The sequence below is a fragment of the Euleptes europaea genome, chromosome 3 (assembly GCF_029931775.1).
Source record: "Euleptes europaea isolate rEulEur1 chromosome 3, rEulEur1.hap1, whole genome shotgun sequence".
Classification (NCBI taxonomy): domain Eukaryota; kingdom Metazoa; phylum Chordata; class Lepidosauria; order Squamata; family Sphaerodactylidae; genus Euleptes; species Euleptes europaea.
The window spans coordinates 102,379,285-102,451,373 of record NC_079314.1 but is presented as its reverse complement, the minus strand read 5'-3'; the positions used below and the strand labels follow the sequence as shown (position 1 = coordinate 102,451,373).

The 72,089-nt window shown below is 45.1% G+C and overlaps 1 protein-coding gene across 1 annotated transcript; it reads right to left on the bottom strand.

The window, feature by feature from the left end:
* Positions 1-17,134: 17,134 nt before the first annotated feature.
* On the bottom strand, positions 17,135-42,592 carry FAM180A (family with sequence similarity 180 member A). The gene is made up of 3 exons (XM_056847507.1): positions 42,504-42,592; positions 21,510-21,610; positions 17,135-17,593 (listed from the first exon to the last, which is right to left on the bottom strand). Exons 1-3 carry the CDS (start codon positions 42,577-42,579, stop codon positions 17,240-17,242), a joined length of 531 nt encoding a protein of 176 aa, XP_056703485.1. The 5' UTR covers positions 42,580-42,592; the 3' UTR covers positions 17,135-17,239.
* Between the last annotated feature and the right edge of the window lie 29,497 nt (positions 42,593-72,089).

Genomic DNA, 72,089 nt, shown 5'->3' with positions numbered 1-72,089 from the left:
CTCATCCCTTGGGAGATATGCCTGTCTCTACAACAGAAGAAGTTAGAGGCTTTCATTTGTAAAAATGAAAGCTGGGGACTCAGATAACCTGGAACACATTTCACTATACTTGTATCAGTATAATGCTATATACTACTGCCAGTATACCAGCTGCTAGTTAAAAACAGGAAGGGAAGAACTAGGGTTGCCAGCTCTGGGTTGGGAAATTCCTGGAGATTTTGGGGGTGAAGCCTGGAGAAAGCAGGGTTTGAGGATGGGAGGAAACTCAGAAGGGTATAATGCAGTAGAGTTCATCCTACTACACAGTAGCTAGGGTTGCCAGGTCCCTCTTTGCAACTGGCGGAAGGTTTTTGGGGTGGAGCCTGAGAAAGGTGGGGTTTGGGGAGGGGAGGGACTTCAATGCCATTGAGTCCAATTGCCAAAGTGGCCATTTTCTCCAGGTGATCTCTATCCGCTGGAGATCAGTTGCAATAGCAGGAGATCTCCATCTAGTACCTGGATGTTGGCAACCCTAACAGTTGCCCTTTTCTCCAGGGGAACTGATCTTGGTTGTCTTGAGATCAACTGTATTAGCGGGAGATCTCCAGATGCCACCTGGAGGTTGGCAACCCTAGGAAGAACATCACCCTCCTGATTTGCTTTGGAGCTTTCAGAGACATCTGGCTTGACCATGGCTGGAAACAAACAGCTGCACTAGATGGGCTCCTGTTCTGACCAGTCATCGTTCTCGTGGGTCTGCAATCCAGTCATGAGACAGCACAGTACATTAAAGCCAGTCCAAGGTGCATCCCTTAATCCCATCTTCTTCTTCAAGCACCTCAATAAAGTGGCATGATCCTCTAAATCAAAGGCTGTTGATAAATCCAATAAGAGCAATACAGAGGCATGGCCTTTGTCTGCATTCAGAGATCATCAACTAAAGCCACCAACGTTATATCCATTTCATAGCTTGGTCAGAAGCCAGACTCAAAGGGGTCTAGAGCAGATGAGTTATCCACGAAGGCCCAGAATTTTCTGCTACTGCTTTTGCAATAACCTTGCCCAGGAAGGGTATGTTGGAGACTGGGTGATAATTGGCCAAATACCTCTTCTCTTGTGATTTTTTTTCAGGCGACAAATGACCACCTGTTTGAATATTTAATGTCCTGGGGAATGATCTCTTGGACAGTGATTTATTTATTGATGTATTTCCAGGGCATAATTGATATGTTCTTTACATGCTTTCAGCAATGAAGACGGGCATGGATCCAGCATACCACAGATACTGTTCACAGATCCAACAATTCTGTCAACATCCATCATGGTTAATGGATCAAAATGATGTACTGGGTGTTTTTTCCCCCAAGTGTTGCCACTGCATTGCTATCAGCATCAGCATCAGAACGTAATTGAGAGATTTTGCCAGACTTTTCAAAGACATCCCAACTGATCATTCTTTCCTGTGAATTCAGAGGTTCTGACTTTGGGGTCAGCAATAAACATTCCCAGCCATTTCTCCATTTTGCCACAATCCTTCTATTTTACAACTGTTTTCCCGGGGTACTCCAAGGTGTAAAAGGGACACGTAGTTATCTTCATGCTTTATTGTCATAATTGAATAGTAAATATTTATTATCTCATGGTATATTAATTGGCTATATACTAGGTGTTTGATATTTTTGTCTTCAGTCTCCCTTAATTCCACCCCCATTATCCCTCTAGGTCTGTAACTTGTAATTGGATAACGCTTGTCACCTCAAGAGAAGGAATCTCATCCCTCTTCCTTTCCTTCACTCTCAGTTTACTTGTTTAATGAGCTTGAAATTACTTTTAACTGACTTCTACATTGTCTAATTTGCCCGATTTGTTCATTTGTTCTCTCTAACACTGATAAGCAAATGAATGCCATTCATTAATGCCAGTTCCAAACAAATTAATCAAAAGGTGAATCTCAGCTTCATTAAAAACCAACGACATGGAGTAAACAAAGCCAGATTGCATGAGAATATCTGTAATAGTGAAAACGCAAGCTCGGAAGGAAATTAATCTGCAAAAGCCATGTGCAAATTTTGTTCCTCTCCTTCAGTTCAATCCATGGATGTAACTCAAGTCATTAATATAATTCATCTTTGTTCTTTGATTAAAGCAATTCACAGCAGGAGAAGCCCGGGAAGGACTTTTTTCTGCTCAAACGGAATAACAGCTGCATGTTTAAATCTAGAACAAAAGATTGCAGGTGGGATGTAATTTGAGTTGGGCTCGGCCTTGGAAGCAATAACAGTACGTTCCTGGACATGGGCAGAGTGAACGGCTGGGTAAGATGATCCAGGCAATAAACGTCTGAGATTCAAAGGTTGGCCTTAAAACCCGGCTAATTGCTAACTGGAACCTTAATTTTTTTTTTAAAAAAAAGATTTGCTAATTGGAACTTTGAAAAAAAAAATTACCTGTAAGCTAATTTCCCCCCCTACTTTACAATTGCATTGATAGGCGTTGCTTGTCATGCCTTCGACCATAGGAACTTTGTTAGCAAAAGGGCAAAACCCTTTTTGGGGGGACTGAAACACATATTTTCTTGCTATAGAGAATGGGATTCCTTATTAGGGATGCCAGCCTGAGAACCCCAGAATTGCAGCTCATCTCCAGACTACAAAAAGATCAGTTCCCCTGGAGAAAATAGATGCTTTGGAGGGTGGACTCTATGGAACTGTACCCCACTGAGATCCCTGTCCTCCCCAGGCTCCAGGCTCAAATCTCCAGGAGTTTCTTACCCTGGATCTGGCAACCCTGCTTTTCCATCCCCTGCCGTTGGCCGGGGGCGAAGAGGGGGGGAACTTGGCAACCCTATTCTGTAAACAAGGAACAGAAGTTCATACACATTATTGCAGTACTTTGTTTTAGCAATATATGTCTGATTAACTACTTCAATGGGTTTCCCTGAAGAGCTCGCAGAATGCACTGGGGAGTTGACTCTTGTCACTATGCATAGAGCACAGGAAGACGGCAGATGGGATAGCTCACAAGGTGTTTTCTGGCTCACAGTTTACCAGGACCACAAAGTATCTTCTTATTTAAGAAACTGTTCTGTTAGGAAAGGATATGATCGGCATCATGTAGGCCGGTTTGAGGTATTTTGTCATCCCAAGGAAGAAGAAGAAGAGTTGGCTTTTACATGCCAACTTTCTCTACCGCTTAAGGGAGAATCAAACGGGCTTACAATCACCTTCCCCTCCCCACAACAGACACCCTGTGAGGTAGGTGGGGCTGAGAAAGCTGTGACTAGTCCAAGGTCACCCAGCTGGCTTTATGTGCAGGAGTGGGGAAACCAACCAGGTTTACCAGATTAGCATCCACCATTCATGTGGAGGAGTGGGGAATCAAACCCTGTTCTCCAGATTAAAGCCCACTGCTCCAAACCACCGCTCTTAACCACTACACCACAACCATTGCCTGCTCTCATGCCACCAGTGACCAATGGTGGTACATATCCAGAAGGTGATACCCACTGCATGCATGCCTCTTTGGGGTGGAAAGAGCCAAGCCCCTATGGTTTGTTACCACCCTCCTCACAGAGCCACCCAAGAGGTTACTTAGGTGGCTTGACTATAGCCAGTGTGGGATAGTTGTTAGAGCACCAGATTAGGATTTGGAAGACCCAGGTTTGAATCCAGACTCTGCTGCGGATCCTTGCTGGGTGACGGGGCTAGGGTTGCCAACCTCCAGGTGGTGGCTGGAGATATCTTGCTATTACAACTGGTCAACAGAGATCAGTTCACCTGGAGAAAATGGCTGCTTTGAAAGGTGGACTTTATGGCATTATACCCCATTATACTTTGTACTCCAAACCCCACCCTCCTCTGGCTCCACCCCCAAAATCTCCAGGGATTTCCCAACCCAGAGTTGGCAACCCTGTCTGGGGCCTATCACACACTCCCAGCCTAACCTACCTCACAGGGTTGTTGTGAGGATAAAATGGAAGAGAGGAGAATGATGTAAGCCCTGTTGGGTCCCCTTTGAAGAGAAAGGCACAGTATAAATGGAGTAAAATAAACAAATGAATAAAAATTGAGTGGGGAAGGTATTCCTGTCACACGGCTCTATGCTGGGAAAAGCTCACTATCTGCATGGAAAGAGCCCTTAAACTGTGGTTTATTTATTCTGTCTTCCTGCCTTTCTACCAACAGGCACTTACTGATGTTGTCACCCATGCAGGGTTGCCAAAAGCAAAGACACACAGAGAGGCACAGGACCAGTCGCAAAGTTGGCAGCTCTGCCTGTCGTGTCCCCTGCTGACTGCTTGTCTTGTCTTGATCAGCTCGACAGCTGGCCAGCCAAGTCCTTTCTTTGCTGACCCAATCCACCATTACAGTTACGATGAAGAAAACACAAAGTACTTACGCTACTGGAGTATAAGAGCGGCAAAGGAAGAAGCAGGAGAGGGATGAGGATCACCAGCAGCAGATTTCTGGCTCGGAGGAGCTCCTTGACCACCATCATCCTGCTACACCTGCCGTTTCTCTTCTGCCAATCCCTGGACGTGGTCCCTTTTGTGGAGCTTCTTCAGCCCTTGGGCAGCTGTTCCTTTCTTCCACCACTTGGGTCTTTGACTGTTCTTGTTTGTTCTTCCTTTAAAAAGAGCCTGTCAAAGGGATCCAAGCGCCTGTACCTTTATGTTGGGCTGACTAGAGCATCCTCCCGACCATAAGCACCGGAGGAGCATAATGCTCTTTTCATGAGTTGTCACCAGAAAAATCACCAGGTTGCCCCCTTGGTGCCCTTTTTTCTTCCTTCTTCCATCATTGTTTCCTTTTTAAGACTTAAGTCACACATGCAGAAACCCCGATATAACATCCGTTTTAGGTCTGTCCCACAACCTCAACTGTCTTCCTGCCTTTTCTAACTTTCAGGTACAGCCCCGCTAAGAGTTCGTTCCAACTGAGCACAAACTGGACCCCTGGAGAAAATTCTCAGCTTTTACAAAGTTTTATTTTCCTTCCTTTGATGCTTTTTGCATTCCTGGCTGTATTTTTCCCCCCTGAACTCCTTAGAGATTATCTCTCCCCTACTTATTCCACCCCCCCTTCTCTGCTGGGAAATCCACAGAGCAGCAATTCTTGCAAAGATTACCTTGCACTCAGAATAAAAACTTCTGAGCAAGTCTCGGCCTACTACAGTTCACCAATGAGAAGGAGGTAAGGTGGTAGAGGCTCCACCCAGTCTCCAAAAGACAACAAAACCAATGTTCAAGTACAAGAATCTCTATTCACTCTCCCCCACTCCTGCTAGCTGTAATTGTTTCGAGTTGCAATAGTTCCAGAGAAATGAGTCCTAATCAGCAATACACAATGCTTAAGTTTTCACATTCTTCTCAATTGTTTCAAGAAAGTATGTTTCTGGCCTTTTAAGTTTAGTTGAAACCAGTAGCCCAGACCTGCACAGATTGTGAGACACAAAGCTCAATGTAGACTACTAGTAGGGTTGCTAACTCTGGGCTAATAAATTCCTGGAGATTTGGGGGTGGAGTAGGGTTGCCAACCTCCAGGTAGTGGGTGGAAGATAGGCACCACTGTACTAGTATCAAGCAGATTAGGAAATCAGTACAGGAGCGAGGAATGTTAACAAAGTGCAAAAAAGTTTATCAAAAGGCTACTAATACACTACACAACAACAATATATACAACATGGAAATACAAGTCATATGACCCACGATACAACAAACCATAGTCCATCAGACAATAGTGAAAAGGTGCATAAATTGTCAAAAGTCAAAAGGAGGTCTCAAAAAAGTTTCTTAGTAGAGTACATTTGCCAAAATTTAGCAATATATTTCCACATGCAGTTCTTTTGAAGATGCCGAAGTCACGGTGAGGATACGGCCATTTCAAATTCTTAGTTATAAATTCTTCATCAGTCCTTCAACCGGTAATCTTATAATTCTACATATTCACCATTAATAAGATGTAGGTTAATATACAGTTCCCTCAAAGGGTAAAAAGATGTGTAGCAGTACATACTACTAATCTTAGTCATTGCTATATAGCTTGAAATGCTTATAAATGCTTAGAAATAGTAAGAAATGGTACAGAAAATGAAATTAACTCGATCTTTACAGTTGTGCATCTTTGCTGTAAATGTATTGCGCATCCCAGAATCGGTGTTTGTATCTGCAGCTTATCTTTTATCATTACTTTTCAGGGTTGTTGGTTCCCACCTCTCCTTTTGGCTTGTATGTTGTGGCATGTTGATATCACATTGTGTATTAACAAGTACACATTCTGTTTTTAAAATGTATTTTCTTAAGAATATCTAACCGAAAGAACTGTAATAGGCAGGGTCCCAGGTTTTGCTAACAGCCAAACTCGTTATTAGACCTGCCAACAAATTTGTTAGAAAGCCAGAATTTTAAACACATTAATAGATTTGAATAAAGCGTAGTATTTTCAGTTCTGTATAACCTTTACATATATATATATATGAATGGCACAGGCATTTGTGCTGTGCCCTATTCCAACATCTCACAGACTGATACACAAGAGAAGGCAGAGAGCACACAAGTAGTTTCTTTATTTTGCAACTCGTATTTTCTGTGGTGGCTTTTGGGTTCCTAGGTTCCCTGTTATGGCAGGCAATTGCCCGCCAATTCAACAGGCTGCCTGTCGACCTTCAGCTGGTCGATGGGCGGACGTAGGCCCAGTGGAAGGGGGGGCAGCAATGAGCATCCCCACCATGATGATTAGGGTTGCCAACCTCCAGGTACTCAAACCAAGTAACAGCAATATTGGCTATGAAAAATGCAGAAAACTATAACGTGAACAGCATAGCTTTGTTGTCAATAGAATACTGTTCAAAAGTACATTCAAATACAATCATATAATACAATGTGCAGTTCTTACACCATAACATAAACAGAACTGTCGTATTCTCAATACAGAGAGAATTAAAGTCCAAGTCCATGCCCAGAACTCCATGAGACGGAAAGGAACAATCAATCCCAATCTCCCTGGAGCTGTGTAGCGAGGTGCAGGACTTCAAAAGTGGACAACCTCCAGGTACTAGCTGGAGATCTCCTGCTATTACAACTGATCTCCAGCCGATATAAATCAGTTCACCTGGAGAAAATGGCTGCTTTGGCAATTGGACTCTATGGCATCGAAGTCCCTCCCCTCTCCAAACCCTGCCCTCCCCAGGCTCTGCCCCCCAAACCTCCCACTGGTAGTGAAGAGGGACCTGGAAACCCTCATGATGATGTCATGTCCGCATTGACACAGAAGCGCTGGATCACACCAGGGATTCTCTAGCATCCCCCCAAAAAACCATAGAGTTTTTTTGGGGGAGTGCTAGAGCATCCCGGTGCGATCCAGTGCTTCTGCATCAACACAGAAGTGACATCATTGCGCCGGGGACACTCATTGCCACCCTCAGCCCTGCCCCCATGGAGCTCCCACCAGTTGTCAGGAGGGACCTGGCAATCCTTGGTGGCTCCCACTTTGAGGAGCAGCCTGACTGAGGAGGTCAGGATGCTCACATTATTTTATCATTTTGCAGAATGAACAAAACAGAAATGTTCACATGGGTATTTTCACACAAGGATCAGAACTGTGTTTATACTGAGTCAAGAGGGAACCTGAAAGGACTTGTGGGGGTCTCTTCACTTCCCCTGTATCCCCTTCCCCACACTATTTTCACTATCTCTCATCCTGGCAGTCTCCATATCTTCTCCCCTTTGCCCACTTCTTTCTCTCCTTCCCACTCACCGACCAATCTTTCTTTTATCTGCCCCCTAAGTCTTCAGCATTAGTTATTACTTATTTACTTCATGTATACTCCACCTTTCTGTGGACTCAAAGTGGCTTACATTATTCTCCTGTCTTCCATTTTATCTTCAAAACAACCCTGTGAGGTCAGTTAGGCTGAGAACATGCAATTGGCCAAGGTCACCCAGTGATTCAAACATTGGTCTCCTAGTCTGAAACTCTAGCTAGTATACAACACTGTTTTTTGTGGGGCGGCTGCTGTTGCACAGTAGCAGACAAACAATATATCAACTGGTACCCAACCTCTGGTATAGAATTATATTTAGAACTCCCAATGTGTTCATGAATATTAATGTGTTCATAAATGTATTTGTATGTACATGAATATCAATTCAATAGTAACAAAGGTAGATATTACATTTGAAATACAAGTCTTACAAATTAACACCTTTTAATACAGACTAAATACAAAATAAATGGAGGCTATATTGTTTTTTTCTTTCTTTTATACAATGCTTCTTCATGTATTGTTTGTCTTGCACATTTAGTACCTGACTCCCCCCATAATTATTATTCAGTGGAACAGTAGCAAGCCGCCAGTCACAGGTGAGTCATGCAAGCTGCATTGTATCAAGTCACCTGGTGGTCACTGCCAACCCTGTCCAGATTAGTCCTCCCTCAAAGGTCAAAACAGCCTTGAAAAGGGCCTTCCCCCTGCCTTTTCTTGACAGAAGCCAAGGCTTGAAGGCTGATGATGCTGTTGTGACTACCTAGCAACCCCCACAACGGCACTGAGAAAGCATGAGTTTCTTAAAAGTACAGGTGCTGCTACTACTATTTTGGGTGGTTTTGAACACACAACATATTTGTTTTTAGTTCAAATTTATCTGCAACCTGGGCCTTTTTCAGGTTTGTAGAAAGATTTTTTGTGTGTGTTCATGTCTCCTATCTCTGGATTTAAGTATCCACAGATTTGGCCACATTTTGAATTAGATTTTTCAAAACTAGAACAGCTCAGGAGTGTTACCCAAACTGCTCTCAACTTGGGGAATTATAGCAGCAGTTGGAAATCACACAGTATTTATTTATATAGCGGAATCACACCCAATGTATACCAGAGTTGTTTTCAGTTGTTTTCAAATGGCTTCCGGATTAAGAGAGTTTATATAAGCAAACGTTCAATGATGCATACAAACATGCAGAAATTCCTAAGAAAGAAAAAGGTGGTATATACAGAGACGGTTCTAAGGTCGTTGGTGGGGTAATACATTACCAAATCCAGAAGATGTCTGAGTTCCATGGCAGAGAGGAATAAAAAGGGGGCAGGGGGAGTCCCCTGTATGTTCCAGCATGGCTGCTCACTCTGGCAGAGTGACGCTCAATATATGAGAGAAAGGAAGAGAGAGAACTAAGGACTTTTGGGGTATTCAATTATACCTTACTCTGGGGACGGGGTGGTGAGGGGCTTCCCAGGGGGGGTAGAGATTACCCCAGATGGCTCCTTCTCAAAAGGGATCAAAGACTTCTTGTGATGTGGCAATATTATATGCTATCCTGACACCAGTGATTTGTATATTCGCGGGACTGGCTGGAATCTGATTCTTACCTCTTGGAGATTTATGGCGATGTCTCATGAAGGTGCGAATTTCAGCTTTCCAGGATGTGGCAGTCGTGGGAATCATCTCCAGCTGCTAATGTAGATTGCAACGGATGTTTTGCTGATTGAACTATTGGGAGGGGGGAAATGCAGGAGAAGGCTCTTTGGATCAGGAGACAATCAGGATCATGGCTTCCCTCTGGCTTATTTAGGGGCGACCCGGTCTCTTGTCCTGGACAGTCTGGCTTGCACGAAGCAAAGGAACGCTTGGCATATCTTCAAAGTAGCCATTAAATATTATACTATGGATAGAGTAACAGCCTTATCTTGCAGCATTGATTTTGATTTTTTTAAACAGACTTTTACTTTGTGATGTGGCAGTTTCTGTTTGAAGACTGAGATAATTTTCAGGTACATTTATGATTTTAAAAACCCTCCTGAAGCTACTAGGGCTTTGATCACGGGAGGGTATTTGAAAAGGTAAGGGGGTAGGGATGGCCAACTTCTTCAACCTAGGGGTCAAATCCTCTGTATCCCAGCTGCTCAGGGGCAGCACTTCCCCCAGCCATGATATCACTGCTTACTCCCCTTTGCAAAGTAGCTTGGGAGTATCTGGACGCACCTTGAAAAGTTGTGCCCCCACCTAGTGCGGATGGCTGGCCACATGTGTCTCCTTCATGTTGCACTGGTACAGTTTCTAGACCAACGAACAGGGTTGCCAGCTCTGGGCTGGGAAATAACTGGAAATGTTTGGGGTGGAGGCTGAGGAGGGCGGGGTTTGGGGAGGGGAGGGACTTCAATGCCATAGAGTCCAATTGCCAAAGTGGCCATTTCTTCAGGTTAAATTGTGGAACTCCCTGCCCTAGGATGTGGTGATGGCTTCCAATTTGGAAGGCTTTAAGAGGGGAGTGGACATGTTCATGGAGGAGAGGGCTATTCATGGCTGCTAGTAAGAATGGATACTAGTCATGATGCATACCTATTCTCTCCATGAATGAATTTATTTTTATGGCTTTAGCCAGAACGATGTTCTCTCCATGATCAGATGAGCATGCCTATTGTATTAGGTGCTTTGGAACACAGGCAGGACAATGTTTGTGGGCTTCCTAGAGGCACCTGGTTGGCCACTGTGTGAACAGACTGCTGGACTTGAGGGACCTTGGCCTGATCCAGCATGGCCTTTCTTATGTTTTTATGTACTCACACTAAACAACAAAGTGCCATTCCTTCTGGGTAGGTGGGGAAGAGTCCCGTTTCCATGACAAAATTAAAATCTGCTGACACTGGGAGTTGGGTAGACAGAACTTCCACAACAGAAAGTGAACATTTTTTCTTTTTTACCATAGGAAGTAGGGCTGTCGATTCGGTTCGTCCTGAACCGAAAAACAGCCGAATTTCCCCTGATTCGGCGGTTTTTAGTTCGGATGGAACCGAACTCAAAAAAGGTGGGAAAACGGGGAGCCGAATTCAGCGAGTTCGGGGTGTTCGGTGAATAAATTCAACAAATTCAGGGTTCGGCGCAGCAGCATAACCGTCAGTTAGTAAGCAGCATTCTCCCCCGGCCAATCAGTGGCCAAGCTGGATCTTCTTCTGGCCAATCAGTCGCGATTGAGTGCATGAGCCCAGCTGCTGCGCGGCCCGGGCAGAGAAAGAGAGTATCTGTTTGTGTGTGAGAGAAATCCCCGTGGGGGGGGGTGCTTGTGCACATTTGCTCCTTTCCGTGGCTGCAGGGGGCCCATTTTTGGAGGTACAGCCCCCAAACCTTCAGCGTAGCTTCAGAGGACCATTCTTGCAAGAATCCCCAAGTTTTGTAAAGATTGGATCAACGGGGGCTGAGATATGGGCCCCGAAAGGGGTCCCCCCTTAATGTGCATTTTTATTCTATTTACAGCACACATTTGCTACTTTCCGTGGCTGCAGGGGGTGCATTTTTTTGGGTACAGCCCCCAAACTTTCAGCGTTGCTTCAGAGGAGCCTTCTTGAAAGAATCCCCAAGTTTTGTAAAGATTGGATCAGTGGGGGATGAGATATGGGCCCCCCTTTTCCCTATTGGGATAAATGGGATCAGCCGATCCTGTGTGCATTTCGACAGCGGCAAATCCAAGGCAAAACCTCCCGTGCTTAAATGGAACCGTATTGGATTACCCAGTCCTCCAAGTCCCTCCTGATGGAACAGAAGACATCCACAGTAAGACCCTTTTTGGGGCTTTAATCTATAAATTTTCTCCTGTGTGAGTGTATGGGGGGGAAGCAGATTCTGTGTGTGTGTGGGGAGGGAGCAGCATCTGTGGGTGGGGGGGGAAGCCAAAGGGGGCTTTCGCCCATTCTGTCTGGGTGTGTGTGTGCCCCCTCGAGTCTCTCTCTCCCTGGTTTGAGGGGGGGGTTTCAGTTGTGTGTCCTCAGGTTTTCCCTCATTCATAAGATCGGTTAGGTCTATTTTGATGCTTGCTCAAAAATTGTTTTCAAATTGTGACTTAAAGAATGCATTTGCCTGGTCCCGAGTCCGATGCAAAAGGGGAAATTCCACCCCCTCCTGCTCCTTATGCTTAGCTAGCATGCCTCTGTCCCTTTCCATGGTTTGCAAACTCCCAGGCGTCAGGTGTTGCGTTGCATGGTTGCAAACGTGTTGCTTTGCATGGTTTGCATGGTTGTGTTGCTTTGCATGGTTTGCAAACTTCTTCGCACCTGCCCCACCCTTGCTCCCCGCAGCTCAGCTGTTTGTCGGGGCTGGGAGCTTCGAGTGGGCGGCAAGCTCTGCTAGTTGCAAACCCCCATTGTCAGATGCACATTAAGGAGGGGGGACCCCTTTCAGGGCCCATATCTCAGCCCCCGCTGATCCAAACTTTACAAAACTTGGGGGTTATTGCAAGAAGGGTTCTTTGAAGCTACACTGAAAGTTTGGGACCTCTACCCCCAAAAATGCCCCCTCGGAGCCACGGAAAGGCTCGGTTGTGTTTTTAATGGTTTTATTCAGCCGAATTTTTTCCCGAACTCCGTACCTCATGCCGAATTGCACGGACCCGAAGCGGGGGAGTTCGGACTTCGGCATTTCCTGAATAAAAATGGGCTGAATTTTGCCGAATCCAAATTTTACCAAAAAAATTTTTCAACAGCCCTAATAGGAAGTGAAGCCTAAAGGATAATGCCAGCCCATCTATGCCTCTGGGAAGGGGTTCAGTCACAGAAAAGCAAACACTTCATGCAACGGAACACATTTTAATTGCAAACAGATGTCTTAAACCTGATGCCTTAAAAATGGTGCTAAAAGCAAATGAAAAACATATCTTAATGTTATTGTAAAATTAATCTGAATTCATATGGGGTTCTTTTTGGAAAAGATCTCAGGGAGGGATGAAACAGGGCTCTTTGAACATTAAAGAACTTGCAACAAAACTGTAGCTCTACCAGTTTGTGCACCCCTACTTGGTAGCAGCTGTTGTGTTTGTTTTTAAAATACCAAACCTTATGCTAGAAATAAAGCCTTGCAAATATGTGTATTTCTGTTAGTCTCATTACATATGATCATTGATGAATGTGCCGCAAATGAAAGTATAGCTTAAAATCCTGCTGCTTTATGTCTTCATTAAAAATTCTTTAGTAAATAAAGTCGAACTCTTGAGGTAGCACAGCCATCGCTTGTAAGTCTGACATTAGCCGCAGTGAAAGGATGGGTGGCAAACACAGAGCTGGGAAGACTTTGTTTTACAAGCTGGAAGTAGAGAGGTAAATGAGTTATTTCTGAGCGTCGCTGATCCACATGGAGCCCTGGGGTGTTTTATGCTTTGTTTGTATATGTATTATTCAGAAAGCAAGCAAAGCTCAGTGTTAAATCAACAACACTCCATCTTGACTGTAAGGGAGATCTCTTGCTGTGCTGCAAATTGTGCTAAAAAACGAAAGCCTCGCTTGCTGTGAAGCTGCTAGTCTATTGAAGACTCACATGGTCAGAAGGCCATCAACTCAACCTGGTAGAACAAGGCAGGATCATCAGCCTATCTGCTACCACTCCGATCAACCCACCAGTGCTTTCAGAGACAGCATCTCCAGATGACACCAGCAAGGATGTTCAAGTACATCCCACAGAGAACACTCCTCAGAAGTTCTTAGATAGGGTTGCCAGGTTCCCCCTGGCCAACGGCTGGGGATGGGGGACAGGGTTGCCAGGTACAGGTTGGGAAACTCCTGGAGATTTGGGGATGGAGCCTGGATAAAACAAGGACATCAGTAGGGTACAGTCCCATACAGTCTACCCTCTAAAGCATCCGTTTTCTCCAGGGGAACTGATCTCCATCACCTGGAGATGAGGTGTAATTCCAGGGGGTCCCCAGGTCCCACCTGGAGGCTGGCATCCATGTGACTTGATGGCTCTTTAGACAAGGAAGAAGAAGAAGAGTTGGTTTTTATATGCCAGCTTTCTCTACCTTTGTAAAGGAAAATCAAACCAGCTTACAGTCTCCTTCCCTTCCTTTCCCAGAACAGACATGTTGTGAAGTAGATGGGGCTGAGAGGGTTTTGAGAGAACTGTGAGCTGCCTTCATGTGTAGGAGTGGGGAAACCAACCTGGTTCACCAGATTAGAGTCAGCTGCTCATGTGGAGGAGTGGGGAATCAAACCCGGTTCTCCAGATCAGAGTCCACCACTCTTAACCACTAGACCACACTGGATCTCTGATCTGTGACAGGGGAGGTGACAGGGGATGGTTAGACCAGCACTGGGCAGTCAGCTAGAGTAGATGAGATCTTTTTGCCCCTTCTAAACTCTACAATTCTACAGCATTAATGCCACCCACAGCTATGGAGCTGGCTTGGACAGCCATACTGTACTTATGTTTCTCCAGGGTCCCACGCTAAAGGTGACTCACGTAATTCTACAACCTGGAGAATGAGTGTTGACGTTTAATAAACCAATCAAGTGATTTGTGAAGGAGCTACAGATGCTCCCACTTGGTCTTTGCTGCCTGAAAATTCACATTCTTGCCATGTTTCTCTGTTTGGATGAGCTCACCCTGAGCTGTGTTAATACTGGGGAAGAGTTGTGGCTTAGAGACAGAGCAGCTGCCTTGCATGAAAAAGGCTCAAGCTGAGATACTCTCATGACTTTTTTCTGTCTGATACCCTAGAGTAAACAATGCTGAACTAGGTGGGCCAATGGTCCGACTTGGTGTAAGGCACCTTCACATATTTAATATAAGGTTCCTTTAATGAGAATGACCATTCTGCTACATTGATCTGCACTGTGTGTGTGTAGTTAAGAGCGCTGGACTCTGATCTGGTGAACCGGGTTGGTTTTCCCACTCCTACACATGAAGCCAGCTGGGTGAACTTGGGCTAGTCACAGTTCGTTCCGAACTCTCTCAGCCCTACTACCTCACAAGGTGTCTGTTGTGGGGAGAGGAAGGGAAAGAGATTGTAAGCTGGTTTGATTCTCCTTAAGTGGTAGAGAAAGTCAGCATGTAAAAACCAACTCTTTTTCTTGGTCTAAAGTGCCATCAAGTCGCAGCCGATTTATGGAAATCCAGTAGGGTTTTCAAGACTAACAGAGGTGGTTTCCCATTGCCTTCCTCTGCATAACGACCCTGGTATTCCTTGGTGGTCCCCTATCCAAGTACCAACCAGGGCCTACCCTGCTTAGCTTCTGAGATCTGATGAGATCAGGCTAGCCTGGGCCATCCAGGTCAGGGCGTTGATCTGTACTACATGATGGCAGATACTATTGTAGTTGAGACATATCACCAAACATGATTATCCTCTTATGCCCCTGCAGTGAATCTGACCATTGTAGTACAAGTCTGTTTTTTTAACAAGTTAAACAAGGTCATCTCCCTCTAGCTGGTTTCCTGATCGGTCGCTCTGATGTGACCTAAATCAACCTATCCACTCCCCAGGAAACTCTTCAGGATTCTGACCCGTGACATCATGTCGGTCCATTACGAGATAGAAGCAGCCAGGGAATGTATAATTACACAATGAGCAGAGGCTTTGATCTGTTGTTGCTGACCACACTGGAACAGATGTCTGAACCCACACAGAGTCAGTTCTAGGCTCAGAGCCACGCAAGGGCATTGACACGGCTTGGGACTTTTTGGACTGGCTGTGAGTCCACTGTTTTTGGAAATATACATAAATATTAGTGTTACTAGACCTTCTGCGTAATCTCGAGAGGGTAAATGCTGGCTCTCCATCATATGTGCGCGAAAGAGTTTACCGGAATTACTGTTACAAAGGTGCCTTTTAATTTACAGGCACAGGGGTGATATTTTTCTCCCTTTTAATCCCATCTCTCATCTATAATTCTTTGTGGTCGTCTCTTGCATAGGACGAGTGTAACAAGACATCTTTTATTAGAGTCTATCACCTCCGCCAGCTTTGAAACAAATTGCACCAAAGGTAATTGGGCTGTAAAAACATTCCTTTTAAGACCAGACAGGAATTTGTTTCATTTGGAACACTGACCATGGCTCAAGGATGTATCTGAACACTCAAGTTCTTCCTCAAACCATTTAATCGCTGCTTTTCTTGTACTGGAGAAACTTTGCAGATATTCAACAAAACCGAGTTGGAGCTTACTGTCCGATGACAGTGACCACCGAAACATGCTCTCTATCTAGCGACTCACTTTTAAAAGCACATACAAATGCCTCAGAACAAGAGCCATGAACCAGAGAAAAATGGTAAGAACAGCTTAATCAGAAAACAGTGATGCTTGAAGAACATCTGAATCAGAGAACAGTGATTCCCGAAGCACATAGAAAATAGAAACACCTTCACCAGTTCTTCATCTGTTGGAAATCCTATAGTTTTAGTTCCCTTTATTGGGACAACCCTTCATTCTATCTAAGAATGAAGAAGGCAGGTAGTGTGACAGAATCACAGCTGCTGGCGGTATGAGAATATAAGAAGAGCCCTGCTGGATCAGACCAGCGGCCCATCTAGTTCTGCACCCTGTTTCATATGGTGGCCAACACGTTAGTCACTCTGGAAGGCCAACTGGAGGGCATTAAGCCAAGGCTTTCCCCTGATGTTCCCACTAGAGTTGCCATTCTGGATTAGGAAATACCTGGAGATTTTGGAGAGGGGGTGGAGCCTGCGGAGGGCAGGGTTTGGGGAGGGGCAGAACTTCAATGGGATAGAATGCCATGGAGTCCACCTTCCAAAGTAGCCATTTTCTCCAGCTGAACTGATCTCCATTGCCTGGAGATCAGCTGTAATAGCGGGATATCTCCAGCTACCATCTGGAGGTTGGTAACCCTAGCTCCCACCTAGCACTGCAAGGGAAGGTTCTCTTTAGTCACCTTTGCTACTGATGGACCTCTCCTCCACAAATCTATCTAATCCTCTTTTAAAGTCAAAGGTAGAACACACTCATTTCTTTTGGCTCATGGTTATCTCTGGTCTATCAGGGTTCCCGGCTTTTTGAAACACTACAAAACCAGTAAAACCTGTTTGACCAGAAATGGGAACAGACAGGAAATATGAATTTACACAGGGTTATCAGCTTATTGGGGGGGAAATTTTCCTGCAGGAAAAGCCACTGGTAGCCCAAGGCTAAATCCTGCCCCTTGGGGGTTAATGACTGCTCCCCTCTAACGGGCGTATAAACATCAGAGGGAGGGGGGAGAAGGAGAAATGGCTAGTGCAATGGAACCAGTCTTCAGGCTTTTTTACACTGGGGCCTTTCTTCATCGCTCTTTACTAGGCAAAACTAGATGCTGACCAAGGAAGTCTTGTCTGTCTTCAGCTTTAGTGGGAAAATGAACCCTTTTTCCCCCCTTATAGACATATTACTACAGGTATCCTCTAGGGGGAGCTAGAGAATAAAGAAAGTCTCCCTGCCTGTAGGGTCTTTAAAACACTTTCTTTTTACACAGCAAAGAGACCAATGTACACTGTTATGAGAATGAATTTCTGATCTATAAAGTCCTTTGAGATGATGGCGTTTGGCTAGATGGGAACATCAAGTCATGCTTCAGGACCTTGTAGAGGCTGACAAAGGATTCAGCCCAGGCGTCTTTCTGGTGTCCTTGGGACTGAGCTGCCCGATAGGCTGTGTAGACCATGGTTAATATCGTCCTTTCAAAATCTTCTTTTTTTAGCATCCCAGGGTAGCCCAAAAGCCTGGCATTCAGCCTGCGGATGTCCGTGATGCTTTTGGGGATAACGTCATTGCAAAGGGTGTCAAATGCCACAGCCTCCCGCAAGGAAGCGAGTTCCTGGTCTTTGACAGCGATCTTCAGATCCTTTTTGATTTCCAACGCCGCTAGAAACTAGCACAAAAACAGAGAGAGACAGGGATTTAGATTTAAAAGTTTTAAAAATATTAACTATATACTAAATGCAAGACTACTGAGTTGTCAGTGCCAGATGATCAACTTTAGTCAATACAGTAGTTTCTGCAAGGCCTATACTGGAACCATCAAATGTGTGTCTAACTTGAGATTTTGAAAATTGCCCCCTAAACTGAGGCCCAGGACCAAAAACTGAGTCCTGGCAATCACAGTGGAAACTCACAAGTGTAGGGAACACTTCTCCATACAAAAAAGTTCCTGTCAATAAAAAAAATTAGCTAGCAGGGAGGATTCCAGCCTAGTCTTCTTCCAAACATGATAATTTTCTGTGTTCATGAGGAACTTCACTTCATATTCCAACTCGTAAATTTACACCTATGATTTGAAACAGTACAGTAACGGATTGTGAAAACTGGGGCCTCAGATGGTCTACACTAGTAGAAGAGCTAGATTTGATTCAGTAGCACCTGAGAGATCACTAATATTTTTTGGGGTGTAAGCTTTTGAGTAAAAGAGCCCCGTGGCGTAGAGTGGAAAACTGCAGTACTGCAGTCCAAGCTCTGCTCACAACCCAAGTTTGATCCCAACGGAAGTTGGTTTCAGGTAGCCGGCTCAAGGTCGACTCAGCCTTCCACCTTCTGAGGTCGGTAAAATGAGTACCCAGCTTGCTGGGGGTAAAGGGAAGATAACTGGGGAAGGCCCTGGCAAACCACCCTGCAAACAAAGTCTGCCTAGTAAACGTTGGGATGTGATGTCACCCCATGGGTCAGTAATGACCCGGTGCTTGCACAGGGGACCTTTACCTTTTTTTAAGCTTTTGAGTTACATATCAAAGGGATATCTAGGGTTGCCAGGTGCCCGCTGGTGGCAGGAAACCCCCAGCAATTGCCACCTGAGGGTTGGCGGGCAAACATGCACACGCACGTGCATACTGCGCGCGGCACTTCTGGTTTAGAACTGGAAGTTCAGCCTCGCGAGGGGCCTTTTACCTCTTAGTTTGAGTGGTAAAGGGCCGCTTTACCACTCAAACTAAGAGTTAAAGACCCTTTGCGAGGCGGCACTTCCGGTTCTAAACCGGAAGTGCCGGCATGTGTCGGCGCGCCCACGCACGCACACACTTAAACGCAAAAGCCTCCCGCCAGAGGAAAAGAGGGACCTGGCAACCCTAGGGATATCTGACAAAGGGAGCTTTGACTCTCAAAAGCTTATCCATCAAAAATCTTTGGGAATGGTTATTGCACTGAGGCTGGAAATGCACAATGATACACAGCTCTCACTTGCTATTCTTGTCTGAGAGCTGCTATTCAGTGGCTGGTCTTTAATGCTGACACTAAGGAGAGCTACTCTGTGGTGAAATGTCTCCTTGCCTACTGTTTAGTTGCCACCCAAATGGCTGCTTTTGTTTGGGAACAGAAAGCATGGTTCAGTTTCTTTGCATGTATGCTGTGGTTATGACAGCCAGTCACTAAAACCATAACACTCTTATTTCCTAGTAGTATGTGTGTGTGAGTGTGTGTGTGTGTGGGTGACTTTTGGATCTATTCCTTTTTCCCCTGTCCTGCTTCCAAGGATCTCTGGAGCATCCACATGGCTTTCTCGGCCATTTTAGCCTCACAAGAGTCCGGTGAGGTAGATTAGGCTGAGAGTGAGACTGGTCCGAAGTTACCCCATGAGAATCATGGTTGAGTAAGAATTTGAATGCAAGTCTCCCAAGTCGTAATCCAAGACTCTAACCACTACACATATTGGATGTTACTGAATTTTGGGACAATGCTAGTTTAATTGGAAAGGTGGAGGGTTTTAAAAAATGGCTTCTTAATTCTCAGGATGAGACTGCATTCTTCTTTTTTTCTGGCCAAATGAACAAAATTCAATTATATGCCTGTTTTTGGATATAAATGGTGAGCAAATGGCATATAACATCCAAATGGAATAGAAATGATATTTAAAATGCAACAGAAATAAACTAAATGGAAGTTGGCTGATTAAAAAGGTGGGATGAAACAAATATGTGCGAAATCTAAAAGAAACAAAAAGGTATATTTGGACATCTTTAATTTGGTAGGATACTCTTGCTTAATTGGTTCTGCTTTCATGGTGGGTCACAGTCATGCATACTCATAGATTAAGGGAAGTTACATAAAACTTACAAATGTGAGGGGCTGTAGCTCAGTTGATAGAGCATCTGCTTGGCATCCAGAAGGTCCCACGTTCAGTCCCTGGCATCTCCAGCTAAAAGGACCTGTAGTAGGGGATGTGACCTCTGCCTGAGACCCTAGAAAGCTGCTGCCAGTCTAAGTAGACAATACCAACCTTGATGGACCTAGGATCTGATTCAGTATAAGGTGGTTTCACGTATTCTCATGTAGTCTTATATTTACTCAGAGATCCCACTGATGACAGTAGGATTTCTTTCCAAGCAAGTTTGCTTCAGGCCATTTTCAGAAGTTGTTCTCTGTGTGGTTACATTGTAAAGGCAGGGGTAAATTTATTCTGAAATTCTGTGGGACAGTAGAAAACCCACAGAAGGTGCTATCGGCTAGAGAATATAGTGCCCACTGCCCAGGGTTCAGGTCATTCTTCCACAAAGGGAAAAAGAGGTTTTTGCTCAAAAAGTAGCCAAATCACGCTATGGTTAAAAATAGTTTACAGCTAGTGAACCAAGGGTGTTCGAGCCAGTGTGGTGTAGTGTGCTGCTATCATACTGCCCTTGTACAAATCTATGGTAAGACCACACTTGGAATACTATGTACAGTTCTGGTTGCCACACCTAAAAAAGGATACCTCAGAGCTTGAGAAGGTGCAGAAAAGAGCAACCAAAATTATCAGGGGGCTAGAGCAACTGCCCTATGAGGAGCAGTTAAAACGCTTAGGGCTGTTTAGCTTGGAAATAAAGTGTTGGCATGATAGATATGAGAGACATGATAGAGGCCTATAAAATTATGTATGGTGTGGAGAGAGTAGACAGGGAGAAGCTTTTCTCCCTCGTAATACTAGAATGTGGGGTCATCTGCTGAAGCTGGAGGGTGAGAGATTCAAAACAGATAAAAGGAAGTATTTCTTCACACAATGCATAGTTAAATTGGGGATTTCCCTGCCCCACAATGTGGTGATGGCCGCCAATTTGGGAGGCTTTAAGACAGGAGTGGACATGTTCATGGAGGATAGGGCTATCCATGGCTACTAGTAAAAATAGCTACTAGTCATGATGCATACCTATTCTCTCCAGAATCAGAGGAGCATGACTATTATATTAGGTGCTTTGGAACACAGGCAGGATAATGCTGCTGCAGTTGTTTGTGGGCTTCCCAGAGGCACCTGGTTGGCCATTGTGTGAACAGACTGCTGGACTTGATGGGCCTTGACCTGATCCAGCATGGCCTTTCATATGGTTAGAGCATTGGACGAGGATCTGGGAGACCCAGGTCATGCCACAGAAGCTCACTGGGTGACCTTGGGCCAGTCACTCTCTCTCAACCTAACCTCCCTCATGGAGTGGTTGTTGTGAAGGTAACATCCAGGAGGAGTGAGTGATGTTTGAAGCTGCCTTATGTCCCCTTTGGAGAGAAAAGTATGATATAAATAAACATTGACATGAATGTGCACTAGGTTGATGATGGCCAAATGTGTGAACAGGAACACAGGCATGTTTTCCACACCCCAGAGTGAGCTGCCCCTGAAGGCTCCATACAGTCTGTGGGTCGAATCCTGATTGCCACTTTCTGATGGCTTCTCTCCCATTTTTCAATTTGTTCATTTTTGTCTTTCATGTTTCCTTAGTCAAACGTTTGTTTCACGCTTTTAAAACATTTTTGAACACTTATCTGGATTCACTGGCATTATTTTTACAGAGACAGAAAGAGAGACCTGAGATGTCCTCTCACACATACTGAACCTCGAATAGAAGGTCCACATCTTCCTGAGATTTCTGAAGGACGGGGTTGAGAAGAGCAGCGGAGGACCTCTTCACTCGTTGAGCAGATGGGAAAAGCAGAGCTGAGAAGGAAACATGGAAGAAAGAGGTTGTCAAAATCAAATGCACTCTTTGTTTTTTTTCCTCAGAAGGGCTCCTGTGCTTTCCAGAGTTTCCCAGCAGGCAGAAACTGAGCTAGAAATTCAGACTACACTGCTTTGGTTTATGCCTAGAGTAGAAAACAAGGTCTAAGTCTGAGTCCTGTTCTGATTAAGCCCAGCCAATCTTTCATAGCCCAGGCTAGCCTGATCTCATCAGATCTCAGAAGCTAAGCAGGGTTGACCCTGGCAAGTATTTGGATGGGAGGCCTCCACCAAGGTATACCAGGATCATGATGCAGAGGCAGGCAATGGCCAACTGCCTCTGAATGTCTCTTGCCTTGAAATCCCCACCAGGGGTCACCATAACTCAGATATGACTTGATGGTTTTTTTTCAAAACTATTATCCAATTTCATTTTTTAAAGAAACTTTATTTTAAAAACCAAATAAAATACAAGAGTCCAGAACATAAATTACTAAATACATCAACAACAAAATATACAGGCTCAAACTAACTGCACATTCTAGACCAATATATATATATATCAATTTTTCATTTTTGAATTTTGGGCCGTGTAAAAGACAGGTTAGTTTACTCAGACTAATACACTCTGACAGCTTCTCCAGCCACTCCTCCTTCTTTGGGATTATATTTTTCTTCCAGTTTTGGGCAAGTGTTGACCTTGCCGATGTTACTGCTTTAAGCACAGATTAATGGACTTCTTTCGGAAGAAAATCCATGCAATTCAACAAGAAAACCTTAGGGCATAATGGTAACAGTTTATTTAAACCTTATGAGATCACCATAGCAATCATATTCCAGATTTGCACTGCTCTGCTGCATTCTCACCACAAATGAATAAATGTGTGTTAGCTGCTCCACATATCCAACAATCCCCTTTAGCCCCTTGATAATTTTTTTTGCCAATTTAGAGGGTGACAGGTGCCATTGGTAATGCATTTTTATTAAATTTTCTTTGGCATTCCCTGGTTTCTAGCTATCCTGGTCCCTGGTCCCAGCAACACGTCCCAATATCCATCCTACTTTTCTGCGTAATCTGTCAGCAAGAATGAAGCCTTAGAGTCTAAGAAGCCTATAACTTCTGCCACACTCAACACATCACTTAGGTCTTGTTTACCCACAACCCACATTATCAAGCTGTTTTCTGTCAAACCGATCTGGTTTTTGTCCCTATAAGATATGTGGAAGAGAAGTCACGTTTTCTTTTACAACTTGAACTCGTGTATTAGCAGTCTTCCAGTGGGCATTTTAGCTCTGTATTGCTATCTCTAACCACAAGACGGTGTAGGATAACTAAAAATATTCACCCTTTTGCTGGAACTAGGGTTGCCAAAGGGTTAAAGTAAGTTAGATCAAGACAGGGCAAAATGTGTCATAGTGGGGTGAAACTTGGAGGAATCTGACAGGTCAGTGCAAAAAACAGTTCCAGCTAGGCTTACCACCTTCCAGGTGGGACGTCCAATGTTCTGCCCTGAAATCTCCAGGAATTTCAGCTTGGTTGATTCCTGGAGTCTTGAGTGACAAGCCTGGGGAGGGCAGAGTCAGGGGAGGGGGCTCAGCAGAGATGTAATGCAATGGAGTCTACCCTCTGAAGCTGCCATTTCCTTCAGGGGAACTGATACCTGAAATCTGGAGATCAATTGTAATTCCAGGAGATCCCCATGCCTACCCTGGAGATTGGTAACCCTAGCTGGAACTGTGTTTGTGTTTGTGCCGGCTTCTCAGATTCCTCCAAGCTCTATCCTGGTTACGACACATTTCGCCCTGTCTCCATCTAACTTACTTTCACCCTATGACTATACCCACTAGAAAACCATTCTTAAATAGGAAAGGTATTTATTTAATTGATTTATTATACTTGCATCCCACCTTGCCTCCAGAAAGCTCATAACAACCACTTGTAAGGAGTTATTCATCACAACAACCCTGCAAGGTAGGCTGGCAATCCAACCTCTGCCCCCTCCTGTGTCCTCCTTAATTCAGATTCTGATTTCTGATTACATTCTGCCCCTCCTACTTAACTGTGACACCTTTTGCTCCTGAAAAAAGTGTACAATGTTAATCATTTAAATCTTGAAGGGCTAATTACTGGGTAATTAAAACTTCAATCACTCTGCAATTACTATGCTTATTTGCTAAAACAACTGCTGGCAGGGATCCCAATTGACAGTGCTAAAATGAATAACTTCAAGCACCCTTCCTTGGAAAACTGCCCCATGTATTGAGCAGAGCTTGGGGTGGGGTGAGGGGAGAAGAGATGTCAGATTCTTACTAGGGCTGTTGAATTAAAAAAAATTCGGTATAGTTTGGATTCGGCCGAATTCGGCCCGTTTAGATTCGGGATATGCCGAAGTCCAAACTCCCCCACTTTGGATCCGTTCAATTCGGCGGGAATTCAAAGTTCGGGAAAAAAATTCGGCCGAATAAAGCCATTAAAAACACAATCGCGCCTTTCTGCGGCTCTGGGGGGGCATTTTTGGGGTTAGAGGTCCCAAACTTTCAGCAGAGCTTCAAAGGACGTTTATTGAAAGACTCCCCAAGTTTTGTAAAGATTGGGTCAGGGGGGGCTGAGATATGGGCCCTGAAAGGGGTCCCCCCCATCCTTAATGTGCATCTCTTAGCAGAGCTTGCCGCCCACGCACAAAGCTCCCAGCGCCGACAACAGTTTGCAAAGCAACACAACCTTGTAAAACAACACCTTTGCAACAGGGAAAACCAAAAGACACACAACTGAAACCTCCCCCCTCAAACCAGGGAGCGAGAGACTCGAGGGGGAACACACACCCCAGGCAGAACTGACGAAAGCCCCCTTTGGCTTCCCCCCCACCCACAGAAACTGCTCCCTCCCCACACACACACAGACTCTGCTTTCCCCCCCCACACACACACATACACAGGAGAAAAATGATAGATTAAAGCCCCCAAAGGGGTCTTACTGTGGCTGTCTTCTGTTCCATCAGGAGGGGCTGGGGAGGACTTGTAATCCAAGATGATTCCAATTAGGCACGGGACGTTTTGCTCTGGAGAAGATGCACACAGGATCGGCTGATCCATTCATCCCAATAGGGGAAAGGGGAAAGGGGAAAGGGGAAAGGGGAAAGCCCATATCTCGGGACCCCCTGACCCAATGTTCACAAAACTTGGGTGGTCTCTTAAGAACACTGGTCTGAAACTCTGCTCAAAGTTTGGGATCTGCACCCCCAAAAATGCGCCCCCTGCAGCCACGGAAAGAGAAAAGGGGGGAGCCGATATTTCTGCCCCCTCTGAATCCATCTTTACAAAACTTGGGTGGTATCTTAAGAACGATTGTCTGAAGTTATGCTGAAAGTTTGGGGGCTGTATCCCCAAAAAAACGCCCCCTGCAGCCATGGAAATGGAAAAGGAGGGGAGGGAAAAGGGGTGGAGCCCATATCTCGAGACCCCCTGACCCAATGTTTACAAAACTTGGGGGGGGGGTATCTTAAGAAGGCTCATCTGAAGCTCCACTGAAAGTTTGGGGTCTGTACCCCCCAAAATGCGCCCCCTGCAGCCACAGAAAGAAAAAAGGGGGGAGCCCATATCTCGGGACCCCCTGACCCAATGTTTACAAAACTTGGGTGGTCTCTTAAGAAGGCTTGTCTGAATCTCTGCTGAAAGCTTTGTGTCTGTACCCCCAAAAATACGCCCCCTGCAGCCACAGAAAGGAGTGAATGTGCACAAGCACCCCCCACACACACACACACAAGGATTTCCCTCTCTCTCTCTCTCCCCGGCTGGGCTGCACATCAGCTGATTCCTCCAGTACTCAATCCTGACTGATTGGCCAGAAGAAGACCCAGCTTGGCCACCGATTGGCCGGGGGAGGAGAATGATGCTTACTGACGGTTATGCTGCTTACTGACAGCCGAATTTGCCGGATTTATTCACGAACTCACGAACTCGCTGAATTCGGCCCCCCCGGTTGCCCGCGAGTTTTGAGTTCGGTTCCTCCCGAACTAAAAACCACTGAATCAGGGGAAATTCGGCTGATTTTCAGTTCGGGCCGAACTGAATCAACAGCCCTAATTCTTACACTTTCCCTTCTGCTGTGAAGGTGGTGAATTGAGCACATGGAAGAAGAGTTGGTTTTTACATGCCAACTTCCTCTACCTTTTAAGGTGAATCAAACCGGTTTACAATCTCCCCACAACAGACACTTTGTGAGGTAGGTGTGGCTGAGAGAGTTCTGAGAGAACTGTGACTATCCCAAGGTCACCCAGCAGGCTTCATGTGGAGGAAATGGGAAACCAACCTGGTTCACCAGATTAGAGTCCGCCACTCATGTGGAGGAATGGGGAATCAAACCTGGTTCTCCAGATTAGAGTCTACCGCTCTTCACCACTAGATCACACTGGCAAGTCATTCTCTGTGTCTGTGTACTTAGAGTTGGCGGGCCCAGATTTGACCATAGAAAGGCATGCCAGGCACCCCAATGTAAAAACTGTTGCCCTATTCGTACGTTACAGTGAACGCACCTAGAATCCATGTACAGTGTACATGTGATGGTTCTCTGTATGTGCCCTGAGTAATTCTCATGTTACAGTCAATGTGTGCACAGCTCAACATGGGATACAAACAAACCCCATGTTAATCCAGGTACTGGTCAATGGTTCATTCATAACGTGAATGTGTGTTGGTGCTTTCTTACAAAGAGAAGTATGCATGTACAAGCAGGAGGTATGGGCGTTCACTGTATTATGTGCACAGGGATAGAACTAATCCATGGTACAGTGTTAGCATGTGATAGCATGATAGGATGGGATAGCATGGTACAGCCCAGGATAGCATGTGACTCACTTAGGGTTGCCAGGTCCGGGTTGGCAAATACCTGGAGATTTTGGGGGCGGAGCCTGAGGAGGCCGGGGTTTGGAGAGGAGAGGGACTTCAACGCCATGGAGCCCAGTTGCCAAAGTGGCCATTTTCTTCAGGTGAACTGATCTCTATCAGCTGGAAATCCGTTGTAATAGCAGGAGATCTCCAGCCACCACCTGGAGGGTGGCAACCCTAGACTCATTGTATCTCTTCTGTGACTCACTGTAACTTTCTGAGCCATTGCTTTGACCATGCCACCTCTCTTGTCTTTAATAGGATTGCCAGCTTTTTGCTGGCGGTGCCCTGGTGGCATTAATAAGCTGCATGATGGACAGTGAAAGCTCTCCTCATCACAGAATCACCATGCCAGGAAAAACATTTACCCAGTGATGAACACATAAATCTGCTTTCCTCTGAGTTAGACCAACTGGTTAATCAAGACCGGTATTGCCTACACTGACGGGGAGCAGCTCTCCAAGGTCTCAAGTAACTGGAGATGCCAGGATTGAACCCAGGACCTTCTGCATGCATGAAAAAGCAGATGCTCTATCCCTGAGCCACCCAAGTGATAACCATTGCCTGGTAACCCAGCAGGTTTTATGTGGAAAAGTGGGGAATCAAACCCAGTTCTCCAGATTAAAGTCCGTCGCTCTTAACCACTACACCACACTGCCTCTGGGGGGCTGCTGCAGAAAAAGCCCTCTGTGGGGATGCCACGGATCTCACCTCCCTCACTGAGGGGATAGTTAATACTTGCTGGGAGAGGGGACAGTCCTATTAAAGTCATGGTTCCCGGGTCATATAAGGCATTAAGGGTCCAAACCAGTTTATGGAATTGAACCTGGAAACAAACCAGCAGCCAATGTTGATATTCGAAAACACCAGCAAACCACCGCCCCACTGCTTGTCATCAGTTGTAATTCCGGGCGATCTCCAGGTCCCACCTGGAGGTTAAGATTCCTGTTCTTTGTCAGAGAAAGGTGTCATTGCATCCAACCTGTAGTTTGCCCAGGGCACCAAAAGCCCTTGAGCCGGCCCTGAAGTTTGGTAGTGTACAAGTGACTGGGCCAAAGGCCACCTGGTGAACTTTGAACTCCTGCCCTTCCATCCCAGGCCATGTACCTCCACTTCCTCATTGACATCTTCCTATGCACGTCTGTTTACTTCCAGACAGTGAAAGAGCACAGGCTTCCTGGATTGTGCAATTTGATATATAAGCTGAGATGCGGAAAGATGTGCAGGCAGAATTGAGCTCAGTGATTATAAATGGCACGTCAAAACTTTTCTGCTGACTCGACTTCCTCCTATGCTGACTCATAGAGAGCAACATGAGGTGCTTGTTCCGTATCAAAGAACAGCATGGGAGCATTAATGTGACTTGGCCATCGCCTTCTCCTGTCACCACAATATGCACTAATTTATTTTAAGGATGCATACAGCTCATGTCATGTCATTATGACTGCTTGGAGAAAGGAGATTTCCGATCCATTAGAGGTTCTGGATTTCACATTCATCTACTTCCAATCCATTGAACTGTTCTCCTAGGCCAGTGGTTGGCAAACTCATTAGTCAACAGAGCCAAATATCAACAGTACAACGATTGAGATTTCTTTTGAGAGCCAAATTTCTTAAACTTAAACTATATAGGTAGGTACACTGTTTATTAACTTAATAAACTTTAATTAAAGTTTTAAGTCTTAATTATACTATAGGTACACTGACAAAGGGGGGGAGATAGATACCAAATAAAAGGCGAGTTTAGACGATTGTGAGAAGCACGTACGCGGGATTGGTGCCCTTACTCCACCCCCCTCGCCGGCCTGCAAAATCTGAACTCGAGAGACCTCCACGTGATCTTGCTGCCCGCCTGCCTCTGCATCAGGGTCGCCTCGCCGGGGGGGGGGAATCTACCCATTTGTTGTCGTCTCCCCCCCCCACTGGATCCGACCAAAAAGGCAGGCGTAGCCAAACAGGGTGGTAATAGAGAGGAGGGGGAGGAAGAGGTGGGGTGTGTGTGAATCGTCGCAAGGGCTAACCTGGGCCGTTTACGCACGGGAGGTTTTGCCTTGGATTTGCCCCTCTTCAAATGCACATTTCCCCCATCCAAATTCTTAAAACTCCACAATGAGCCACCAGAAAGAGTTTTGAGAATTTGGATGCGGGAAAATGTGCATTTGAAGAGGGGCAAACCCAAGAATAAACCTCCCGTGCGTAAATGGCCCAGGCTATTTGGAGCGATCCGGAGTCAAGAGGTCCAAGCATCCGAGGGGACGTTCATCGGGCGAGGAGAACCGAAGGCTCCCGGCCTCTTTTCGCAATTAAAAAGCAAACCGAAAAACGGATCGAGAAGGGGAGGGGGGGTTAAAAAAAAACACCCAGCTACTCTCCCCCCTGCCGGCTTTCTTCTTCCTCATCCACGCAGCAGCGAAAGGGGGAAAAAATGAATCAAGCTGGCTGGGAGAGTGGCGGGCAGGGAGGAGGAGGAGGAGAAGGGGGGGAGGTGCAATAATGCAAGGCAGCTGCAGCAGGAGGCAGGAATGAGCGAGCCGGGAAGCGGGAGGGCTGCGAGCTCAGCGAGGGAGGCGCGTCACGAGCAACTGAACCAGCCTCCGAGGGGAAAGGGGGAGAGAGAGAGAATATCATCCAGACCGACACCCCCGCACATGCCTGCGCGCCCGCACGTGGTCATTTGTGGCAGAACCGCATGCAAGGGGCCAAAGAGCCTCATGCGGCTCGTGAGCTGTGGTTTGCCAACCACTGTCCTAGGCTAATCTCTCTCTCTTCACCCTCCCTCAGATTTATCATTCTGCCCTTCTTCCAAAGACCTCAGTTCCCCCCTCTTTCCTGCTTCCATCCCCACAACAACCCTACCAGTTAGGTTAGGCTGAGAGAGAGACTGGCCCAAGGTCCTGCAGTGAGCTTCATTGCAGAGTTGAGTATTTGAACCCTAGTCTCCTCTGGTCATTGAAAGAGTGTTGCTTCCTTAAGAGCCCTGAGGGGTGAACAGTGTACTTTGATGTAAGCTGAGGCAAGTGATACATTTGTTTTATGTTGATTTCCATATTTGCATTCTTATTTACTGTCCTAAGGTTCTAAAAAACATTAAAAATTGTATTTTAGTGTTATTGGTTGTGTGGAACACATGAACAGATGAAGCTGCCTTATACTGAATCAGAGCCTTGGTCCATCAAAGTCAGCGTTGTCTACTCAGACTGGCAGCGGCTCTCCAGGGTCTCAGGTAGAGGTCTTTCGCATCACCTACTTGCCTATAGGGCTGTTGAAAAGAAAATTCGGTATAGTTCGGCTTTGGCCGAATTCGGCACATCTGGATTCAGGATATGCCGAAGTCCGAACCCCACTTCGTTTCGTGCAATTCAGCGCAAATTCAAAGTTCGGAAAAAAATTTGGCCGAATAAAGCCATTAAAAACACAACCGCGCCTTTCCACGGCTCCGGGGGGGCATTTTTGGGGGTAGAGGTCCCAAACTTTCAGCGGAGCTTCAAAGGACCCTTCTAGCCAGACCCCCCAAGTTTTGTAAAGATTGGGTGGGGGGGGGCTGAGATATGGGCCCTGAAAGGGGTCCCCCCACCCTTAATGTGCATCTCTGAGCAGGGCTTACAGCCCAGGCACAAAGCTCCCAGCCCCGACAAACAGTTGAGCTGCGGGGAGCAAGGGCGGGGCAGGTGCAAAGAAGTTTGCAAAGAAACACAACTGCAAAGCAACACAACCATGCAAAGCAACACGTTTGCAACCATGCAAAGCAACACCTGACACCTGGGAGTTTGCAAACCATGGAAAGGGACAGAGGCAGCTAGCTATGCATAATGAGCAGGAGGGGGTGGAATTTCCCCTTTTGCATCGGACTCGAGTCGGAACCAGGCAAATGCATTCTTTAAGACACCATGTGAAAACCAGTTTTGAGCAAGCATCAAAATAGAGACTCGAGGGGGCACACGCACCCCAGGCACAATGGGCGAAAACCCCCTTTGGCTTCCCCCCCACCCACAGAAACTGCTCCCTCCACACACACACACAGACTCTGCTTCCCCCCCCCACACACACACCCAGGAGAAAAATTATAGATTAAAGCCCCCAAAGGGGTCTTACTGTGGCTGTCTTCTGTTCCATCAGGAGGGGCTGGGAGGAATGGGTAATCCAATATGATTCTATTTAAGCATGGGAGGTTTTGCCTTGGATTTGCCGCTCTGGAGATGCATACAGGATCAGGTGATCCATTCATCCCAATAGGGAAAAGGGGAAAGCCCATATCTCGGGACCCCCTGACCAATGTTTACAAAACTTGGGGGGTCTGTTAAGAAGGCTTGTCTGAATCTCTGCTGAATGTTTGGGGGTTGCACCCCCAAAAATGCGCCCCTTGCACCACGGAAAGAGAAAAGGGGGGAGCCCATATTTCTGCCCCCACTGAACCCATCCTTACAAAACTTGGGGGGTCTCTTAAGAAGGCTTGTCTGAAGCTATGCTGAACGTTTGGGGGCTGCACCACCAAAAAAGCACCCCCTGCAGCCACGGAAATGGAAAAGGGGGGAGGGAAAAGGGGTGGAGCCCATATCTCGGGACCCCCTGACCCAATGTTTACAAAACTTGGGGGGTCTCTTAAGAAGGCTCATCTGAAGCTCTGCTGAAAGTTTTGGGTCTCTACTCCCAAAAATGCGCCCCCTGCAGCCACGGAAAGGAGCGAATGTGCACACCCACCCCCCACGAGGATTTCTCTCTCTTTCTCTCCCCGGCCGGGCAGCAGCTGATTCCTCCAGTACTCAATCCTGACTGATTGGCCAGAAGAAGACCCAGCTTGGCCACTGATTGGCCGGGGGAGAATTCTGCTAACTGACGGTTATGCTGCTGCGCCCCAAATTTGCCAAATTTATTCGTGAACTCCCGAACTCGCTGAATTCGGCTCCCCCGTTTTCCCGCCATTTTTGAGTTCGGTTCGTCCCGAACTAAAAACCGCCGAATCAGGGGAAATTCGGCTGTTTTTCGGTTCGGGCTGAACCGAATTGACAGCCCTATTTGCCTAGTCCCTTATCTGGAGATGCCATGGATTGAACCTGGGACCTTCTGCATACCAAGTAGATGCTCTACCACTGAGCCACAGTCCCTCCCCGTGCATGTTGGGTCCTTCATTTGTTGTCTACAAACAAGCTGGGGACCCCAAGGACATGTTGGGAGCATCTCTTTTGCCCCCCATTTCATCTTTCCCTTCCATGAAAGCCCTCATAGCCTCTCCCCTTTTCCTGCTCTGACTCTCCTCCCACCCACCCCTGTCCATCTTTATCTGCCCCCTGACTTTAGCTTTCCCTCTTTTCTTCCCTCTAGCAGCCTCTACCTGGGAAAACTATAGTCTCCGCAGGCAAGCACAAATCAGCTCATCACCCAAGTGCGTGGCCTGCTTGATGAGTAGGACCTGAAACAAATTGGGAGAGCCCCAGGGCCGCCATGGATGAGACTAGGCCCGGGATATGCGAAAAAGGTGCAGCATCAGCATGGACGTTGAAGTCGCCCAAGACCAACAGCCTTGGGAACCTCAAGGCCCAGCCTGCCACTATCTCTAGCAAGCCCGACAGGGTATCCACCGGTGCGCTGGGCGGCCGGTTCACCAGCCAGATAGCCAAGCTCTCCTCGGCTTCCCACACGAGGCCAAACACATTCAATACCGGGAATCTCCGGGTCAGGAAGGGCCCTAAAGGAGAAAGCCTCCCGGACTAACACAACCACCCCTCCTTCCCCACCCAAACTCTGAGACTGATGAAGGACCAAGAATCCTGGTCAGCTCTTTCAGGGCTCATCCTCCTGCACCCAGGTCTCGGTCATGCAGGCCAGGTCCGCACCCTAAATCTTGTTTCTAAAACCTTGTTTTTAAACAATGTCATCAGGTCTTATTCTTAGCCTGAATAGACTCCTCTGAGGTTCTCAGTATTTGTATAGATCAATGATGTCTCTATCTTCTGTCAGTACTAAAATCATGCATAAACACACCCTTTGGAGATCTTAAACTATGTTCTGTGGTTTGGTTGTTTGGAAACAACAAAGATTTGGAAACAATGTGTAAACAAAGATTTGGAAGGAAAATAATGTCATGAAAATAGACAGAGGGAAATTATCCTATTTCTCCTTGATGAATGAATTCTATCCTTTGGAATATTCTTTAGGGTGTAACTGACTGAGTACAGTGGTTTTTATCCCTGCAGAGAGGGTGGAGTTGTCATGAAGCATCCTCTAATGGCTATGAAGGAAAGCATTTAAAACAAGTGGATTCATTTTTTTTATTGCCATCAAGTCACAGATGATTTACTGAGACCCTGTAGGATTTTCAAATCAAGAAACATTCGGAGGTGGTTTCCTATTGCCTGCCTCTGAGTTACGACCCTGGTATTCCTTGGAGGTCTCCCATCCAAATACTAGCTAGGGTCAGGGCTGAGGAGGTGTGATTGGCCCAAGGCCACCCAGCAAGCTTCCATGGTATGAGTGAGGATTTGAACCTGGGTTTCCCAGGTCCTAGTCCAGCACCTTAACCACTACACCATGCAGGTTCCTGCAGAGAGGGTGGGGTTCTCATGATGAATCCACTAAGGGCTATGAAGGAAAGCCTTTAAAACAGATTGATTCTTTTTTTGTTGTTTAATTGCCCTTAAGTCACAGCTGATTTATGGAGAGCCCACAAGGTTTTCAAAGCAAGAGACGTTCAGAGATGGTTTGCCATTGCCTGCCTCTGCATCATGATTTTGGTATTGATGGACGGGCCCACTGTAGCTGGCCCAGCTATTGGAAACTCCCGAAGGCTGCCAAAGTCTCCAGGAAAGTCCCAAGGGCTCCCAAGGTCCCCAGTCCAAAAGTCTCAGATGCTGGAAAGCCCTTAGACAATGGAATAGAAATAGCCATGGACCAGACAGGATGAAGGATGTAGATTGAAGGGAGTCAGTTAGTAACTAGAATAGAAATAGCCATGGCAGGATAGGGAGTGAAGGTCAAGATGTATTTGAGAGATGCTTTCAGTTTATTATAGGCAATGCTGGGGCCCAATAATGCTAACAAAGAATTAATGAACACTTTAGAATATGACCCAGAATATGCAAAAATATACAGGGATGATGATGATGATACAGGGATTCTATGGTACATGGCCAGAGATTCCTGGGAAGCAGGTTACCCACAGGCCTGGAAAAAAATGTCCTGCCCTGTTAACAGAGGCTTAATATGTGGAAATGGGTAGCTGAAGCTTTTCATGGCATGAAGGTAAATAACATCACCTGACAAATAGCATGCAATTAAATCTCTATTAAATAGACAGGATATTTTTTATTCTGGCCTGTTGGAAACCTTGCTAGATGGAGAAGTTGATATAGAAAATCCTTAGAAGACAAACGTTTTGTGATTCTTCACAATCAGCAGGAAGAAGGGCTTTGTGGCAAACTAGGCCATGACTCTAGGGTTGCCAGGTCCCTCTTTGCCATCAGCAGGAAGTTTTTGGGGCGGAGCCTGATGAAGGCGGGGTTTGGGAAGGGGAGGGACTTCAATGCCACAGAGTCCAATTGCCAAAGTGGCCATTTTCTTCAGGGGAACTGATCTCTGTTGGCTGGAGATCAGTTATAATAGCAGGAGATCTCCAGCTAGTACCTGGAGGTTGGCAACCCTACATTACTCTGGGTAGCGCAGCCTAGCCAGATATCGTCAGCTCTCAGAAGCTAAGCAGAGTTGGCCCTGGTCAGTATTTGGATGGGAGCCCACCAAGGAATACCAGGGTCACTGCACAGAGCCAGACAACGGCAACTCACCTCTAAGCATTTCTTGTCTTTAAAACCCTAAGGGACTTGACAGCCAAGCCCCCCGCCCCCAACAAAACATGACTATTTTAGAATATTAGTGCCCCTTATACTAACACCAGCCAGGGTTCATTCCAAAAGTTATACTCCAAAAACAATTGAAGGGATGGAGAAGGCAGGAGAGTGCAGTTTTTTTTTTTTTTAAAGGAGTTCTTACTACCTCACTAGCTTGCCAAATTTAGGCATAGCTGCAATTTGGAAGGGAAAAAAATGAAATACAAAGTTCCAAAACCTTTTAGGTAGTGAATACAGATATATAAGAAATTGTTTAGTTGCAACAAGTTCATTGCCCCCCCACTCTTTAATTAAGATGTTTAATAACAGCTGATAGGCACCGTGTATTAAATACCTACCTACCTCAGTGTGCATTTGGATATGCTGAACCAAAAAAAAAGGTACCATTTGACTGAAGCCTGAAAAAGCATTATTCAAAAAAGCTGAGCATTTTTACCTTTTTGGACTCCAGTCAAATGGTTCCTTAAAGCTCTTTGAATTTTTAAAGAGCACGGCTCCATTACAATCTATGGGGAATTTTTGTGGGGCTCTGGGGGGCATTTTTTAAGGCAGAGGCAACAAATTTGCAGCGGAGCTGCTGGTGACTCTCCTTCCATGAACCCCAGAGTTTGCTAAAGATTGGGTCAGGGAGTCCAATTTTCTTGGCCCCCAAACAGAGGGGAAAATGGGGGCCAATATAATAGGACTCCCTCACCCAATCTTTAGCAAATTCAGGGGTTCCTCTAAGGAGAGACACCAACAGCTCTGCTGTCTTAAAAAAAAGCTGTCCCCAGAGCCCCACAAAGATTCCCCATACAGTATAATAGACGTGACAATTTTTTGGATATCCGAAAAAACCTGGAAAAAAAACCCCATATTGGTATGAGCATTCGGCTTTTTTGGATTTACTTGAAATTTTTGGGTCTATTATACCTGAATCTGAAAAATACCAAAATGTTTTTTTGGTGCACACCCCTCAGAGAAATGCCAGCATTATGGGCAACCCCACCCTGGCTCAAAGCGTTCCCCTCACACTTTTCTTTTCCTTGCCTGCACATCAAATTATGGGTCAATAGGAGCTGAGCCCCCTTTCCCCATGATGGACAGCAATAGGAATCAACTGGTGGAGCCCCATTACTGAGGCTTTCCTTGCCCAAACCCCCTCCAGTCATTCATGAGAAAGGGGACTGGAAAAACTCCACTATCAAGAGATGCTTTTTGGGGCAGGGGACTTGCTAAATTTCCTTTCCTTAAGCACATAACCCACACTGTTCCAGCTTACTCCAGTTACTATCTTACCAAACTACTGACCAAGCCTATTTAACTACATCCAACTCCTTACCAGGCAATGTAAAGTGAACAAACAGGTACGCCTCCCAGACAATCAGAGCAGTTCATGCAAAAGTCGTGCTTGGTCATGCCGTGACCAGCTAATCCCACATTGCTCTCCTGAATGGTGGGCGAGCAGGCAACTAAGAAAATGAGTGCTATCTTGGAGAAACAGGGCACTCTTAAATACTCATGTATCTACCACTCACTATTGGGCCGGACACCGGACTCTCCAAGCCTGGTTCCCACCCCAAGTGTCTTCTTTCCCTGGAAAGAAAGGGCAGGGAAATAACAGACTCTGTACAGTGTGACGATGGTGGAAACCAAGGGAAGGTTTGGCTCACTAGAATCTCACCATCATGGAAATAAGAGCTGGTCATCTTCTAGACAGTCCTTGGAGGAAAGAAAAACCTGCTGTTGAGCCTTATAAACTAAAAGGTAGAGAAAATGTTATGCTGCATAAATACTGATGACTTTTGTATAAAAATGAACTCCTTCATAGTGTTATAAGGCAGCACATAGTTTAATGCATCAGGATAACTGTTCGTCTGTGGAAGTTTGCTGAGCGCCAAGTCTAGCTGGGTGTTTTTTTTTTTGTTTTTTTTTGCTCTTGGGGCAGAGCTGTGGGAAAGACTGTCATCCATTTAGCAAGCCAGAAGTGTGCTTCATTAGACAAAGAGCTTCTGTGTGTGTTCGCGTGTATGTGGTAATAAAAAGTATTGCTTTCAGAGGAGTGATCTCAAATTTCTTATCCCTGCTAGTATGACTCAGAAATCCTCATTTCAATTGTGCCTCATTCTGACTCCCTACTCCTTTACCTTGAGATCCTGAGAAGGGGCCTGAAACAGCTGGGAAAAAACAACTACTGGGCCACAGAAATGAGGGACATGCATACTGGGTGGGGGATACACTTCTGGGCAGCAGTGTGTGTAAACAAGATCATGGGATAAGGGTGGACCGTAAGTTAAATATGAGCAGCCAGTGTGATGCAGCGACAAAAAAAGCTAATGTGATCTTGGGGTACATCAACAGAGGCATAACATCCAAATCGCAAAATGTCATTGTTACTCTGTACACAGCATTGGTCAGGCCACACCTAGAGTATAGTGTGCAGTTCTGGAGGCCTCACTTCAAAAAGGATGTGGACGGAATGGAGCAGGTACAGAGGAGAGTGACAAGGATGATCAGGGCCCTGGAGACCAAGCCCTACGAGGAAAGGCTGAGGGAGTTGGGAATGTTTAGTCTGGAGAAGAGGAAGTAGAGGGGGGACATGATTGCTCACTTTAAGTATTTGAAGGGCTGTCACTTAGAGAAGGGCAGGGAGCTGTTCCTGTTGGCAGCAGAGGGTAGGACTCACAATAATGGGTTTAAATTGTGGGCGGAAAGGTACTGGCTGGATATTAGGAAAACATTTTTTACAGTAAGAGTTGTTTGACAGTGGAATCAGCTACGTAGGGAGGTGGTGAGTTCCCCCTCACTGGCAATCTTTAAGCAGAAGCTGGACAAGCACTTGTGAGGGATGGTCTAGGCTGATCCTGCGTTAAGCAGGGGGTTGGACTAGATGGCCTTTATGGCCCCTTCCAACTCTATCATTCTATGATTCTACTACAAGATTTGGCAACCTTAGTCAGCATTAACAAATAAATAATGTGGAAGACCTTTGCCACATTCCTGATTTCTTTTTCTGTATTTTATTAATTACGATGCCAGAATTCTAGCAACTAGCTGTCTTTAGCACTTCATATATATGCCAGTTTCTAAAATGTCACTGAGCACAGACTCATCATGCTGCCCAAACTGCTGGTGTTGATTGTCCTTTGCATTTACAGACAGCTGTGCTGAAGATATCCAGCTCTGATTTTCCCAAGTCAACAGATTAAGATGAAGTGCTGATGGACCATGATTATTCCCTTCTGCTGCTTATGGAAACAAGCGCACAGAAGAACAAAGGCATCCAATTAAAAAGCACTTAAAACTGTGTTGCACTACATTTTAATTAGCAAATATTTGGGGAAAGACAAGCTTTCAGGGGATCCAGAGAACCCCGCCTCTCAAAAATAGCCAAGCATACTGTTTGAATGTTTATTCCTCTTTGCAGCCATTGTGTATCTCCGGTCTTTAGATCCAGATGTCACTATTTGAAGAAGAAGAACAAGAAGAACAAGAACAAGAGTTGGTTTTTATATGCTGACTTTCTCTACCACTTAAGGGAGATTCAAACCAGCTTACAATCACCTTCCCTTCCCCTCCCCACAACAGACACCCTGTGAGGTAGGTGCGCCTGAGAGAGCTCTAACAGAGCTGTAACTTGCCCAAGGTCACCCAGCTGATCTCGTGTGTAGGAGTGGGGAAACAAATCCAGTTCACCAGATTAGCCTCCACCAGTCATGTGGAGGAGCAGGGAATCAAACTAGTTCTCCAGATCAGACTCCACTGCTCCAAACCACCACTCTTAACCACTACACCACGTCTTCACACCATGATCCCAGCCAACCGAGGGCCACATCATGAATGTGATGACATTCATGGTGCTATACAGCCAATCAGATATGCCTGTGTGATGTGATCCATCAGTAGCATGTTTTCCCAGGCAAGGAGCTGAACACGTCCTCTTCTTCCATGTTGCGTTGTGTGCAGTGCAGGACATCAAAGTAAGGAGTGTCAACAGCACTGTTGTGGTCATGGGTTAATATGTCTGCCCTCACTCAGAGTGAGGGTGAATGTTGTTTCCATTGACGGTGACATCATTACATTGGTGACATCATCCCTGATTGGTTGGAATCAAATTGTAGGGAACAAAAAAAGTAAATGGAGCCGCAATAAGAGCCATTATCGTCCCTAAAAACATTTGCATATCCTTTGCTAAGCCTCCCAGTCACCGAAAGGGGTCGTTTTAAAGGGGCAACATGAATATTTGGAAACTTGGTCCCCTCTTTTCAGCTCAAAAGCTGAAATTTCACATGATGTACATGATGACCTTTAGTAATAAAGCTCGCCTTAGAAGAACAGACTGGCTTCAAAATACCAAAGTCAACCAAATGATCATTCTTCCTCATGGTGATAAATATAGCCTGTACTCCATTTTTGCCAATGTTCCCTTGAAAGCCTCTGACTTTAACGCCAGTCTAAAAACTCTGCTAAGAGGCGTTATCCTTTTCCAGTCAAGTCAGTTTTACCAAAGGAAGCACAGAGTGAGAGCCAAGGAACAGCAGAGGAATTTAGTAAGACAGGGCATTATTAACCATAAGCTTTAGGGGTTTAACTGAATTAACCTCAAAGTAACCAAACCTTCTCAAATGAACACACACACACATTTTCAGTATAAATCACCAGGAAAATGAATCATCATATTAAATAACAGGTTGTAAAAAACTTTCAGGGAGTTACTCCCCCACCCAAGTTCATGGCATTTTTTAATCACTGGAAACGTGAAGGAAAACTCCTGCTAGTTAAATATTCTTACCCCAAACCAGTAAGAGAAATACAAGAGCATAGAAGCCACCTTCTGTACATACAGTTGACATTCATCAGGGCATACTTTTTATTCAGTATTTATCAAATCCTCAGTAATCCCAGTAAAGTAAACCTTACTCTGTTAAGTAAGGTAGGCTGACGAAGACTGACTGATCCAAGGTCACTTGCCCAGCCTCCCAGATCCAGCCTCTGGATCCCCCAGAATTATAGCTCATCTACAGACTACACAGAGATCAGTTACCCTGGAGAAAACGGATGCTTTGGAGGGTGGAGTCTATAGCATTATACCCCACTGAGGTTCCTGTCCTCCCCAGACTCCATCCCCAAATATCCAGGAGCTTCCCAACCTGGATCTGGCCAACCTACCCCCCATCTCCCCCCACAGTGGCTAGGGGGACCTGGCAACCCTAGGTCACATGAACACATGAAGCTGCCTTATACGGAATCAGACCCTTGGTCCATCGAAGTCAGTATTGTCTACTCAGATCGGCAGCGGCTCTCCAGGGTCTCAGGCAGAGGTCTTTTACATCACCTACTTGCCTAGTCCCCTTTAACTGGAGATGCCGGGGATTGAACCTGGGACTTACTGCATGCCAAGCAGATGCTCTATCACTGAGCCACAGCCCCTCCCCACTTAGTAAGGTTCATGGCTGAGTAGGGTTGCCAGCTCTGGGTTGGGAAATCCCTGGAGATTTTTGGGGTGGAGCTTGAAGAGGGTGGGGTTTGGGGAGGGGAGGCACTTCAGTGCAGTATAATGCCATAGAGTTCACCTTCCAAAGCACCCTTTTTCTCCACACGAACTGATCTCTGTCACCTGGAGATCAGTTGTAATAGTGGGAGATCTCCAGCCACCAACTAGAGGTTGGCAAGCCTACGGCTGAGCGAGGAACTGAACCCAGATGTCCCTAGTCTGCTTATCTATTTACTACACCACATTGGCTCTTACTTTGTCACAATAAATGTTATTGGTTTTTTTTGACAGTCAAGGCTGATATGGGTAGCTTAGGATACCCAATTCATTCAGGTTGGCTACAGGCCCACTTCATTTCCAGTAATGGGACTGCTAAAAAGTCAGTGCAGTTAGATCATGGCAAGGCTGTTGGACTGGGCTCAGGAAGAGCCAGGTTCATGTTCCTACTTGGCCACGAAGTCCACAGGGTGATCTTGGGTCAGTTATTATCTCTCAGCCTAACCTACCCCACAGGGTTGTTGTGAGGATAAAATGGCAACAGGGAGAACAATGCATACCAGCTTGAGCTCCTCGTTAGATTAATTTTTGGCATGCGCAGAAAGCAGTATAGATCTTGTGTGTGCTCAATCCAGGCTGAATCAGGACTAAAGGAAAACACATCTAGAGTGCATTGTGGTCTGTAGGCTTCCATATCAACTTCTGAAGGTAAAAGTATTGTCCAGCTTAAGCTGGAGGAAGGCTCCTGAGCATGGATGAAGGCTTCAAATTTTGCTCAGTCAAGCTGTAAAATGGGGTAGGATCCGCCCCAGCACGAGCCAATTCAGAATACCACGTCGGTGCTGCCAAAGGGGATCATATTTTAGCGTTACCAGCTACCATAACCAGGCCTGATGTAGCAGTGCTGTGCAGGTTTTTTTAAAGATATTGCAACCACAACTATGATATGACTTTGAGTGACAGATCGACAAATCACAGTGCAATAAAAATGCAATAAAACCCATCAGCAAAATGCATGGATTCATGCAGCGCATAAATGTGCATGGCTGAAACAGGATTTAAAGATGACTCACGTAACAGCCAAGAAGCATTTTGGCCACTCTGGGGAAATCTTGTTTTGTACAACTCTACACGCCTAACATTTTGTAGTAGACACTAACCATGTTTCCCCTGCTCGGACGGCTACTGCCTAGCACTACAGCAATATGAACTGTCCCCATCTGACGTGTCGGATTCTGTGGCAAGGAGATCAGCACTTCTCATATTATTCATCATCAAAACGACGCTTTAACACGTTTCTGAATTTATACCAGGAGGAACCACAACATCATCTTCTCTTAAGGTTATAAATGCTTAGTTCCAGTCGTATTCACACGCACACAGAGAAAATCACTGTGATGGATGCGACCCCAAAGCCTCTAATCATAGACTGTGAGGCAGCATGAGCTGCTATTTACTTGTAACCTTGCATTTATTTAGCCTGGATGGCCCAATCTCATCAGCTCTTGAAGCTAAGCAGGGTTGGCCCTAGTCACTATTTGGATGGGAGACCAGCAAGGGTTGCTACGCAGAGGCAAGAATTGGCAAACCACCTCTGTTCGTCTCTTGCCTTGAAAACCCTATAGGCTTACCATAAGTCAGCAGCAGTTTGACAGCACTTTCTACCTCCGTTTATTTAACGATTTACCATGCGTTTGCATTAAAAAGATACATTCAGGGCTAGGTACAGCGCGAGCGCTCACACATCACCCTAACATGTCCACAGGTGAACCCAACCATGTTGCAAATATATATTCACCTCCCTCATGCATGCTAGGCAAATTTAAGGTGTCTTTAAAGGCTGCCTAGCCATGTGGGAATAGTTGGTCTATGAGTAGCACAGCTGGAATATCATTTAAATAACTCAGCCACATAGGCAAAAGCAAACGGCATGGGTCTTTCCTGAGGAATGTGCACTCTGCTGAGTGTGCTTGTTTTATTTCACGTTGCCCCAGAGGCAGGCAAATGTAGCTTCTGTGTTAATGTTTAAAGGGACTCATAGATGACAGTTAAGTAGGTTTTAACCTATCACAGTGTGCATGTAATTGGCTGGTATGATAGCCAGACCTGCAAGCAAAAATCATTACCCAGGAAAGAGGGGGAAGGAGACTGTTCTAGTTATCATTTGGCAGAAGGCAACAGGTGTTTGAAGTGATGACATGCACGTTTGGAAGAATGCCCATTGCTGGTCTCCCCCGTCACTGCCATCTAAGCAAACTGTGAACCCTTACATTATGCAACGGGTTTATGTCCTTTCTATATAAGTCAAATCCAAAGTATATAATTTTATGTGTTTGCCTAACAGCAAAAGGCAAATTAAAATCTCGAGCCTGTAGGGTTTCTGTTTGTGCGAACACGGCCTGAGTGTCCATGTGAAACATTCAAGATAAATTAACAATCCTCATTTATGGCCCTTCATTCCAGATAAGACCTCAGCAGTTTGAATTCCAGATGAAACAGCTGGAAAAGAATCGGTTTTAATTTTCTTTTGCCCACATTAAACGGATGGGAAAGGATTAAAAAAGAAAGAAAGAACGAACGAACACCCAAGGTCTTTTAGAAGTGAATGGAAATACTTATTGGATAAAAATCTCTCTCCTACAAATCTCTCTTCGGTACTTCTGTTTCTCTGCCATAAGCAATTCAGATTCATAACTCTTACCTCGGTTCCACCTGGGAGGGACAGTGGCGTGAGCATTGTAATATAACAAGAGCACCAACACAGTCTTCCAGCGCATCCTTGATTTTCCAAAAGAGATATAGATCTTTTCTATTGAATAAATCTTGTCTTTCCAATCTTCGAATATATTTGGAACAGCGGACTAATTTTTTTATCCTCGTTTGTTTCCTTGGTGGGAGATCGCGCTGGCTTTCCCGAGGGCAATTTGTTATCAAAGTAGTAGCACCTCACTCGAAACCAATTCTCTTTGGGATCAGGAATTCATTTGCACAGGCGAGTTGGGCTTTATATCCCACATCTGGAATGACTCATGACGCATGTGAGCTTGCTGGCAGCTGTGGAAATAAATATCATTACATTTTTGCAGCTCCATTCCATTCAGCGTATGGGCCAGTTGGAATTTCCCTGTGTCAACAGATACAAGTAGCTATAGTAAAGAATCCTATTAAACCCTTGCTCTCTTGGGCTGTACTCTATTATGCACGTGCATGCGTAGGTCTTCATGGAAAAGGCTATGCTTTGGAATGACATATTAAAATTTCTTGGATGCACACACAAGGGAATGGGGCACACTTGTTGAAAGAGTGTTCTGTGCTTTGAGGCGGCAATTTGTTTTACAGAGAACACCGAATGAGACATTTGCCAGTCAGGTCAAGCCCGTGTAGAAGGTGTGCAGATGGAAATCCTTCACCATAACAAGCATTCTTGTAAAACAAAGATTTAATTACAAAGCAGACACATTGGAAAAGATTGTTAGCCAAGATCACTTGGAAATTCAATCTTTATTCACAAAGCATGTAGTCCAAAGAATTGGCCTGGTCCAGCCAAAGTCAACCACATCTAAATTTCGTTGATTTCAATGGGACAGAAATACGTTCTTTCGTGCTGAATTCACGACTTAAATTATTTACTTCATTTTCACCCCAGCTTTCTCTCCAATGGGCACCCAAGTGGCTTATGTCATTCTCACCTCCATTTTATCCTCACAACAACCCTAGGAGGGTAGGTGAAGCTGAGACTGTGTGACTGGCCCAGGGTCATCCAGCAAGCTTCCATGGCATAGTCTCTCAGATCCTTGCCCAACACTCTAACCACTAGGGCTGTGTACCTCCCCCCCCCCAGTATTTTTTGGGTTTGGGTTTAATAAGCCTGGGAATTTTCAGAAAATCTGAAAAGCCGAATATAATGGATTTTTTTTTTAATAACTGAAAATTTCCTGGACACTATGGAGCCCAGCATTCAGTTCTACGCCACCTGCCCTCTCTGACGTCCATGTGGTAAGTAAGGAGGAAGGAGAAAAAATGGTGGTGGGGCCAAAGCAGCCCCAAATAATGCCCCTCAAAATTGCCATTATTTGGGATCTGCTTTTTCAGCTCTCTTTAATTGCTGCTATTTTTTACCAGCAACCCTCCCCCAATACTGAAAAGGTATTGGCGGGGGGGCTCAGTTCGGCTTTAGCTAAATGCACACCCCTACTAACCATTACACACACTGGCTGTGCATAACTTTGGGTGTGATATGGATTGTGTCTATTCTAGGCTCAAGTGCTCTGAGAATGTGTTTCCCATGTTTTAGGCCCATCCATCCATAAATAATAAAGTTTTGGGATGTATGAATATGTCCTAGTTTGTGTATATGTCCTTATTTCTTTTCATTTTCCTATGTTCTTGCTTATTTTGAACTCTTTTTGTTTCTGGTATTTCCAATGTGCTTGTTTTTTATGCTATTTTTACATTCTTTTTGACAATTTGTGTATGTTGCACACCCTATAGACCATTTATATAATGCAACAAACCATTAAAATTGAATAAAGTTACTGGGAGAAATTCAGCATTGCATTGAATGATGGGGTTGCAATTTCCAGTAGCATCCCTAGTTTTAATGTAATGTTTCTTCAAAGGGGTGTCTTATGGGTGTGATATGGAATACTCTGCATTAACATTCCATGGCTTGCTGAGGACACAGATGCATCCCTGTTGTATTTCCACTAGCAGAGTGCAAACAGAAGTGTCTCTTTCATTACATTTTTAGACATTATAACTTCATACAGTATTTCCCTTCATTAAAATGTACACACCTCATTCAGGACCCTCCAAATGGAACCACAGGCCACATGACAAAGGGGAGTAGCCAAGCAGCCCTGAGAAACTGAAGGCTTATTCACAGAGGGTGTTTCCAAAGTAGCTCTTGGCCCAGGAACCATCTTGCCTGTTTACATGACATTGCCAAGGCTGATTGAGCGACGTGCACCGCATGTGCTGGCAGCTTCTCGAAGGCAAGAGTCCAACCTAGCCCATGTTTACAGTATTGGCAGTGAAGCTTAAGCAGAGTTACACCCATCAAGTCACAACCGATTCATGGTGACCCCAGGACCATGAGATTTTCAAGGCAAGAGATGAGCAGACTGCTCACAGGATGTCATTTGCCACCAAAAGGAATGTTTTCTGTGCCTTATTTCTCTTGCATTTAAACCTTTCTCCTCCGTTTGGAAGCTCATTTGCATGGATGTCATGCAAAGCGACCCAGAAACGAAGGCAGACCCCAGACTTTGAGACACAAGCCTGAATCGCCTCTTTCCGCCAGTCCTTGGCAACGCTGAACTTTTGAACCTGATGGACAGCTCGACTCGCAAATGCTGGGGAGACTGGGGCAACCCCTTTGCAGGCCCATAAAATTGGACCCCCTGTCCAAGTTTACCAAACTTTGGTGACCATCGAAGGAAATTCCCTTGCAGCCACACTGCAAATTTGGGGACTCTACCTCCAAAAACGCCTCCCCAGGAGCTTCAAAAAATCCCCATTGACTATAACGGGCCTGAATTTTTCGGGAAACCTGAAAATAAGCTGAATACCCATATTCGCTGGTATGGGTATTCCGCTTATTTCAGGTTTACTGGGAAAAATCAGGCCGAAAAATCCCGAACTCAAAGTCACCCAATTTCCCCCCCCCCCACAACCCTAGTTAGCCTGAAGGAAATGGATGTTTTGGAGGGTGGACTCTATGGTATTGTGTCCCATTGATGTCCTTTTCCTCCCCAGGCTCCATCCCCAAATTTCCCAACCTTGGTTTGGCAAGCCTACCCCCCCCAGCACCCCTAGTATATGTTCTTGCACATTTTCACTCACAATGACTTAGATCCCTCAGAGCATTTCCACAGATGAAATGATTCCCGCCCCCACTGATTTCTTCCTCCTGATGTAGGCCTCAGACCCCCCTGTCTCCCAGAAGCAGCGTTTCGGGGGGGGGACATTTTGGGCTGCATTTCAGGATCTCCTTTTTGTCTGCAGACATCCTCCATGGGATCTAAGTAAATGAATCATGAAGTTATTCACTTTAAAGCTGCATAAACACATATCTCATTCCCATGCAAATATTTTAACTCATCATCACATTGCACCATGGGCATTGTGGTCTTAAGAATGCATAAATTGTAAGTAATGGATTTTTAGAAGGAAATCTAAGAATGCTTCAGTTCCTCTGTTGCCTTTTAGTATAGCTAAATATAGACCATTTTTGGAGTATTGGCATATCTGGAAAATGTTGAATAGTGCTGGCATTTGTTTATAAAAACATACTTCCAAGGCATCTTTTAGATGCCTGTGGTAGATTTCTCAGATTTCCCTCCAAAGATCCTTCTTTAATATTTTGATGTGACCTACCATAGATAGAACCTTGGCATGCTGTCCTTATGCCCAAACTGCTTGCCAGACGGTCAGGAATAGAGATCCATGCTGTGATCTGTCCGGTGCATAGACACAAAAGCACAGTCATCATTCATTGGTTTGGAAAGCCCAAGAAAGTCATTTATCAGGGATGTCTCAACAGATTTCAGTGGCTTTTAACAAAAGCCAAAAGGTTAAAAAGCCTCCTCTTTCTAAATATTTGGGAGGATTTTAAAAATTAACTCTGGAATCAGAGCATGCACAGTTTTGCTGCGACATTCAGTACATATCCACCTTCCCAGCATGGTGTAGTAGTTAAGAGTGGTGGTTTGGAGTGGTGGACTGATCTGGAGAAGTGGGTTTGATTCCCCACTCCTCCACATGAGTGTCAGTCTCTAATCTGGTGAACTGGGTTGGTTTCCCTACTCCTACACATGAAGCCAGCTGGGTGACCTTGGGCTACTCACAATTCTCTTAGAGCTCTCTCAGCCCCACCTACCTCACAAGGTGTCTGTTGTGTGGAGGGGAAGGGAAGGTGATTGTGTGGAGGGGAAGGGAAGCTGGTTTGATTCTTCCTTAAGTGAGAGAGAAAGTTGGCATATAAAAACCAACTCTCCTACTACTACTACTCTGTTGCTGGCACATCTGTGCACATTGATAAAACTCTGCAAAAAAGAAAAAAATAGTCTTGTTTGTTTGCCCATCTAATGGATTTTTAAAAGAATGGGACAAAGTGCATCAGTTCTGCAACAAGACCAGAAGATTTGGAACTCTAAGATCCGGGGAGGAAATCTGAATAACAAGCATTTTAGAAGATGCCTTGTGGGTTATCTTCCTCTAGTATCAGATGTACTTTGATGTGTTTGCACATTGTATTGTATTTGCTGCTGTTCTCATTGTGGGCTGAAACTTTGCAAAGAAACAGAGTTGCTTTGATCAAATTCCCAAAAAACAAGCCACCCATACTGGAACCAATGGGACGCACATCAGCAGCAAGAAGAAAGAAAGAGATTTCCCAAGTTAACCCGGCCATGTGACTTCTTCCTACTCTCCATATGCCGGTTTCTTGTGGAATGATGGACACGCCACAGCTGAAGCTAATCAATCACAGGCTAGTGCAGATTTGCTCCTCTTATGTCAGGCAGACCTTGGAAAATCTCAACTCCTTTGCCTGTTAAGTCAAGTCCAAATGATTCATTTTACTGTATTTATGGACCACCTGCTCACCAGAAGGTCCTCAAGGTGGGCAGGCTTCACAGAACAGAATAACAAAGATCTAAATCTACTGCACTTCAGACTTAAAACATGACTATGAATAATCTTAAGCATGATTTACTTGCTGATGTTAATTGTTTGACTACTGTGAAACACTGGAGCATTCCTACTGCATCCCTTCCACTTCAGAAACAAGGCCAGGTAACTCTGAATTTAAACAAAGATAATGTTGCAAGTATCCCTAATTCAACCATCTTCCTTGGCCATCTTGGCTTTTCTTTTATTATGCAAGCAGAGGTGGGAATGGTGGGAAGGCTGAGTCACCCCTGCACACTTCTAGGTTCACATGTGGCACGACGTGGTGTTGCCAGAAGAAGATGCAAGTCAAGAGTTGCATAAGACTGTCCCTTGCAGAAATGGACAATTCTCAGGCATGCCCGGTGTGGCAGAAAAGCAACCACCGGCAGTGCCTGAAAGACCATTACATGAAGGTAAGTGGATTTAAGAGAGCCAGTGTGGTATAGTGGTTAAGAGCGGCGGACTCTAATCTGGAGAAACAGGTTCGATCCCCCACTCCTCCACATGAAGACTGCTGAGTTACCTTGGGCCAGTCACAGTTCTCTCAGAACTCTCTCAGCCCACGTGGAGGCAGGCAATGGCAAACCACCTCCGAACCTCTCTTGCCTTGAAAACCCTACGAGGTCGCCATAAATAAGCTGTGACTTGACAGCACTTTACAAATACAAGCGGATGGATTTATCTGGTTACTTACCAGTTGAATTTATACCTCTGGAAAGAATGCACTTTGTAGTCCTGTATATCTTGCAGGGAAACGCTCTGATATTCCAAGTGGCTGAAGGACTAAACAAGCCACTTTAAGTCTAAGGCAAGAAGGAGAAGAAGGAGAAGGAGAAGGAGAAGGGGAAGAGGAAGAGTTGGTTTTTATATTCTGACTTTCTCTATCACTTAAGAATCAAACTGCTTTACAATCACCTTCCCTTCCCCTCCCCACAACAGACACCCTGTGAGGTAGGTGGGGCTTAGAGAGTGTGCCTAGCCCAAGGTCACCCAGCTGGTTTCATGTGTAGAAGTGGTTCACCAGATTAGCGTCCGCCGCTCATGTGGAGGAGTGGGGAATCGAACCCGGTTCTCCAGATCAGAGTCCACCACTGCAAACCACTGCTCTTAACCACTACACCACGCTGACAGGATAGGAATGTTTTAAATGAAATAATTAGATAAAGCTTGGGAGCTTATTGTATAGCCAGTCGAAACCAAAACCAACCCAAGATAGCTGACTCTTCAGTCCTAACCTTTTCTATCAGCCACACTTCCCATATTTCTTCCAGTACCAACAGCTCGGTCACATCTACAGAGAAAAGGGGATTAGAGAAATAATCCCCCCCTTTGGATACCATCACTCAAATATCGTAACCAAAAGGCAACTTTTCACCCCTAAGAAAAATGACTCACAGCCAGCCAGGGAACAGAAGTTATTTGAAAAACAGATTATTGGTTGTTGAGTCTCATTATCTGGAATGGCTCTTGCGTAGCCTTTTGTCCCAGGGTACAGCTGCTTGCAATAAGGGTTTATATTTGATGCAGGCTCTCAAGTCACCGCATACCAGAACTACTAAGAAGCCTACGGGCATGAAATACCCTTCTGTGTCCCAGTAGTCTGTCTGTCAGTAAGTTTGAGAAACACTGGCTGTGAGCAGGAGCTGGAGGGGATTGTCAAATGTTGAGAGTGGAGGACAAAGGGGGGGGGGTGTCAGAAAGCAGCAAGTCAATGCCGTGTCTTTCTCTTGGCTGACAGGGGAATGAAATTCCTAAGGCTTATCTGCTCACTTCTTTCTCCCCCTTCTCTCTGGAGTAATCTCCCTTTCTTCTGTATTTTGAGGCTGAGGTTGGCTATTCCCTCAGCCCCTAATGCAATAAGCTCTAAGCGTGTTACTCTTGGCCATCTGGTCATGCTTCCTGATGTTTCTTCACTGTCTCTTCTCCTCTATAGGGTCACGTGGCCCATCCCTGCCCCTTCAGCAAGCTCCTCTTCCTCTCTAGGGTTGCCAGCTCTGGTTTGGAAAATACCTGGGGATTTTGGGGACGGAGCCAGGGGAGGGTGGCGTTTGGAGAGAGGAGGGTCCTCAGCAGGGTATAATGCCATAGAGTCCACCCTCCAAAGCAGCCATTTTCTTCACAGGAACTGATCTTGATCACCTGGAGATCAGTTGTAATAGCAGACCTCCAGGTACCACCTGGAAGTTGGCAACCCCAGCTGAACCAGGTGTGAAGTACTGCTGATCCTGATATTCAGGATTCTTGCAGACATTCATGTGGGGCCATGGACAAACCTACTTAGCTGACTGTGCTCTTTGGCCACAGACAAACCGGGTCAGGCTCCCATCATTGGGGAGATGGTTCACATCCAGAAAGATAAGAATCTCATAACCCATTGATCTATCCCAACTCCTGAAGCAAAGACTTAATGAAAACAGGAATGGAACCCGATGAGTCTTCACAATACAACATTTCCAATATTTCTTCATACCAATACACATGAACACATGAAGCTGCCTTATACTGAATCAGACCCTTAGTCCATCAAAGTCAGTATTGTCTACTCAGACCGGCAGCGGCTCTCCAGGGTCTCAGGCAGAAGTCTTTCGCATTACCTACTTGCCTAGTCCCTTTAACTGGAGATGCCGGGGATTGAACCTGGGACCTTCTGCATGCCAAGCAGATGCTGTACCACTGAGCCAAAGCCCCTCCCCTACACCTTCCCTTTCTCAAATTATGTTATGGAATTAAAGTGATAATTTTTCCAGTGCACACCCCTAACTTACATACAAAGCAGCTGCTCTACAACGGAGCCACAGCTCCCATGCCAGGAGAGGTGTTCCTGCAGATATGTGGGTTCTAGGTTGTAATGGTTTTAAAGGTAACAACCAACACAATGAATGGAAACCAGAAGCCAAAGGCAACTAGCGAAATTGTTTAAGTATAGGAGTCATGGGTGGCTAGATCCTACCAGCAAATGCTCATCCGTGTTTTGTATCTGTTGAAGCTTCTGACTTTTCTTTGGAGTAGGCCAACATACAGCACACTGCAGTAATCTAGCCTCAAGGCCACAGTAGCATGAATCAGAATGGCTGACTGTAGAAAGGCAGACAATCTTCACCAGATGTAACTGGAAAAGGCACTCTTTGCTACATCTTGAACCTGCTTCTCAAAGAGTAATGGAAGATCAAAGAGTACTTCAAGACTTTTTGAGATATTCCATTCCATTTATGTGCTATTTATATACCACTGATTCAAAACAAAACATGAAAAAGGTATTAACGTTCATAAGAAACATAAGAAACATTTGATGTCAGGAAGTAGAAAATGCTGAGAAAATAAAATCCGATGGGTTCAATTTGCACAAGGGAGGGGGGGAATCAAAATGGAGATTCTTGAGCTGAACCAGGGAAATTCAATTGCATCCCTAAGTTTGACATGCATTTTCTTCTGTCGAGGAGACTTGCAGTACAGGAAACTTTCAGAGGTTTGTAGCTCAGATTTGTTATTTTGGATCCTCCGGAGCCCTCTAGCAAGAATCCAGTGGCAGAAAGCCAATCTAAACACCATGGCTGCCACCGAAAGAGAGCAAAAAGGCTATCTAGTGTCATTATGGAGGGAGCATGTTCCCAAACCAAGCTTGGGGCCTTCAGCAGCTGCTAAAATCATGAATGAAGGTCAACGATGCAAAGAATTTCCTGCCTTCCAGGCTGCAAAGTCCATGAAGTCTATGCCGAAATGTTCGCAGAAAAGGAATACTTCAGAACAGCATCCAAGTATCTCTTCAGTAAATACTACCATGCAGGGTGATTGGGTTTTGTGATCAAAAGAAAAGAAGGCGATAGGAGCTAAATCTATAAGAAAACAGGGGCTGATCATATACAGCCAGTCTAAGCTGTGTCTGATGACTAACAGCCCATTCCTGAAAATTGGGCCGAAAGTCTTCAGGAGTGACCTTGTAAGTGCGTGTAATCGCGTGCTTAAACGCACTTACGTTGGCGGTGAGGCCAGTACTGCTGGCGGCAGAGCTCTGCGGGACTGCACATCCCCCCCTCAGTGGCGCAGGCCATGGCATCGAGAGGCCGTGCCAGCACAGGGGGGGCGTTCTGGGGGCGTTCCAGGGGGGAGGAGCCACTGGGTAGGCGGCTTGCTATCCCATTTTGGCCCTCGCCGCCAGCGCCGGGAATGGTGGTGCTGTTTCCTATGGGGTGAAAGGCCCCGGTGAAACAAACAAAAAAAAGGAGCAAAATGGATTTTTTTTTGTTTTGCGGCATGCATGATTCAGCTTAGGAAGAGGTGCCACTGCGCCTCTTCCCCGCCGACTCCACACGCCGCATTTTCAGGAATGGGCTGTTAATGACTTAATGACTAAACTGAAGCTATCATACTTTGGCCACATTATGAGAAGACAAGAGACACTGGAAAAGATAATCATGCTAGGAAAAGTTGAAGGCAGCAGGAAAAGAGGAAGACCCAACAAGAGATGGATCGACTCACTAAAGGAAGCCGCAGCCCTCAGTTAGCAAGACCAGAGCAAGGCTGTTAAAGATAGGACGTTTTGGAGGACATTGATTCATAGGGTCGCTATGAGTTGGAAGCAACTTGACAGCACCTAACACACACACAAGCTGTGTCACTTGTGTAACAGAGAAAAGGTGGTCTGCAGAGAGCCTGAATTTGGGTTAGCAACCGTGGGTTAGCAACTGATCTCCAGCCGATAGAGGTCAGATCACCTGGAGAAAAATGGCCGCTTTGGTAATTGAACTCTATGGCATTGAAGCCGCTCCCCTCCCCAAACCCCACCCTCCTCAGGCTCCACCCCAAAAATCTCCCGCCGGTGGCGAAGAGGGACCTGGTAACCCTACTCACAGGGGGTATCGCTCCTCCCTTTCTGCTTCCGCCCACTGACCATCAGCTGGTCAGCAGGCAGCCTGGTTGATTGGTGGGCAATTGCCTGCCACAACCCGGCAGTTGGCAACCCTACACCAGGTATAGCTGCAGATCTCCTGCTATTACAACTGATCTCCAGCCGATAGAGATCAGTTTACCTGGAGAAAATGGCCGCTTTGGCAATTGGACTTTGGCACTGAAGTCCCTCCCCTCTCCAAACCTCGTCCTTCTCAGACTCCAAATTTTCCAGGTATTTCCCAACCTGGAGCTGGCAACCCTACTATGTATGTTAAGGAGTAGTAAAAGTTGTACCCCTACCATTCTTTTAAGGAGTAGTAAAAGAATGGTAACCCTACCATTCTTTATGTTAAGGAGTAGTAAAAGTTAAGTTTTTCTGTTCCTGGAAGACTGGCCTGTTTCCTATCATACAGGCAGAGAACACTCAAAGGGTTGCCAGCTCCAGGTTGGGAAATACCTGGAGATTTTAGGGGTGAAGCCTCAGGAGGGCGGGGTTTGGAGAGGGGAGGGACTTTCATGGGGTATACTGCTATAGAGGAGGAAGAAAAAAGAGGGCAATGAAACCCAACCTAAAAACAAAAGCTGGGTACCCGAGGTTGGGTGAGAGGAAAATTTATGTAGGTCTATGTAAGAATATTGCAAGTATAATTTATTAGACGCGCTATACAAAATTTAAAATTCTTTAAAAGCATTAAAATAGCACAATGGCAAATCTTGAGGTTGATATCTGTAACCACAAACCCAAACGCGTTTCAGCCTCTAAGGGCCTTCATCAGTGGTTAGTTAAAACCTTTTCTTAAGTCTGCACACATATACAGAAATACAATGATGTAAACAAAGGCAAATACAAACAGTTTAAAACCCAACCAGGCAAGTGAATATGTTGTCTGAAAAGATAGAACAATAATGGGTTAGTTACCAACTATTTGAAAGCCCATTACATCGGTCTAGTTGGAAATGTTTTAAAAATACTTACAAAGTTTATTCTCAATTATTCAAACAACTGATATATTGGGTTCTTGTTGGAATATTGTAAAACATAATTATACAGATTAGAACCCTCAATTCATCATTAATCAAATTCAAATAGTTGCTTAGCTATATATATTAAATATAACAATGTCTAAACACATACCTGGTTAGTATAAGTCTCTTGTATATTTTGTGTGCAGGTATCAACCTGGTGAAGCAGTATCTAGCTGGAGATCCTATTCTCCACTAAATAGTGTTATGAAGGTAATGCAAGCTCTATGACCAAGCACTTCGGTAGTTGTATGATGCAATCACCCTGTATCTCTATGAGGAGTCTCGTTGCAGCAGGTGCTACGACTCAGCACCTCTATACTTGGGTGATGCAATCACCCTGTCTCTCTCTGACAAGTTGGATTACAATTGATCCTGTGCCCTCAAATAAAGTCATTGTCAGATAATACAATATGTACAGTTAGGTCCCAATGTTATAAAGTATGAAAAAATTACTTAAAGACATAGCCAGTCCATATCTTCATTTAGGCCTTTTGGGGCCAAAGTTCCCATAGAAAAGGTCTCTTTTCCTTAGAAGTCTCTGCTGAAGATGAGAACTTGCTGGCACTTTTTCAACAATCCAGAAGCGGAGATCCTTCTCTGTGTGAGCGAAGGTCAGAAAAAGTGTTGCACTAGTGGTGCTGTCAACTTCCTTGTTCTAATGCAGCTCCTGTGCTCACATATGCACATCTTGATTGGTCTTGTTGACATGCCGACATAAGTTTGCAAGAATATTGTACTACATAAATAATACCACTAGAATTACAATTAACAAAATCCTTTATGTGAAAGGTTCTGGCTCCATTGGAATTATGAAAGGTGTTTCTTTTTATAGAAAAGGGGCAAACAGCACAGTGGCCACATGGAAAATTCCCTTGTGGCAATCCCTTCCCATCTATGGTATTATTTTTAGCGGATTGGTCTTTTAATGAGCTACTCACTAAAATGTCCTGAAGATTTCTGGGTCTTTTGTATGAAAAGAGGGGAAAAGAGCTGCATCTGGGGATGTTAGATAATACATGCCAATGTTTTTGTATAATGCTCTTTAGTTTGTTATAGATGCTGTTGTAGGTTAGAGTTTTGACCATTCTCTCATTATTATTATTATTGGCTTTGGGCATTAGTAGGGAGGATCTAGGAGTATGTGATGCTTTGTGAAAAACTTGTTTTAGGATCTTAGATGAGTAACCCCTCTCCCTGAATTGGCTAATAGTAATGTTGGCTTGTCTAATAAAATCTAAGTGTTGGCTACAGTTCCTTCTAATTATGAGGAGCTGAGAGTATGGTAGGTTTTTCTTTAGGTGGTATGGATGGAAGCTATCACAGGCTAGGTATGAATTTGCATCAGTTGTTTTTCTGTAAACATCTGTTATAATGCTGTTTCCAACCTTTTTAACTTCAAGGTCCAAAAAATAAATGCTGCTTTTGTTAAATGTCACCTCAAATTTGATGGTCTTATGTATAGTGTTTATATATTCTGTAAAACTGGAAAGTGTCTCTGTGTTGCCTTGCCATATAATAAAAATATCATCAAGATACCTTTTGTATAGAAGAATGTGTTTGCAGTATATATTCTCTTCCTGAAGTATGAATGTGTTTTCTAATCTCTCCATGAAGAAATTAACTAACTCAGGGGCAAACTTGCAGCCCATTGCTGTACTTGATGTCTGCATGTAAAAATCTTGTTGGAATTGGAAGAAATTTTTTCTTAGGCAGATATCTGCCATTTGGCATATACTGCTATAGAGTCCACCTTCCAAAGCAGCCATTTTCTCAAGGTGAACTAATCTCTGTTACCTGGAGATCAGTTGTAATAGAGAGAGTTCTCCAGCCACCACCTGGATAGGGTTGCCAACCTCCACATACTAGCTGGAGATCTCCTGCTATTACAACTGATCTCCAGCCGATAGAGATCATTTCACCTGGAGAAAATGGCCACTTTGGCAATTGGACTCTATGGCATTGGAGTCCCTCCCCTTCCCAAACCCCACTCTCCTCAGGCTCCACCCCAAAAACCTCCCGCTGGTGTTAAAGAGGGAGCTGGCAACCCTACACCTGGAGTTTGGCAACCCTAAACATTCACCATGGACCCCACCTGTACTGGGTATTTCAGGAATATGGCGACAGCAGCCAAATCAGACCAGGCTCTGCTCCTGCTTGGCATTCTTGGTAGCAAATATTTTTATACCTGTTCAAGCAATTACTGGGGCGGGGGGTATATATCATAGCTGTGAAACCACGTCCCCCTAGTTCGGGAGTAACATACAGAGGAAAAAAACACACATAAATGAGCTTCTTAATTGGTTTTCAAGCAAGTACATTGTTTCCCCTCATTATTTCAAAGAACATAGAGGAAGTTTAATAATGGCCAGACAACAGACAAATAATTAATTCTCTTCATCGTGGGCTTATCTTACCTCTTTGCACTTTTAAGGTGACTTCTTGTCTCCGCGTGCCGTTTGTCAGAGGGATAAGATACATTTTGATGCAGTAATTTGTTTTTCGAGCATCCTGAATGATAAAGGGTAGATAGTGTTTTCAGACTAAAAATGTTGCTGTTCAGGAAATGCTGATGTGTTTATTATACATTAGAACGAGTAATGGGAATCTGAGTGTTTGGCCTTCTTCCATAAATTGTTAATCATGTTCTTTGAGGCCTAAGCAGCAGCTTAAGGGATTCCTCACCCCCACCCCTGGAAACTTTCTCAAAATGATTTCAGTCCACCAATTTTAAAGGGCATTATAATTTTACAAACAGTGGAGGAGTGGGGAATCAAACCTGGTTCTCCAGATTAGAGTCTGCCACTCTTAACCACTACACCACACTCCTGGTTGGATCAACTGAGCTTTTCTGCTCAGTCTCACCCAATTCTCCTTCTTACTACAGCCTCCATCTTGCCTGATGGATGGGGCCTGGAGATCTCCCACAACATCTCAGACTATAGAAGAAGAAGAAGAAGTTGATTTTTATATGCCGACTTTCTCTACCTTTTAAGGAGACTCAAACCAGCTTACAATCTCCTTCCCTTCCTCTCCCCACAACAGACACCTTGTGAGGTAGGTGGGGCTAGGAGAGAGAGAACTGTGACTAGCCCAAGGTCACCCAGCAATCTACATATGCAGGAGTCAAACCCGGTTCTCTGCTCTTAACCACTACACCATGCCAGCTCTCTCCATTCCCCTGGATAAAATGGGTGTTTTGGAGGGTAGAACCTATGGCATTATATCCCACTTTGCTCTCTCCCCTCCCCAAATCTCACCCTCCCCACACTCCATCCCCAAATCTCCAGGAATTTCCCAACCTAAGAAAGAGCCATGGTCTGCATAAGGCAGCTTCATGTGTTCATCAGAGTCATTTGGATGTATTCAAATTTGTCTAGTAGGTCCTTTCCATCAGGAAGAATAATCTGTTTCCTCCTCTAGGAAAACACCGGAGGTTCGGAAGTATTATCTTGCCAAAACACGTACCCATGTACCCACTTTATCTCTCAAGTTGCATTCTTTCTGTGAAAACATCAGAATTGACACACTCTTTGTTGTGGCAAAGACACACAAAGAATAGCTTGTTAAGAGATGATGCATACCCTATTAACACTGCAAAACGTCCTTTTCCTCTCAGCCCCTCTGCCCTTTACGCAGAAGAAATGGCTCAGCTCTTGCATGTTTTCTATTGTCAAAATGAAAATAAGGCAAGATAGCAGACAAAATTGAAGGGAAGGGAGAAAAGGAAGGATCATCTGTCTTTAATTTATAATTTCAAAAAAGGATTATGGTTAGATTCCTTTTTCCTTTTCCAGTTTCACTAATGTTTACAGTTAATCTTACTTTCAGATTGGCCAACATCTGCCTTGGCATAATCGCTCCCCCTCCCTCCCTCCCTCGTCTGAAATAAAATACAGACATCCATCCTTGAAAGGTAGCACTCCCCCACTAAATTCTTAACTTCTTCCAGGAATGGTGTGCAAATACTGTGAGCAATGAGAAATCGGAAGCCAGTTTTTAAGCATTGCCCACCAGAGGGGTGCCATCTGCAGCACTGAGTTATCCCTGCATTGAGTTCTCCCCCTCCTTCCCTTCTGTAATGTGTAAGAGTACTGCCCATGTGACACCCATCATGTGAGTGTGTATGTGTTTAGGACTGCCAGCTCCTGGTTGGGAAATATCTGGAGATTTTGGCGGTGGAGCCTTAGGAGAATGGGGTTTGGGGAGGGGAGGAATTTCAGTGGGGTACAATGCCATTGAATCCTCATGCCAAAGGGCCATTTTCTCCAGGTGAACTTATCTCTGTTGCCTGGAGATCAGTTGTAATGGCAGGAGATTCCCGGCTAATACCTGGAGGATGGCAACCCTATAAGTGTTACCTGCAGCCATATTTGACATTAAGATGGGGGCAGCCCAGGTCTTCGGCCTGCTTCAGGCAGCACAAGTTATTTCATGTACATTGAAACACATCTGAGTAGGGGTGTGCACCTCAAAAATATTAATTTTGGATTCAGATTTTGAACAAGGCACTGTTTTTATTGCAACAGTTTTCAGGAATGTCATTATTGGTTTGGAATTTGGAGGAGGTGTTTTGGGGTGTCCTGAAAATATGAGATTTTGAAAATTTCCCCCTATCTCTCCCCATCCGCTCACAGAGGCAGCAGGAGAAGGGAGACCCATGGCTTCAGATTTACCTCCTTCCATCCCCCTGGCAGCTCTCCCCAGGAAAACTCTGTCTGAGTTGCAAAACTAGATCTTCCTTGTCTGTTCTTGGCCCCAGTCTCAAGATTTAAGTATCCACAGATTTCGCCATGTTGAAAATTAGATATATTTATAATGCTATTCAGTTGCCAATTAAAACAATTATAAAGGTGGTGGAGGAGGAAATTTCTGCTGTGACAGATAAGCGTTGCGAGACTCCAGGAGCCTACCAACCTACCCACCCTTTTCTAACTGTGGGAACACACTCTGCCACCTCCAATGCCAGTGGTGGGGAGAAGCTTCCAGCAGGGATGATGCTAGCATGGTGAGTTCAGGTCCAGTTCTGTTTTCACTGTGTTAAAATTTAAAGGACTGTGAGTGAAGCCATGGTCTACCTGATCATCAGCTGCTGGTTGGTGTCTCTGTTCCTTTTAATGGGAAGAGAAATGCCAACTAACAACTGTTTCCTAGTTAGCTTCCTTGTTTTCCCTTCCTACGTCTGTGCCTCCCCCAAACCCCAAACCCTCCTGAAATTCCAAGAGATACATTTTTGTTACTCCTGGAATTTCAGAAGTGTTTGGGGTCATGTCAGGTATCTCTCAGCCAACCTGAAACAGCTAATTTGATGTATGGTTTTGGCTGCAGTATACTTGAATGCACACCCCTACGTTTGAGTAGGGAAATATGTGAAAAGTTGTATAGGAGTCATCGTATGTAATGAATTTTGTGTGTCGTTTTTGGTGGAGGGGAAATGTGGCTAGTTATTCACAAATGTTCTTGTGCATGCTCTGGGGCTGATAGCTAAGCAACTCATATAAGCTGTGTAGTCGTTCAAGTGTCAGAGCAGAATCTAGGAGAGCCAGGTTTGAATTCCCACTCTGCCATGGAAGTTCACTGTGTTGCAAAGAACACTGCCCCAGGGCCCTAGGTAAGCTCTTCTGACCTTGGGCCAGTCACATACTTTTAGCCCAACCTACTTCTCAGAGGATAAAATGAAGAAGGGGAGAATTTTGTAAGCTACTTAGGGTTCCCACTGGGAAAAGTGGGGTATAAATTAAACAAATTTATAAATTATAACATGTAATAACACAATATTTATAAATAATAATAAAATAATAGCAACCGCAGTGGTGTCTGAGGGTATTTCCAGCTAGGGACCAGGATTTTGGAAAAGTTTCCATTGTGAGAATAAATAGTTAAAATTATGTTTGGATCCACATTTTCTATGGGTGTCTCTTGTTTTATTGTGGGTAAGCTAAGTTCATGGTAAAAAAAAAAAACCTTATCTCAAGAGCTAATGCTGTATATCCTGTGATAAAACTATTCTGAGTCATAGTATCTCATATTTGATGTTAGGAAAGCAAATACATTCTATGACCAAACTAGATTATGCAAATTGTTTTGCATAATTTTTTCTATTTATTCCAGCTATGGGACATGGCTGTACATAGTACGCAAAAGCCCCAAAACTTCATCCTCAGAAGTCCTGTTCACAGGTACAAACAAATGCACACACACTTTTGAAATTTCCCCAGGCTCTGCCAACATGTTTTCATGCTAAACTGCATAGTGAAAAGACCGAGAAACGGGTGTGCATTTCTAATGAAAACAGAGATTCTCACAATGCTGAGATATCTATTAGAACACTTTACAGACTAACAAGATTTTCGGGATATAGTGTCAAAGCTCCCTTCATCCGATATGAATAGTAATGGAGATCTCTGCGTCTTTATATCCCAGACAGAAGGTGGGAGGGGTGTTGTAAAGAAGAACTCAGGATACAAAGGCTATTCATGGCAATTAGTAAAAATGGCTGCTAGTCATGATGCATACCTATTCTCTCTAGTATCAGAGGAGCATGCCTATTATTTTGGGTGCGGTGGAACACAGGCAGGATGGTGCTGCTGCAGTCGTCTTGTTTGGGGGCTTCCTAGAGGAACCTGGTTGGCCACTGTGTGAATAGACTGCTGGACTTGATGGACCTTGGTCTGATCCAGCATGGCCTTTCTTATGTTTTTTATGTAAAGGTACGATGCAGAGCAGAGGGGAAAGGCTTGGGGCAGAAACTATTAGGTCTTTTATGAATGGCTGTTCACCATCACCCCTCTGACGACTTCAGGTCTTTGTTTGGATTATGCATGCCATTTCTGACCATCAGAAGACGCCTCACTCTCCCCTGGGCCCTGGCATTTCCTTATATTTTGCCTGCATTTTGAGGGACCTGTTTTATCTCAAATTTGAAAACACAGGCAAAACGCAGGGGAAAGCAGGGGGAGCGCAAGGCAACCTTTGACGGTTGGAAATGGCATGCATAATCCAAATAAAGACTTGAAGTTGTCAAAGGAGAGACCGCAAGTGAAACAGCCATGCATAAAAGACTTTAGAACACCAAATTCTGTGCTCTCATGGTGCAGTCATGAGGTTTGTGGAACACACAGAACCCTGCATATAACCATAGACCAAAATGCAGCCTAGAAATGCTTTTACAGAAGGTCTGGTATGAGCTGGAAGTTGAAAAACATCCAGAGGAAAGATGAGAAATAAATAGAAGCTATAGAGAAGAAATCCCATCCCATGCTTGACATGCACAAAGATGCCTTTTCCTCTTCTTGAGGCTGCAGCTATTAGCAGTATTCTATATATATCCGACTACATACACGTATATATATGATGAAGGGAAAAGAGGTGGGCGTTTGCCATGTTTCCATTACATTTGCTTTCAGACTTGAAGGTCAGGCACGAGGAGACTGGGGAAATGAAGACAGAATTGGCATTAAGGAAAATCTCAGCCCACACCCACCCCAGCAATGTGAAAAGACTTTTCAGTGTTCTGCCATTGGTACATAGCAACACCAAACTGTCCCAACAGTACCGCAGTGAACAGACTTTCTTTGAAAGCTGGTTAAATGAGCAGTTCCTGAAAGCACACGGTTGCCTTCGAGAGTGCCCAGTCCGTCACGTAATTCATGCTCCACAAAAGAGGTATCGCTTAGCACGCCTTAGTGCTTCTATTCTAGTCTGCACACTTTGCACTTGGGCATGCAGACATCACATTGGAACATACAGGAGGCGTGACCATTTTCACCTTTCTACATTTCTGGCTTCAGATCTCTGCTGCTCCGTCTGCAATCAATTTCAGTCTCCTGGTAGATCCAAATCGTCATATGCACCTTTTTAATTTTGTCCTTTTTTTAAAAAAAAGGTAGTACCTGGAGGCCCTTCCCCTCCCCACAACAGATATCCTGTGAGGTAGGTGAGGCTGAGAGAGTTCTGAGAGAACTATGACTAGTCCAAGGTCACCCAGCAGGCTTCATGTTTCGGAGAGGGAAACCAACCCAGTTCACCAGATTAGTGTCCGCCGCTCATGTGGAGGAATGGGGAATTGAACCCGGTTCTCCAGATTAGAGTCCACCGCTCTGAACCACTGCTCTTAACCACTACACCATGCTGGCTCTCTCATGATTAACTCATGATTGTGGTAGCTCTTCAGTGCAGCCATGTGTCTCTCCTCCAGGCTTCAACCTCAGTATCTCCAACTCTTTCAATGAACCAAGTTGGAAGCAACTTGACAGCACCTAACACACACACAAGCTGTGTCACTTGTGTAACAGAGAAAAGGTGGTCTGCAGAGAGCCTGAAGTTGGGTTAGCAACCGTGGAGGTCGTTCGCCCCTGCTACTACCTGGCAATTGGCAACCCGACCTGTGCGCTACCGGGAACGCTCCAGCCTCCCGTTCCAAACTGCAAGCCTGATCAGTCCTGATCAGGCTTGCAGCATGGAAAGGAAGGCTGGAGCCTTTCTCCTAGTCCTGCTGTGCGTGCGCTCTGATCTCTCAGAGCATGCACACAGAGGGGTTTTGAAGGCTCCAACCTCCCTTTTCATGCTGCAAGCCTGATCGGTCCCGATCTGGCTTGCAGCATGGAAAGGGAGGCTGGAGCCTTCCTCCTAGCCCTGCTAGGCGCATGCTCCACACAATTCATGCACAGCAGGGCTAGGACACCGGAAGTGGAATCAGGAGCGTGCAGGAATCCCTCCACCCAGCCCCACCCACAAAGGGTTGCCAAGTGCCCGGTGTTGGCGGGTAAAATTCCACCAATCCACAGGGCTGCCCACCAACCACCTGAGGGCTGGAGGGGCAACACGTGCACCCACATGTCACGCTCATGTCACTTCCATTTTTACCCAGAAGTGATGCGGACACTCTAGCAACCTCTGCCAAAGCTCTATGGAAACGCCACTTAGGCTTCTGCCTTCAAATTGTTTACTTCTTTTTGGGTAAACAAGGCAAGGTCGGAGAAGAAACTACAGTTATGGGTAGGCAGAGAATGGCATTAATGTGGCAGGGTGCCCATTTCCCATACACAGGGGCGAGTTTGGTTTTTTGTTACATTTTTTAAATATATGGGTTCCTCTTAGTGCCTTGAGGGTTTCTTAGACGAAAAAAAGTTTGGATTAAATGAACAAATTAAACGTCCAGCACTAGTTTTGTCCTGCTTTCGGCGCAGAGCCAGCCCGGCATATATGCTCACAAAACTCCAAAATGGTGGCATTTACATGATAAGACTATATCACGGAAGCCCTGGCAACCAGCAGGAGAGTTTGGGGGTGGGGACATTGGGGGGCCTGTGATGTTGCTGCCACCTCACTTCCAGGGAAAACCAGGAAGTGACATAGGGTAGCTCTTAGAATTGCCAGAAATGGTATGGTAAAACCATAGGGTTTCCAATGATTCCTAGAGCTACCTGACATCACTTCTGTTTTCCCCGGAAGTGACGTGGCAGTGTTGGCGATGTCACTGGTTTCCCCCCCTCCCGCTACTGTTCCAAGTGGTGGCAGGAACAGAGGGCAGACAGAGGAGAAACCTGGCATGCTGTCATAAACCCATTTGCTTGGGTGAAAGAGAAAAGGGGGCAGGGCTCATGGTACCCTTAGGAAGAATTGCTGAAATCTGAGAAGATACAAGGACTGCATAGGCTTGCCAGCTCTGGGTTGGGAAATACTTGGAGATTTTGGGAGTGGAGTCTGAGGAGGGTGGGGTTTGGGGAGAAGAGGGACTTCAATGTAGGGTTGCCAACCTCCAGGTAATAGCTGGAGATCTGCTGCTATTACAACTGATCTCCAGTCGATAGAGATCAGATCACCTGGAGAAAATGGTCGCTTTGGCCATTGAATTCTATGGTATTGAAGTACCTCCCCTCCTCAAACCCCGCCCTCCTCAGGCTCTGCAAAAAGGGACCTGGCAACCCTACTTCAATGCCACAGAGTCCAATTGCAAAAGCGGCCATTTTCTCCGGGGAAACTGATCTCTGTTGCCTGGAGATCAGTTGTAATAGCAGCAGAAAATTCCCTTTAACCACCTGGAGGTTGGCAACCCTAGGACAGCAGCAACATCCAGCAGCCACCCAAGGTTGCAGGAACTGAGGCTGGCAATGGCAGCAGTCACTCCTTTGTCTGAGCCAGCTGGCTGAACAGAGGCATGCAGGCATCTTTGCCTCAAACAAACAGTCCAATTTAGGAGTTAATGGACTTTCATTTCTAAGGGGAGATCTGAGCCCCATTAACTGCTAATTATGAGCCAGCCAAGGAATGTCGATACATTCGGATGGAGAGTCAACGTACTGATTAATGGAGTGGCACATGGATTCATTCTCCTCCTGTCTTTGACCACAAGTCATTAGCTGACTTCTCCAATACTTGGGAGAGAATGGTGGGCTGCCTTCCAGGCCACCCATCCTTAACCGTGTGGCTTGCTAGAAGGACAGCTTGTGTGTGCGTGTACCATATGCGTATTCTGTAAAGGATAAAATTAAACGGCATGAATATTTGCAGTATGTTTATGCAATGCACTGCTGTTAACACTGGGTTTATGTTGTGATTTTATTGTAACATGGTAGATGGTTGCTATACATGCATTCCTTTACTCTGAACATGAACGTCCCACTTTTGTTTACTGTTCTGTTTGTGTGTGTGTGTGTGTGTGTGTGTGTAGACACTGACTAATCCATCCTGCGTCTAATCTAGTGACAGAAACATTCTATGGGTCAATTTATTTCATGACTGCTCTGGTGAGACATGTTTAGGGTTGCCAGGTCCCTCTTCACCACCAGCGGGAGGTTTTTTGGTAGGGTTGCCAACTGCCAGGTAGTTAGCAAAAAAATAGACACTGCTGTACAAATGTTAGTTACAACCCAAAAAATACAGTCACAACTTAATATAGATGCAAATTCTTTGTTACAAAAATTGTCAACACACCCATATAAACTATGTAATCCACCAACTAGTGTATACATACAAAGTATCAAAAAGGTACAAGACCCTTCTTATTTCAGATAAGTATAATTAATATTTTGTTTGTACTCTAGTTAACAATATTGTCTATAAAAGACAAAAACAAATTCTCTGCTCCTTCAGGCTAGTCAGGTTCCATAGATTCCTCTTTGGGATATCAGAACTACCCATGGGGAGCTTTTGAATAAAGGAAAGAACTTATGTATAAATGAAGGAATATACCAACTGGTAAACCTAAGGGTCTGAAGAGGAACTGAAGAAGAAAGAAACGTCCGTCTTCCTTTTCTACCTGGCATCTGAAACAAGAATTCATATACGATTAGTCTTTTAATCTTGCATGCAAGGCAGATACTCTACCATTGGCCTAAGGTTCCTTTGCTCTGCAGTGTCCCTTCCCTTTGCACAGTACCAGTGGAGAAAGTTAGCATGAGCAGCTGCTGCCACTTCAGGAGTGGTCATCACAGACAATGATAAATCTCCTATGGCAGCCGGATACTTTATTTCTTCCTTCCCTCTGTACAGCTGTTAACTAACTAAAGAGCTGAATTGATTCATTGACAGTTTAGCCAACTGATTATTTCATTAAAATGATATTAAACATTTGCATGATATTAAATAGGTGACTTTTAAAGATACTGAAAGATGTATGGAGAAATTTACAGTTAATTGAACAAAACTTCCACAAATTGTAAGGCAACAACCACAAAAATTGAGTATCAATGTTTTCTTCACATTCCTATTACACTCGCATACTAAAATCAGCAGTAAAACAGGCTTCATTTTGAATTGCAGTCTGATCGCCAATTGAGAGCAACACCCTTTTAACACTTGCACAAGCTTGCTTTTTTCAGATGTCGTAAATTGTTCTCTATCATCCTGAGAATATATTCATGCCCCGCTTTCTCACATTTGTCGGCACCCCTTCCACAGTTTTTTTAAAATTTAATTCATTTACATCCCACCTTTCTCCCCAATGGGGACCCAAACCAGCTAACATCGTTTACCTTCCCTCCATTTTATCCTCACAACAACCCCACGAGGTAGGTTTGGTTGAGTTTGTAAGACTAGACCAAGGTCACCCGGAAAGCTTCTGTGGCAGAAGGGAGTATTTGAACTTGGGTCTCCAGGATCCTTGTCTGACACTCTAACCACTATACCACACTGACTCCCACTATCTGACATCCTCCCAATCCACCAGACAGGGGGAAAAACATATAAAATAGGTGCTTTCCTGGTTTGCCTCATTTGAATCCTCCTGGGGTTTTGGTGGTGATGGGGAAGCTGCTTAGCTCACCTCTCTAATATTCTCGCCAGGCACATTTTTCCTGCCTGTCTCCCAAAGCCAAGAATGTTCACCTTTACTAAGTGTTCCAAACTGGGTTGCAAATGCCAGCTGTGTTTCCACCCTGCTGCCTGAGAACTGTAGTTCGTCCAAGTGCAAAAGCAGCTCACACTTTCAAAATATAGTTAAGGCAATTTATGCAGAGCTGTTTCCCTCGCGATCACCCCATTGACAATAGCACCAACCCCATGCATGCCTTGTAGGGTTGCCAAGTGTCAGGTGGCGGCGGGCAAACCCCCGCCAATCCACCTGGCTGCCCACCAACCAGCTGAGGGTCAGCAGGTAACGCGTGCATGTGCACCTGCCCACCGCGCCACGTCACTTCTGGTTTACACTCAGAAGTGCAGCATCGCAACGGGTCTTTTACCACTCAAATTCCCAGTTTGAGTGGTAAAAGGCCCCTTGCGATGCTGCACTACCAGCTGTAAACTGGAAGTGACGCGATTGCGTCAGCGCTGCTGCACATGTGCAATGTTTCCCTCACCTCAGCCCAAAAAAACTCCCACCGGAGGAATGGGGAGGGGACCTGGCAACCCTTATGTTTTTCCCTACTTTCAGAAGTCGTCTTGCTCTCCCCATGCATTTCCATGTGTTTTGCCCAGGCAAAAAGTACGCTGGGACAGTAAGGCAACCTCTGATGGCCGGGAAATGCATGCGGAGTCAAAACGAACTGCTGGAGCACTCGGCGGGGGTGACTGCAGGAAAACAGCCCTGCATAAACTGCCTTTGTTACACTGATGCATGACTTGCCAAAGATGACCTGGGGCATATGGGATTTGAGTAAGCCACCAATCAGGAGCTTCCACGAACCACAGTTCGCTGGCCAGCCTCTATGCCAAACGCTGCAACTGCACAGTTACAAAACCACTTGAAATAGTGCTTGTGGGCAAATCACTGAAGCAACCGTATGGGATGTTCAGCTTGAGAGAAATAAGCACTGACAGCCAGGGAGGTTCATTTGTGAACATCTCATTTGCAAAAATTGAAGCATCACTAACCAAAACAAGTGTGGACTTCCATCTCCAGTACCTAAGATTTGCTCTCAATGATCAGTCTATCAAAGCTTTAGTAGATAGCATTTGCAGCCCTATCCCCCTGCAAAGGACAAAGAATAAAATATACTTGCCATTAACTATGGGAATAGCTATTGTCTTGATCGCTGTTAGCATATATGAGTAACAGCAGCTGCAAATATTTAAATTTTAGCAAATAAATGAGACAAAATCAGAATCTATGTTAGCGGGAGATGTCATTACACCAGGAAAGGCAGAGAGTGTTATGATCCTCTAAAACATTTATACAAACAGTGTAGTTAAGAGTTTTAAAATGCATTATCTGTTAAGGATGCGACATTAGCAAGCAATCTTCTTGTTTGTATTACAGTATTCATCTGGGTTGACACAATATCATTGTCTCCAGATGTTAACGCATATTTTGATGGCCAAAGAAATGGGCACTTATGTGCCTTAAAAGGTTCTGCCACAAAACTAACATATGTTCTCAATCTTTTAACTACTGAAGAGCTTTGCAAGTCATGCAGAAGAAAGGCCAGCTGATCAGTAGGTCCCAATGGTATCCTTGCATGTACCCAGTAAAAAAGAGTCTGGCCTCCAAAGCTGGTGAGGTGGGATTAATGAATAGGGTTGCCAACCTCCAGGTTGTCACTGGAGACCTCCCTCTATTACAACTGATCTCTAGCAGATAGAGATCAGTTCACCTGGAGAAAGTGGTCGCTTTGGCAATTGGACTCTATGGCATTGAAGCCTCTCCCATTCCCAAACCCTACCCTCCTCAGGCTCCGCCCCCAAAACCTCCTGCCGGTTGCAAAGAGGGACCTGGCAACCCTATTTGAAAGAGTTACAAATCAATAAGATACCCTACCCAAAATGTAGACAAGATGCAGAAATCTGGAATGCTGTCACCTTATTTGTCCTCAGGAAATTTTCTGCAGAAATTAATCTCTGTAGATCTCTTCCACACAAGAGTTCAATGTCAGGGAAGTTTTGGCATAGATTTTGCACCTGTAAATTCATATATTCCCATGCTTAGTCTGAAGATAACAAAGCTTTATTTGGCAGGCGCTGAATGTCAGTAAGTTGATAATTCTAAAAGCTGTGTCCCCGCACCCCAAGTTTCTCCATAGTTGTTTAATTTCTGAGCCTTTATTGTTTATTGACTGACTAAAAAGCTGATTCTGTGGATTGTCCTTGACTGGTGTTTTCCCCTGACCAAATGACTTCATGTTCCTCCAAGCTCAGTATAAATGTTACCATCTCTTCTGTCGATTCAGTTTTCTGAGTTGATTTGTTACAATTAACACCTTGCAAGTTCAACAATAAAAGCACATTCCTTAGCAGCTGGCAAATAATGAATGATATTAATGATCATTAATTAGAACTAAATCTAGGGGGATTACAATGGGTAAGATTAATGAGAGGCAGATTACATTAACCCAAAAGTAATAAGAGATGTAAAAACACTTAGAAAAGAATGATCTGAGCCTAGCTTGGATCATTCAGGATTAAAGGGTTAAGGCAGGCCTTCTTGGGGGAGATGCCTTTGAGGGAAGAGGTAGCACCATGCAAATACACTGAAACAAAAGGAATGAGGAGAAATAAGAATAAATGGAAAGGCTTGTTTAAAAGCAGGAAGTATAGGTAAAGGTAGTCCCCTGTACAAACACTGGGCAGTTATTGACCCCTGGGGTGACGTCACATTCCAACGTTTACTAGGCAGACTATGTTTATGGGTTGGTTTGCCATTGCCTTCCTCAGTCATCTACACTTTACCCCCAGCAATCTACACTTTATCTCACTGGAAGGCCCTCCCCTCCCCAAACCCCGCCTTCCTGAGGCTCCATCCCCAAAATCTCCAGGTATTTCCCCACCCAGAGCTGGCAACCCTATGAGCCATGGGCATCAGATCACCACAGCCATTCAGTCTTCAAAATGGCCTTCAATATAATTTAAATCCAATACAAAATTATCTGAATACAGCACTATCTAAATAAGCCCCCCCACAAAAAAAAATAGTTAACAGACAGCAATAACTAAAAACCCCGATGCAACAACCAAAAAGGAGTGGGGCCTGGAGGAATGATGGCATCTCAGTCAGCATTTGTTGGGAGAACGTCAGCTGATGCATGGACTGATACAGGAAGAGGGACTCCTTCAACTATGAAGGTCCCAGGCTGATAAGGGCCATAAAGGTAATCCCCAGCACCTTAGAATGAACCTAGAAACAAACAAGGAACCAACAAAGCTAATTCAAAATGGGTGTCACATGTGTCCAGGCATGTCAAAAGATGAGTCCCTCCATTTTGGACCAACTGAAGTTTCTGGAGTCTGGACTCTTTCTAAATAGATATTTTTCTTGATACACTAAATGCTGACTCTTCTATTGTTATGCAAGGTAGATACATAGAATCATAGAGTTGGAAGGGACCACCAGGGGCATCTAGTCCAGCCCCCTGCACAATGCAGGAAATTCACAACTACCTCTCCCCCACACCCCCAGCAACCCCTACTCCATGCCCAGAAGATGCCCAAGATGCCCTCCCTCTCAGGATCTGCCTAAGGTCATAGAATCAGCATTGCTAGGGTTGCCAACTGCCAGGTAGTAGGAGAAAAAGACACCACTGTACTACTATCAGGAGATTAGGAAATCAGTACAGGGGCGACAAAATTGTACAATAACAATTACTGTTAAGTGCAACCAATATTTATCCTATGGTGTCTAAATACAACTATACATATAAACATACAGTGTTATGTACAAGCATACAAAAATAACAAGCACAACCAAACAAGTCCACATGGATGGTGACACTAACAAAATTCACAAAAATGCAAGGTCTTTGGCAAGGTGCTGCATTCTTCTATAAGTCCCATGCAGGTAAGTGTGCAATTCTAGCAGAAATACCAATTTTAGAGGCAGCCTTAAGGATAATTACCCTTCGTGGGAACTAACATGCATCCAGTATTTTGAAATTTAATCTTTAAGATGTGCAATATTAGAGGAATCTATATGAAGGACTGATGAAGAATTCTACCCATAAGAATTTGAAACGGCCGTATCCTCCATCAAGTTACTCCTCTAAAATTGGTATTTCTGCTACAATTGCACACTTACCTGCATGGGACTTATAGAAGAATGCAGCACCTTGCCAAAGACCTTGCATTTTTGTGAATTTTGTTAGTGTCACCATCCATGTGGACTTGTTTGGTTGTGCTTGTTATTTTTGTATGCTTGTACATAACACTGTATGTTTATATGTATAGTTGTATTTAGACACCATAGGATAAATATTGGTTGCACTTAACAGTAATTGTTATTGTACAATTTTGTCGCCCCTGTACTGATTTCCTAACTGCCAGGTAGTAGCAGGTAGGGCTGTCAATTCGGTTCGGTCTGAACTGAAAATCAACCGAATTTCCCCTGATTCGGTGATTTTCTGTTTGGACGGATCCGAACTCAAAACTGGCGGGCAACCGGGGGGCCCGAATTCAGCGAGTTCGGGAGTTCGCGAATAAATTCGGGCCCCCTTCAGGGGAGCCCGCTGAAAGGCGCGGGCTGCCCTTTAAACTGATCTGAGCCTCCCAGCTGGGAGGCGCAGGTCAGTTTAAAGGGCAGCCCGCCCCCCTTCAGCGGGCTCCGCTGGAGAGGCGCGGGCTGCCCTTTAAACTGACCTGCGCCTCCCGGCGGGGAGGCGCAGATGAGTTTAAAGGGCAGCCCGCCCCCCTTCAGCAGGCTCCGCTGGAGAGGCGCGGGCTGCCCTTTAAACTCATCTGCGCCTCCCAGCTGGGAGGCTCAGATGAGTTTAAAGGGCAGCCCGCCCCCCTTCAGCGGGCTCCGCTGGAGAGGCGCGGGCTGCCCTTTAAACTCATCTGCGCCTCCCAGCTGCGAGGCTCAGATGAGTTTAAAGGGCAGCCCGCCCCCCTTCAGCGGGCTCCGCTGGAGAGGCGCAGGCTGCCCTTTAAACTGACCTGCGCCTCCCAACTGGGAGGCTCAGATCAGTTTAAAGGGCAGCCCGAGCCTCTCCAGCGGAGCCCGCTGAAGGGGGGCGGGCTGTCCTTTAAACTGATCTGCGCCTCCCAGCTGGGAGGCTCAGATCAGTTTAAAGGGCCCCCGCGCGCCTTCAGGGAATCCCTCTGAAGGCGCGCTGGGGCCGAATTTTCCACCGAACTCCGGATCCCCCCGAATTACCGGGGATCCGAAGCGGGGGAGTTCGGACTTCGGCACGTACCGAAACCACAAGGATCAAATTCGGCCGAATCCGAACTGTACCGAATTTTTTTTTTGACAGCCCTAGTAGCAGGAGATCTCCTGCTAATTCAACTGATCTCCAGCCGATAGAGATCAGATCATCTGGAGAAAAATAGCCACTTTGGCAATTGAACTCTATGGCATTGAAGTCCCTCCCCAAACCCCACCCTCTTCAGGATCTGCCCCAAAATCTCCCACCGGTTGCGAAGAGGGACCTGGCAACCCTAAGCATTGCTGACAGATGGCCATCTATCCTCTGCTTAAAAACCTCCAAGGAAGGAGAGCTTACCACCTCCTGAAACCTGTTCCACTGAGGAACCACTCTAACTGTTAGAAAATTCTTCCTAATGTCTAGACGGAAACTGTTTTGATTTAATTTCAACCCAAATTTAATTTCAACATGAACCTACCATATTCGGAAAGGACCTGTCGGTGTTCTTCTGATTCTATTGATTCTCTAGCAAACATGCTCCTGGAATGTCGTTTTTATGAGGATCTAAGATCAAGTTATTATTCCTCTTCTAACAGACTGGACTAGTACCTCTATGTCTGAGTTAATACCCTATTTATTAACTGACAGCAACCCTAAGGTTACATTGGCAGTGGCAAAATTTATCTCAGTCTTTATACCCCCTAAACAATAGATTTAGAATTATGTTGCTCAAGATTTATGAATCAAGGAGCTTCTAAAGAAGAAAGGAAAGGAAAGGAATAGATAATTCTGTCAGAAATCCCAATGGAAAGGAAGTGGAAACTTGACTACTTCTCTTCCACTTATCGAAGGCTCGCCAAAGCTGTGCTTTCTCTCTAAGAGCCCTATGTTCAGTTCCTGTCACTTTTCATAACGATAGTATACACATAAATTCCCCGGAGGGGTTTTAATGTTGACTGATATCCACAACCTGCAATTATCCTGATTTTTTTTAAAAAAATTGCAATGTAATTAAATGGGAACCTGAGGTCAAGCTGATCAAATCATGCGTGGAATGGAATAAATCAGAAGACTGACACTTTTGGATTCCCACAAGAGGGCACACTTTTCTTATGTTAACAGAATAGTGCAGGCCAGAAACTGGTCCCTGGCTGAGTTAGAAACTGTGCATGCTTAAACCTCTACCATCGGGC

Bases quoted from the DNA above. Each gene is read 5' to 3' on its own strand.
- FAM180A (XM_056847507.1), bottom strand. From the start codon at position 42,579: ATGCGCTGGAAGACTGTGTTGGTGCTCTTGTTATATTACAATGCTCAC. The intron at 21,611-42,503 runs GTAAGAGTTATG...TTTCCTTCTCAG, and splicing joins CCCTCCCAGGTGGAACCGAG to CTCTGCTTTTCCCATCTGCT. The intron at 17,594-21,509 runs GTTCAGTATGTG...TTTTTGTGCTAG, and splicing joins ATGTGGACCTTCTATTCGAG to TTTCTAGCGGCGTTGGAAAT.